Below are 72,089 nucleotides of genomic sequence, written 5' to 3' on the forward strand. Positions count from 1 at the left end.
TGCACATACTGAGATGAAGTTTGGTATACAGATATATAGAATTAATATCTAGGTCAAGTTCTGTTTTGGGTACGATCGCACCATTTTTGACAGAGTTATGCCCCTTGAACTTAGAAAAATTTCAATCATTTGCAGTTTCCGTTCATTTTCTTTGCAACTGTTGTACATACTGAAATGAAATTTAATATACAGATATATCACATGAACATCTAGGTCAAGTTCTGTTTTGGGTACGATCGCACCATTTTTGACAGAGTTATGCCCCTTGAACTTTGAAAAATTTCAATTATTTGCAGTTTCCGTTCATTTTCTTTGCAACTGTTGTACATACTGAAATGAAATTTGGTATACAGATATATTACATGAATATCTAGCTCAAGTTCTGTTTTGGGTACGATCGCACCATTTTTGACAGAGTTATGCCCCTTGAACTTAGAAAAATTTCAATTATTTGCAGTTTCCGCTCATTTTCTTTGCAACCGTTGCTCATACCGAAATGAAATTTGGTATACAGATATATCACATTAATATGTAGGTCAAGATCTGTTTTGGGTATAATCGCAATCGCACCATTTTGGACAGAGTTATGCATTTTGGACTTGGAAAAATTCCAATTTGGGGGAGGGGGGCATAAGTGTTTTACAAACATCTCTTGTTTATTCAGTTTTTGAGTACAAAGGCATGAGTTTACAAATCAATAAATTCTGCAAAATGAATGTTTGATCCTATAATAAATAATAAATGTAACTGAAAAATTTCATCCTCTAGAAAATTGTTGTCCAATCTAATTAAAATTAGATCTTTGATCCGCTCCAGTTTGATCGCTACACAAAGCGATCAAACTGGAGCGGATCAGAGATCTAAGTTTTATTAGATTGATTGTTGTCATGATTGTCAATCGAGGTGCAGCCTTGGTTAAATATTTTTTAAATGTTAGATATTAAATGTTACCCACAACTACATGCATGCAGTATTTAATACATGTATTGATACAAATGTAATATTTAATGTTTTATACAGATAAATATTACCATGACAGATTACACTGAACTTTGCACAGTTACTATTCTTTTTTTTAAATACCATATCATCAACCAATACTGACAATTGCTATGCAAGAGGGCATGCATGGCTTCATTTTTCAGCGTAATTATTATTTTTTTTTTAAATGAATGATGCTCAATGAATCAGATTCAACTATTTCATGTATTTACTAATGTATAAATTTGCCAATTATTTTCCAGCTGGAGGATCAAGGCCAAACTTTCCTTCACAAACGAAAAGACAAAAGTGGCCCCTTTCAAAAGTGGCGATGGAAAAATATGCAGGGTAATTTTAGAGGATGAAACTTCCAAAATTGTAGGCATTTCCTTTGGAAGTCTGGCAGAATGTGTTGCATCAAAAGTGACACATAATAGGGTAAATAATTGCAATACAATTGATGTCATACTCAATTAACACTTGTATATCTTTAAATTACTTTATTGTTACCGTAAGGTATTAAAAAAAAACATGATCATATACCTGTAGTATAAAAAGTAAATTTTACAGAATTTAACAGCTGAAATTGCTATGTTAAAGTTAAACTTAACTATATTATACACTGTCAAATGTTATAGGATAAACATGATTATCATGCTGAACAGGCTTATTATGATTGACACCTAGATCGAAGTTATTTTCATTCCTCTTAGGGGTTTTAACATATTGTAAAGCTTATATAACAACATTTACGAGTAGAATAACCTGTCCTTGGCACTTTGTTAAAAGAATTTTTTACTATACATGTAATGGTGAATTACTGTAGAATCCCTATTAGTATTAACCATCCCCGGGTGCTTCGAAAATTGGGAAAAGATGGAAAGAGGGGCAGTTATTTTGGTAATCTCATTATAAACATGATAAAAGTTAATGTCATATTTTAACTTCAAAAAATCTTTTGAAAAAAAATAAATTCATAGAACAACTGAACAATGTCTAACTTAAATTTACCCTCAGTGAAGACAATTCACCCAAATTATACTAAATGATTCATTTTCCACTGAGATATCGGATAATAGACAAGTTTTATGATTACTTTCTTCAAATTGTGGCAGACTTTTGATACGATGCTATATTATTTTGATCACTGTAGAGGAGGCCCTTATTTTAATTTCTGACAATGGAAAAAACGCCATGGGGGCGCTTAGGGTCAGGGGCGGTTAAAAGGGATTTTACGGTAAATTAGTTCTAATGCATTTTTATTGTACAATAAAGCACATTTACAGTGCCAGGGACATTTAATTCCTGAATAATGACATAAATTGTTATAATTGTCAAGTTGATAATTATATATTTTAGAACAACAGGGAACGAAAAAACACATTTTTGTAAGAATCAATTCATTATGATTATGTTTGCTATAACTAAAAACCTTTTTTTACCATGTTTACCATGTTTGACAAATCATATACTTTTAGTTCACCTGAGCCGAAAGTTCAAGTGAGTTTTTCTGATCAAATTTTGTCCATTGTCTGTCTTTGTTGTTGTCGTTAACATTTCACATTTTCGACTTCTTCTCAAGAACCACGGGGCCAATTTCAACCAAACTTGGCATAAAGTATTCTTAGGTGAAGGGGATTGAAAGTTTGTTCATATGAAGGGCCATGCCTTTACATGTATTTAAGGGGAGATAATTTAGAAATACCAGTAGTGAGAATTTGATGCAATGATCTAAAAATCTTCTCCAGAACCACTGTGCCAGGTAGGATGAAACTTATATTGAAGCATCCTCAGGTAAAGTAGATTCAAGTTTGTTCAAATGATGACCCTTGGGGGTAGGGCGGGGCCACAATGGCTGATCAAAGTTTTATATAGAAATATATAGAAAAATTCTTTAAAAATCTTCTTCTCAAGAATAGCATAGGCATGATTGATCATATTTTTATGGAAGCATCCTCAGGTAGCGTAGATTCAATTTTGTTCAAATCATGACTCTTGGGGGTAGAGCGGGGCCACAATGGCTGATCAAAGTTTTATATAGAAATATATAGAAAAATTCTTTAAAAATCTTCTTCTCAAGAATAGCATAGGCATGAATATCCATATTTTTATGGATGCATCCTCAGGTAGTGGAGATTCAAGTTTGATCAAATCGTGACTCCTGGGGCTTGGGCGGGGCCACAATGGCCGATCAAAGCGTTACATAGAAATATATAGGAAAATTCTTTAAAAATCTTCTTCTCAAGAATAGCAAAGGCATGAATGATGATATTTTTAGCTCACCTGAGCCGAAGACTCATGTGAGCTTTTCTGATCAAAATTTGTCCGTTGTCTGTCATTGTCGTAGTCGTTGTCGTCGTCGTAAACTTTTCACATTTTCATCTTCTTCTCAAGAACCACTGGTGTCAACCAAACTTGGCACAAAGTATCTTTGGGTGAAGGGGAATCAAGTTTGTTCAAATGAAGAGCCACACCCTTTTCCAAGGGGAGATAATTATGAATTAGAGAAAAATTAATGACATTTATAAAAAATCTTCTTCTCAAGAACCACTGGGCTAGGAATGGTGAAACTCATGTTGAATCATCCTCAGGTAGTGTAGATTCAAGTTTGTTCAAATCATGACCCCCGGGGCAAGGGTGGGGCCAAAATGGCCGACCTAAGTTTTACTTAGGAATATCACAGCCACTTGTTTCTATAATAAAGTTTTGACCCATAGTATAATAATAATTCCTCATTTCCTTATGTTATTATTATACTATAGGTCAACAATTTATTATAGAAACAAGTGCCTGTGAGGAATATATAGGAAAAATCTTTAAAAAACTTCTTCTCCAGAACCACTGGCCAGGAAAGATGAAATTCATGTGGAATCATCCTCAGGTAGTGTAGATTCAAGTTTGTTTAAATGATGACCCCCGGGGCTAGGGTGGGGCCAAAATGGCCGAACCAAGTTTTACATAGGGATATATAGGGAAACTTTTTAAAATTTTCTTTTCAAGTACTTCAGAGCTGTGATTAGTGTTATTTATATGGAATCATCCTCAGGTAGTGTAGATTCTAGTTTGTTCAAATGATGAACGCCTGGGGGAGGGGGGGTTAAATTCAAGCCAGATGTGCTCAGGTGAGCGCTGTGGCCCCTGGGCCTCTTTTTATGGAAGCAACCTCAAGAAGTGAACATTTAAGTTTGTTTAAATCATGACCCCTGGGGTAGGGTGGGTCCACAACATGGAATCCAAGTATTTCAAATAGAGACATGTAGAAAAAAATCTTTAAAAATCTTTTTCTCAAGAATAGCAAAGCCATGATCAGTCCTAGTCATATGGAAGCATTTCAGATAGTGTAGATTCAATTTTGTTTAATTCATGACCCCTGGGTGTATGGCGGGGCCACAATGTAAGTTCAAATGTAAAGGACGATAAAGCCAGGTAATTAAAGAAATATGCATGCATCCTTACTTAGTGTAGACTCAAGTTTGTTCAAATCATACCCTCTCCCTTTTAAGGATTGGTTGGGACCACTTTTGGGTTTTAACTTTTCAATAATAAATTGATTTATGCTTTTTTCCTAGCTACATTGCTCAGGAGAGCAATGTGGCCCATGGGCCTCTTGTCAATTATAACATGTATCAATTATAATTTTATACCTTCCCTGTGTTTATAATTGGCATTCCTCATGTAAGTTTTACTTTCTTGTAGCTTCCTTGGAAAGAAAAGGTTCTAACTTATTATTTAACTACCAGCTGATACCTTAGGATTTGATCATGGATGAAGATCAAAGATCATGTTCTTTTTTTTTTCAGGAATATTATATTAAAGGAGCCAAAATTAAGAATGTCTACAAAACAAATAATGTGGGCCATGGATATGAGCTTCACTTTGCAGAAGGCACAGAATTTCAAGATGCATCTAATGGAAAAATCATTTGTCTTGATAAAAAAACTGTCCAAAGTTGTGAAAAGAAAGTCAGTAAAGCAGGGAATAGCAGTGGTACAAGCAGAAATGGAGGTTTGAATCTGAAACCCACATGTCTGAGGGAGGTTCGGCAGGCCTCTCAGAATTTATTGGATGCCCAGAAATTTGGTGAGGTTTTAAAGGTGCAAAGACACAGATTTGAAGTTATCAGTTCTGTAGAATATCAAGACTTATATATTGTAATAGCATTTCACACGAAAATTAATATCTTAAAATTCTTATTTCATCTAAACATGCTAAAAGTTATTGAAACTTCAAATTTTTGGATGGGTTTGATTGACACATCATTGCACTTTCATAAATTTTAATTTTATTCTTAATACTTAGGAAAAGTGGCAATCTTGTTGTGTATGTACCTTTAAATGCATCCGCCGGGGGTGGGGGGAGCTCATAAATTTCAATTTGCTTGTAAATATATACATCAATATTTTAAACTGGTGTTCAAAATCTTCCAGATATATTGGCAATCTTGAAAAAGACTAAAAAACCAGAGCCAAAGCAAAATGGGATGATGAAGAGATTTTATAGAAAAGAGATTACCCTTATAGATGAGACAGGGGAGGTAATCCTTAGCCTGGCTTCTAGCAAGAAGAAAGATGTAAGCGATTTGAAATTATTAATGTCATATCTAATCAAGACCTATATTTCTGTCTTAAGTTTTTTTCTTTGTTGAAAAAATACAAAATTGCTTTTAAAAAATGCAATGTTTTGGTTAATATCCCCCCCTACATTGAAATATGAACTGAAAAACTGTCTTCCAGTCAGATAAGGTAGCTTTAAAAAGAATTGTTCTTTAGAAATATCTTGATCTTTCATGATCTTTCTTGCGTAACATGTTGTAAGGATGTAAGGGTAAAATTTAAAATATAATTCAGGGCTTTCAGTTATATATTTATCGGAACCTACAATCCCGAATAAGAAAAGGTACCTAACCTGCTATTATACCCCAAGGCCCACATTTCGAAGGAGAAGAGGAATACTGTTTTACCCTTGTATGTCTGTCTGTGTTTCTGTGTGTCAGTCCAAAACAAATTTCTGTCTGTTTTCTCACCGCAAATGCTTAAAATTTTAGCATAGTCTTTGTTTAGGCATGCCATGATATTTGTATGAATCTGTTTTCAACTTCCTGTTTATCTGTGGGTCTGTCTGTAACAAAATTTTGTTGCAGTTTTCTCATCTTCTACTCATTGTAGATGCTTGAAATTTTAGCGGCCTTTGGTTACACTGTAGGCATGCCATCTGGTTGGATTCATATCTGTTTGAATCAGATGTCAAATTTCTGTTTATATGTCAGTTACAAAGAACTTTATTCAATAGTAACCAATATTTGCTCCCAAAATAAAACTTTGACCTGTTGAAGGAGTAAGATTTGATTATGTTTTAAAACATGGGGATACATGCTGACTTCATAGCACTGGTTGTCTTTATCAGCAATATGTTTGATTTGACATCAGGAAAATGACGTAAATCTAAAATTTCCATGATTTCTATGGAAAATTTTGTATAAATTGTGTCAATATTTTGAGTGAAAATCACTGAGCGCAGGTTTGTTCATGCAGGCTCAGTATTTTGATATAATGTGTAGAATGACAATATCAATTAAATATGCAAATGTTGTTCCTGAGCAGACCTGTGCTCTATAAATTCTATAGATAAAATTGTTGAAATTAATTTGTCCATTTAGTCCTTTTTCTAAAAAATAATGCAAAATCAGACTAGTTTGTGACGTCATAAAGACAAAAAATTGCCAATAACCTACTTTGAAACTATAAACTAGTGAGCATTAATGACTCGCAGACTTCCTGTTTTACTAAATTTTGCAGATTCTGAAGCAATATTCATTTGATAACAAACTCCAAAAATCGAATATTCACTGATTTCAATGTGTAATATGATTACTGTATGTGTACTTAAAAAAGCGGGCTTCATATTTTAGCAAGCTTTGTGCTGATAACAATGCTCTTATTCATGAATACAGTTAAAAATATTTTTTTATATAGCCAATATGATGCAAGGACGTGCATAGCTCATGATCATACCAAAAACTTAATACCCATTGCGCTATTAAATACATCATTTTATGTACATGGATGGTATCCTAAAATTTCCAATTTTTATCCGCTCGGATTGATAGATCTGTGGTGTATACTGTTTTTGTCCTGTATGTCTGTCTGTTTGTCTGCAAACTTTGATCTTCACCATTACTTTTGAACCATTAAAGATGGAAACTTCATATTTTGTGTGCATACTCCACTAATAAAGCTCTTTGAAATGACACCAAGGTCAATGACCCTGTGACTTTGTGACCTTGACTAACCTATATGCTAAAAAATAGCTTTTTTCTACACACTTTAACCTTTTTCTTAACTTTTGAACCATTAAAAATATAGACTTCATCTTGGTATGCATACTTTACTATTAACCTCTTTCCAATGACACTAAGGTCAATGAACTTGTGATTGACCTATAAAAATAATTTTTTTTGTCTTCAAACTTTAACCTTTGCCATAACTTTTGAAACATGAAAGTTAGAGACTTCATATTTGGTATGCATACTTCACTAATAAAACTCTTTGAATTGACACTAAGGTCAATGACCTTGTGACCTTGACTGTGACCTATATGCTAAAAAGTATTTTGAAACTTCATCATAACTTTTGAACCACAAAAGATGAGACTTTATATTAAGTATGCATACTCTACTTATGAATATCTTTCAAATGACATCAAGGTTAATGACCTTGTGAACTTGACTGTGACCTATATGCTAAAAATACCATATAAGTAGAATTTTTAGTGAGGATTTAATTTTGACATTATTAGCGATGGTGCGGAGGTCGCTAAAATTGAATATCGCTAAAAAATAATTGCATTTTTTTTGTAATAGTTCCTTTAATATGCATTTTAAGATCGCTAAAATAACATCTCGCTAAAAATAAATTACCAGTTTTTAAGGACAAATTGCTAAATTTGCGTCTCGCTAAAATTTCCACTTATACGGTAGCTTTTTTAACCTTCACCATAAATTTGAGCTACGAGAGATAGAGGCTTCTTTTTTGGTATGCATACTTGACTAATCAAGTTCTTTGAATTAATACAATGTCAATGACCTTGTGACTTTGAAAGTGACCCATATGCTAAAATGGTTTTGTAGCTCTTCTGAGCCAAAGGCTCAAAGAGCTAATGCTATGACCATTTGTGCGGTGTGCGTAAACTTTTTAGAATATGGGCCATAACTCAAGAACCCCTTGGCCAATCGGTACCAAATTTGTCACAGGGTATCCTTGGCCCAAGGGCTACCTTTTATACTAAAACAAGCATTCTGAGAGTATTGCATAAGCAATACATGTCCCCTACCGGGTTCCCCTTTTTCTTTATGATGTCATTTTATAATAAGCAAAAGTCATGTCCAAAGTAAAACTGAAAGATTTTCAAGTTGTAAATGTCTTAAAACTAATAAAATAATCCACTTTAAGAGGAAAATTTAACTCATTTCTCCACCGTCTTTTCCTCACTTCATATTTTTGTCGACAATCGGAAGTTAGCGCAGTTCGAACCCGATCTTAATTTAGCGATTAAGAAAAATTTTCAAAATGCCATAATATCTGTCAAAAATCAATGAAGCCAAGCGAAATTCAAAATTGATCTGTAACTCATCAAGATACACTCACATACCAAAATTCAGCTCAATATCTGCAAGCGTTTAGAAAAAAAGTGCGGAAAACCAAGTGGGACAGACTGACGAGGACAGACAGACGGACAGACAGACGGACGCCGAGGAAACCTATATTCCCTCCCGGTTTCACCGTAGGGGACTAATAAGGGTTGGGACCCTTAAACAAAGGGAGATAATCAGGAAAAAAAAACAAAAAAATCTTCTCCATAACCACCAGGCAGATTTTCACCAAACTTACATGCAAGGATCAGGATATGTTGAAGATTAAAATTTGCACGGGAAATTACCCTGGGGCAAAGGGCGTGGTCTCAAGGTCACTTCAAAGTTGACCTAAATTTACAATTAATAAAAACGTGTCTACATATATTGCTTACTATAAGGACAAGGATCATCAAATCTTGTAAGTTGATGCATCTTATGACTTCACATCATGTTAACGAGGCTGGGGGGTGGCAGCCATTTTCAGACTATTTCGATCTCCTTTAAAAGAAGAGCTCCATATAAAGATATAAAAAATAAAAAAAAATTAAAACTAAAATATAGGAATTTTTTCTTTGCCAAATAATAGATGACAGCTTAATATACCATATCTAAAAAAATAAGTTAATTCTGGTGGTTAATTTTTGGTTTATATGTTGACCCCCCAGCCTCCTTAACTCAAAAGCAGGGATTTGTTTTCAAATTGATTTGAAGGCATATTTTGGGCACTTTAAGGCCTATGATCATACAACTTTGTCAGTTGATGCATCTTGGGTCCTCAAACAATTGTCAATGTCAACTTAAAAGTAGGTCACCATGACCTAATTTTTAGACTTTATGACTTATCCTTTCAAAAACAGTAAATCCCATTATTTCAGACACTGGGGGGTTTAGAATCATCAAATCTTGTACTTTGATGCATCTTGGGACATAAAAAACATATTTATGAAAAAGTAAGTCACTGTGACCTACTTTTTGAATTTTGCCGACATTTGTTTTGAAATTGTTCAAAACTCATATTTTGATTACCTTCAGTCCTAAGATCATCAAACTTGGTCAGTAGATGCATCTTGAGTCTTTGAAAAATGTCGACCAAAATATAGGTAATGATGACCTACTTTCGACATATTATGGCTATATTTAAGTATCTTAGGTATTTATTGGCTTAGAATCATCAAACTTTGTGAGTCGATGCATATTTGGTTTTCGGAGAGTGACGCCCAAAAAGTAGGTCACGGTGACCTACTTTTGACATTTTATGGCTTTATTTAAGTATCTCCAGTACTTATTGGCTTAGAATCATCAAACTTTGTCAGTTGATGCATCTTGGGTTTTCAGAGATTGTCGACCAAAAAGTAGTTCACAGTGACCTACTTTTGACATTTTATGGCTATATTTAAGTATCTCTCAGGCACTTATTGACTAAGAATCATCAAACTTTGTGAGTTGATGCATCTTGAATTTTCAGAGAGTGACGACCAAAAAGTAGCTCATGGTGACCTACTTTTGACATTTTGTGACTATAATTAAGTATCTCTGGTACTTATTGACCTAAAATCATCAAACTTTGTCAGTTGATGCATCTTGGGTTTTCAGAGATTGTCGACCAAAAAGTAGGTATCTGTGACCTACTTTTGACATTTTATGGCTATATTTAAGTATCTTAGGCACTTATTGGCTAAAAATCATCAAACTTTGTCAGTTGAGGCATCTTTGGTTTTCGGAGAATGTCGACCAAAAAGTAGGTCACTGTTACCTACTTTTGACATTTTATGACTATATTTAATTATATCTGGTACTTATTGGCTCGGAATTATCAAACTTTATCAGTTGAGGCATCTTAGGGTTTCATTGAATGTCCAACAAGAAGTAGGTCACGGTGACCTAATTTTGAATATCTCAGGTACTTATTTGCTTAGAATCATAAAATTTTGTCAATTTAGGCATTTATGGGTCTTTTAATAACGTCGACCTAAAAGTAGGTCACCATGACCTACTTTTGACATTTGATGGCAATATTTAATTATCTCAGGTACTAATTGGCTTAGAATCGTCAAACTTTTTCAGATGATGCATCTTGGGTGTTCAGAGAATGTTGACCAAAAAGTAGGTCATGGTGACCTACTTTTGATTATCTCAGGTACTTAACTAGAATCATCAGTCTTTGTCAATTAATGTATCTTGAGTCCTCAGAAAATTTCAATCTAAAGGTAGGTCACTGTGATCAACTAATGGTATTTTATAATCATATTATAATATCTTCAGTCTTATCTGGCTAAATATTATCAAACTTTGTAAGTTGATGCATTTTGGGCCTTATGATATTAATAGAGTTGGAGGTTTCTAATAGAAGTGATAGATTGTACAATTTATCAGAAGAGCGATTCATGGCCCTTGGGCCTCTTGTTTTCAAACTTTATTGCTGCTGAGCTCTGTTGAATTACAACACTTTTTTATATGATAGATCAGGGTGTATATTGTTTTTGTCCTGTCAGTCTCTTTCTCAGTTTTGTTGTTTGTTTTTCTCTCTGTCGTCAACTTTAACTTTTGCTATTACTTTTGAACCGTGAGACTTCATATTTGTTATGCATACTCAACTAATCGAGTTCTTTCAAATGGCACCAAGGTCAATGACCTTTTGACCTTGACTGTGACCTATATGCTAAAATATCATTTTGAACTTAGTTACTGTCAAGTGCATAGTGTTTCACAAACACATCTTGTTTTTCAGGTCTTAATCTGATGATTACAAATTTCTTTTTTTTTAAAGTTTGATAAACATTCGTGGTTGAAAAGTACAATAAGGGTGATAGTAGTTAAAGGATGTGTTTGGAAGAAGAAAGGAACCACAGGTATATTTAGATAGAATTAGGTAGATATTAACATGATTAAAAGTAAATACAAGAGGTGTAAAATGTATCAATCATGTACTGTCAGTGTGTATATAATCATAGCTTATTGTAACAATGGTTAATTAAGAAATAAACAGCAATGTTGAAATGTTTTCTGGGAAATGAACTGAGTTGGTTACATGATCAAGCATGTAGCATGTAGCTTCTATGACCTCTGACCCCCAAATAAGTTCATACAGAATTGAATATACAGTGGAGCCTCATTTATCCGGACGCTTTGGTTCCTAGTCAATTTTTCCGAATATGTGAAGCGTCCGGATACCTGAATTACCAGTTAAACAAGACAACATTACGTTTTAAAAATTCTGTTCCGATAAAAAGTCATCTGGATACTGAAGCATCCTGATATCTGGCATCCGAATATCTGAAGGTCCACTGTATTTTCTCTTACATAGGTTTATATAAGAAAAAAATTTGCAAATGTAAATATTTTGATTAACTTAGGGTTATCATTGTAAAGCAGCCAGGAAATGTTTGGTCACAATACATGAATATATGACATGAATACATTTATATTATGCCTGTTTAAATCTAATTTAATATTTATACACTGAATTGATGATGGATTTTACTGTTATTTCCCAATCATGACAAATAAGAAGCACACAGCAGGTGTGACTGGTCGGCGGGGGATGCTCACTCCTCCATGACACCTGATCCCACCTCTTATGTTTTGGAGGTCTGTGTTTACTCCTATTTTGTTTTGTTGTATTGATTTTGATCTGGAATACTGTTTGCTTTCTCCTTATCTGAAATTGTTTTATAAAGGCAATTAAAATGTAATACAAGCCTTAGGACTTATTTTTAGATTCTTTTTCAGTTTGTTTAGCAGAAGTTCATGCACACCTTATACATGTATGTACCATTCATGAGTCACTACACATTCTGGACGTTCACAATTAAATTCTTTCACTTTTCCTTTAACAATGTTAACCATCATCTTCAAGCATTAAAGATACCAAAACTATATGCTAGACCTGGGTATTGTGAATGAAAAATCTTAAAACAATTAATTGCCTTACTAGATTTTGTATAACCATTAAAAATCAAATTATTCATTCAGATTTATTTTTTGTCTTGCTATTTTTTCCCGGTCTTATTTTTAACTCATCTTTTCTGACCTCCCATTGTCAGTGGTGAGTCTGACTGTCAGAAAACATTTCACTTTAAATTCATTTTGAATTCTCAAAAACATGAAGAACCACTGTGCTTTTTAACAAAATTTGATACATTAAGGGATCCTTTTATGAAGGGGAATTTGCATTGTTAAAATAAAGGGCTAAGGCCCTTAACAAGGGGAGATAATCAAAGAAAGGGTATGCAGTTTATCTCTTCTTGTTTGTAATCAATTCCCATCATGTAATGCCATGGTTTTTTTTAACAAGAGCAAGTAACTCTTGGTAAACATTTTACAGAATATTGATCTTCTCAAACTTGTATTCACCAAAAAAAAAACATTAATAGGTATTCATAATGTAATTAATTTTAACAATATTTTATTTATAGGTGTTACGGTGAATAGGGTTGGACAGCAGACTCAACCTATTTTAGCCCTCCACCTATTAATACTTTAATATCTTGCAGCACTTCTATCTGCTTAAAGCATTTCAAAATCTGGCATCATCAGGATTATCTTTATATTTTTTTAAAATGAGTAATGAAAAAAAAATCTTGTTAAGTTTAATATCCTGGAAGTGTAGTTAATGTATTAATAATCTGCAGTATTTTTGCAGTGTAAAATCATTTGCTGGGGTCAGTCATTAATTTACTGCAAATTTTATTTATTTATAAAGTGCATGAAATAAATATTTTTTTTACAGTGTATTTGACAGCCAATCTGAAAGATATGATCGAGGAAGAAAAACTGAAAACACCAGCCACAAAGTCCAGGGTTAGGGAATTAAAGTTGTGGTACTGTGGAAAGAAGAAGAAGGCAACGAAAGGTTCCGTTTCAAATGATTATAATTTTGACAACAAAAATTCATCAGTTCAAATTCACAGATACAATTGAATATTCTATTAAAAATATTTTACTATTCTCTCGTTAGCTCATCTGAGCTGAAAGTTCAAGTGAGCCGTTCTGATCACTCTGTCTTTAAACTTTTCACATTTTCAACTTTCATCTTTTCAAGAACCACAAGGCCAATTTTAGCTAAACTTGATACAGTGGCTGCAACGTTATTGTTGAACTCAATTGTGTAGAATCGTGCGTGATCGTTCGTGTAACATGCGAGATCGTGCGTAATTCACACTCAATCGTTTGCCGTTTTAATCGTGTGTGATCGTGCGTTTAGAAACGTGTATGTTAGACCATGCTTTATTCAGCATCATACACTAAAACTGAACTTTATAAAATGAAGAGCTCCCTTATGGGGAGACAAGATATACATAAACTAGAGTTACTTCTCTTTGCATATAACACATAAGTAAACTAACATTAATTATACTTTTCTCTTTTTGGGTAAAGAAAATAAAATTAAAAAATATAGAATTAAGTGTTTCAGATTGTAAGATAAAGCAATAACATTGTCTTTCAAAACATTGTTTTAACCACAAAAGTCTGGCAGCATCCGTCCTGTCTGCAAAATCTCCAGAACACACAAACCACTTGCTCCTGCTTTTGTTAGGCAATTAGCGAGCTGTTTTTGTCCAGAACACCACTGAATTTTTTTCACGTCTCCTTGAATGACTTCTTCTGTCAATGCCGCGATATCAATTCGGAGTCTCTTATCTTCCACAAGTTTTGTTGAATGCACGGATTCAATCACACTCTTATTGTCTACAAATGCATAAATCGCGATGGATTTGCTGGGAACTCCCAAAATTTCCTCCAACATGTGTCGATAATAAAAACTTGCCTCCAGTCCTTCCTGTAGACTAAGTGCCTCCGCTGCAAGAGTGGAGCGGACAACTCTTCTGATCTTTTTAGCCTGCCAGAAAAGGGGACAGCATTTTCCATGTTTGTCCATAATCCAGATGATAACTCCCTGGGTACTTCCAGTTCCGTCATTAAGGTTTCCTAAAGATGCATCAGTAAATGTCAATATCTTTAGTGATGCAAGATCTAAAGCTGGGAATCTCAAGATACTTTTTAAGTCCTTCAGCCGGTTAATAATTTTTGTTGCTCTGATTAAATCTGTCACGGTTCCACTCTTTAGCTTAGTACTCATATGGATCATCTCAAATGCAAGGTCTGGTCTTGATCCCTGCACTGCCCAGTTGATCTGCCCTATGATTTGTCTGTATATATGCAGTCTGTTCTTCATCACTTAGTTGACTTTTCTTCTGACTTGCTCGCAGTGGGTCGATTTCTGTACTTCGTAATTTCTCCATGTAATTAGTGTGATCCAGTATTATCCCCCTTGATCTTGCTTAACATAGAAACCAATATACTGAAATTGGCGTTCTGCAACTTTTCCTGCTGAAAATCTCTCCCTGAACTTGCAAATTTGTCTCTCAAAAGTCTCATCCCCGGCATGGAGAAAATCGTCAACATGAGAACAAATTATTCCATGTAGCTTTCCGTCCCTTCTATAGTAGAAAAGAGCTGGGTCGACACTACACTGTTCAAAGCCAAGTTTGTCAAGTTCTTCTTTAACACTCAAGTAAAACTGTCTTGCACCATCTTTCAGTCCATATAGACAGTGTTTCAACTTCCATATCATTCCGGCAGGTGTGTTACTTTCCTTTGGCGGTTGAAGATAAACATCTTGGTCAAGTTTCTTCCCTTGCAAAAAGGCTGACTTGATGTCTGTGGTTTTGACATCCCATAGTTTACTTGCCGTTAGAGTCAAAAATATCTTAAGGCCACCTTTTCCAACTGTCAGACTGTCTCTGGGGATGCAAAAATCCTCTTCAAACCCACGAGCTACAAGTCTTGCTCTTACTTGTCCTTCTTTTGAAGTCACAACCCATCTGGTAGATAATCTATGCTGTCCTTCATCCAGAACTTCTGAATATGTGTCAAAGTTCTTTAGTTTCTCTAACTCATTTTGCTTTGCTAGAGAAATATTGTCACAGTTTGTATTCTCACATGTTGTAGAACTGACACTCTCTTCTGTTTGGTTGATTCTCTCCCAAGGAAGTCTACCCAAGTCTACGCTTTTCTCTTGATCACTCTCAGAATCTTTCACGTTATACCAATCTCTGTTATTTCCTGAAGCTTTGCCTGCTCTGCTGAGAACTGTTGCTTCTATCCAATTCTCATCCTCCAATCCCATCTTGTACTGAATTCTCTCGTTTGCTTTCAGTGGGTTTGGGAGGTTGATGCGAGTTCTGGTCAATTTTCTTCTCTGACAGGTATTCAGTGACAGTACTTTTCTTAAGTTCCACTTCATTTGTTTCATCTTGATTTTGTGTTTTCTCTTGATTAGCACCCGTAGTTTCAATATCTGTTATTTTCTGTAACCTGTTGGTTGACACTCGAACAAAAACTCCACCATGTCGAACGAAAACTACTTTGCCATCTTGAAAAACAAGTCTTCCGGGTCCAAGCCATCTGTCTCTACCTTCACGTTTGTAGTACACCATATCACCATTCTCATAAGATTCTTCAGCAGCTTTCACTTTATTTAACAACGCCCGTCTGATTTTCTCATCAGCTTCAGCCTCAATGTAAGCTCGTCTAGTGCTGTGCAGTAAATTAAGATTTTAGCAAATGTCTCGCTCATCGTACGACCCTCATGAGCAGGCAGTTTGTCCGTCATGATGTTTGGGAGTTTGGGGTTCCACCCAAATACTAGCTGGTGACTACTAAACCAATTCCACATTTGCAAGGCATTTCTTGCCATGTTTGCCCAACATAACAAGCTCTGTTCACTTACATGTTTGTAATTGTGTTCCAATTTTGTGAGCATCATGTCAGTCACAGAGTGTACTCTCTCACACAAACCATTTTGAAATGGGCTTTCACCTGAAGATGTACAAACAAACTTTGACATTCAGAATGGATGCAACTTCTCGAATTTCGTCCGAGTTAAACTCCCCTCCATTATCTGTCATAATTGCACCCATGACACCAAATATACCCATCCAATGAGACATGATTTTCTCAATAACATCAGTTGTCTTTTTCCTCTGAATAAAAACTGACACAGTGTATCTAGACCACATGTCAATCATGTGTAGTATCCATTTTCCTCTCCAGTACTTCAGATCCATAGCAACCTTCTCATTAAATTGAGATGCCATTGGAAATGAAACGACAGGCCGAGATGGGGTTCGGGCATACGTCTTGCACACTTCACATCTCTGCTCTATTTTTTCAACGTCCTCTTCAAAGCTATCTCGCCATGCACCCGCATCTTGCAAAAGTGATACAAGTCGTTTCTTTGGTGGGTGGGCAAATTGTCGGTGCAGTTTCAAGAGAGTTGAGTATCTCTTTTTTGGGTCCACTTCATCAATACGAACAGAGCAAACTTCCTCAATGGGTATCATTTCTGCTTTATCTATAGGGATACAATAGTGTCCAGAAGAGGTCACATTAAGGTTCATTGTTTTCCCTAGAATTTCTGCTGTGTCATCTTCTAAGTTCATCTTCACGCCTGCAGTTTTCATAGCTGTTCGTGATAATAACAATGGAATGTCAGAATAAACAACATCAGTTGTTATTGTCACATCTTTCCCTGCTATACGAGCTGGAATTGCAAATTCTCCTTCAGATTTCAGACGAGTTCCTCCTCCAATCTTGAAAACTCTTCTGCCCTCAGTTTTTCTAATTTTGTTCTTGTCCAAATCATCCAATGAATCAATGTATGTGTTGATCCAGGTACTCCCACACACTGTACTGCTGCACGCACTGTCTAAGACTGCACAGTTTCCCGCGTCCATCCCCAAATGTCCTATTTCCTGTGGTTGGTAACCCGTAAACAGTACAAATTCTTCTTCCTCGGCTGAACATGTATTGACGTTAGCCATATTTTCCCAACTATGAGGACATGTTGCCACCATATGTCTGAATGACCCACAAGATTTGCATGTTAACACATTTCCATCTAGTCCTGATGGATTCATACTCTTTTTGACTGATGAGCTGCCTACACGCGATTGTCCACGGTACTGACCTCGATGAGAGTCTCTACTCTGGCCACTCTGAAATCCTCTTCCTCTCATCTGCTCACTCCTTCCCCCTCCCCGATAAACTTTGTTGCTCCTCATTCTAGTGTATCCCGCTGCTATTAGTGCTTCTTCATTTTCTGCAAGGAATGCTGGTTCAAGTTTAATGGATACTGGTTTGGTAGGTGCATTTCCTTCACAAGTTTCACCTTTGAATTTTTTAAGTGATTTCTTTGCTTCTTCATATAAAGTTTGTTTGTTCTCAAAATTCATTCCTGTCAAGACGATCATTCTTTCTTCTTTGCTTATCAATGATCTTCTGAGTAATTTGAATGCCAAAATCTCTGGGGGTAGCTTCATATTTTTCTTTTCAATTTTTCTGTATTTTGCATCGAAAATGGATATGTATTCATTGATAGACTGTCCATCACACCTTCTAAAATCTTCAAAATCTTCAAATTTTTCTAAGCTATCTGCCAGGTCATCTTTGGCTAAATGTTTGTCCAAAAATTGTATCAATGTTTTCAAACCTGTGTCTTTTTTAAGAACCTCCAATATCAGCTGATCAAACACTTTTTCACGTATCTGGGACTCATCATTTTCAGGAAGAGACAGGGCAATAGCAACACCTTGTTTCTTTTCATCTAACTCTGTGACTTCTTTTCATGCTAAGAGTTCTTGTTTGTATAGTTCATAACTTTTGATTTTGGGGTTGTAAGATGGGGGATTGATTTTTGTTTACATTTTCTCAGTTCGCTAAGGTCAAACCTTTTTTCTCATTCACCAAACAATGAATTGTTATAATTAAATGTCACACACTTGCTTACACTGTTTTTAGCACTTGTATCCTTAATTTTCTTTTAACCACGCTCTGCTACCATTGTTAGACCATGCTTTATTCAGCATCATACACTAAAACTGAACTTTATAAAATGAAGAGCTCCCTTATGGGGAGATAAGATATACATAAACTAGAGTTACTTCTCTTTGCATATAACACATAAGTAAACTAACAGTGTAAATTTCGTTTTGTAAGTTTTTATCGGAATGTTATTTGTTAATCAAGCATTTCCTTAGACTTTTTTATTTAAATCCAAATAAAATCAATGAATCGCAATTCACATAATTGAATGCAGAACGAACTAATTATCGCTTGTAAACAAGCAATATAATAAGTCGTACAATATCATGTTCTCGTCAAATAGCATGACCTATTATGATCAACCGTACTTAGGCCTAGATGTTTAACTTTTTTTCTCTCCCTCTGATGTTCATTCTTGTTTATTGCTAATTGTGGATATTAAAAATCAGTACATCAAAAATTAATATTTTTACAAAAAACATTTCTCAAGGCTTACATAAATATTTAGTCGGCGAATGTTCATTCACACGACATGATCTTCGGGGTTTTGTTTATCAGTGTTTATCTCTGGAGCTTACTTTTTACTAATTATTAGAATAACTGCAAATAAAAAATTGATAAATAATGGACAAGTTCATTTTCAGAGATTCACAAACATTGAATAAATTGAAACGTGTTGATATATTTACATCCACTAAATATCTTCTCCTTTATTTCTTAAGAAAACCCATGGCGTTAATCACTGCATGAGCTACAGTAGGCATGCCGCCTGTACAGGTTTCTCGATCAGTGGCTGTTCCATCAATGAAACGTATAAAGACGTTCGCATAATTAATACAATAATAATCTTTCTAATCCTACTTTTAATGATTTTTTAAACAGATATAAATATAAACAATAAAATGTCTTTCTTTTTCTTTCTACACGGTTTATGTATTTTTTCTGCAACAGCTGCTTCCGTTAATTCCAGTAATAATTACCAAAAAAAGCATTTTTTTGTTTAAATAACTTGTAATTAAAGTTATTCCATGCTGCCATTTTTTCATAGCGCCGTTTTTTTCAAAGTCGGTGAAATAATATTGATAATTTAATTAATAATCTATAATCAGTATTAAGCCTTATTTCGTTTTGAAAATATCGATTCCTAAATATTTTGAACTATTTTGTGTGAAGAATCGTGCGTTTGCGATAGCAATCATGTAAGATCGTGTAACGTTTAGAATCGTGTGCGTGAAGGATTGTTCGTGTAACAGGTTTAATCGTGCGGAATCGTTCGTGTAACATGATCGTTCGTGTAAGTTGTCAACAATAACGTTGCAGCCACTGTGCAAAGCACTTTTTGGTAAAGGGGAGTTTAGATTGTTAAAATGAAGGGCCAAGTGCCCTTACAAGGGGAAGTAATCAAGAAAAGACAAAAAGGGTGGGGTCATTAAAACTCTTCTGAAGAATTTACCACTGGACCAGAAAAGCTGAAACTTATGTGGAAGCCTCTTTGGGTAGTGTAGATTCTACATTGTTCGAATCATTACCCTTTTGGAATGGACAAGGTCAAAATAGGTATTACCAGGGTTCTCCATGAGCTGTTTTACTGTGTTGCTCCCGACACAGTAAAATTTTCTCCGACACAGTAACGATTCAAACTTTTTGCATGCAACACAGTAAAAATTTTGCCAACACAGTAAGATCTGTGATAATTAGAAAATCTAAACACACAAATTCTCTCTAACTGAGACTTTAATCAAACAATTATATCGTCTTTCAATTATAAAAGTTAGAGCACCTTAACACTAGGGCTTCACCTTGCATAATTAATTATCTCCTAGACCCTCGCCGGACTTTACGCATGACGGAACAAAGACAAATAATTTCTTTTCACACTTCCATATAAGGGTTAATTGGTAGTTGCAATAAAATACATTGTATAATTAAAAAAAAAAATAAATATGTCTTTATCTATAGAGCCATGGCTCTATAATAATTTAAGCACTATAAGCCAGACATAACATCGTGTCGATTTAATCAGCCACTTAATTGATGTAAATAAATTGCTTAAAATTTTGTTCAAGGAACTCTTAAAATAGTTTACTGTTCTGAAGTTTCTTTTTTTATGTAATGCGATAACGCGATCAAGAAAACTGATAAATCATCACGGCAATTTTACTTTCAAAAATATAAAGTAGTATGACTGCATTGGTCAGAATTTCCTCTGCTTTTCAGAACGTGTTTTTACTTTTATCAATATGTACGACCATAGCATTTGTGTAACTAATTAACGATTTTTGAATAAGTGTGTGCATGTATTCTTTTGTAATTTTCACAAATAGTGATTCAGTTGCGAATTTGATCGCGAAAATACCGCGAAATTTGAATTCTTTACGTTAACTCTGCAACACAGTAACATTTCAAATGATGGAGAACCCTGGGTATTACAAAGGGGGAAATCTGTTAATATATGCAAGAATGATATTTCTGCAAACACATTGTCTCTCATATTTATGTGAAACTAAAGTTCTCTGGAAAAAAAGTGATTTACAGTATGTTTTCAGGGAAAAGAGATTTTTTGAACTTTCAACAAATTGTTTAATCTTTCAGTCTTTCATTGCTTTTCTGTGAATTTTGACATCTCTAGAGTCATTTGCCTTCTGTATTTCATATGTTTTACATGACTGTAATGAATTAATTTATTCTTATTCTCTCTTGTTTGTAGGCAATACATCAAAACCACAGACTGCCATGAAGAAACAATCCGTCTCGAAAGCAAGCTGCACTATTACAAGTCCACCTGTAGACCAGAAAGGTTAATATATAATCATCATCTACAGTTTCTGGTATCTGATACCACAGTCTTTTGACTAATTCCAAAGTCTGATTTAGAGGTGCAATGAATATATGATAACATTATTTTAAAATGAAGTAGTTTCTCAAAGAAGACCTGTGACTTGTGGAATTGAATGCTGTTTTATTCCATTATAAATTGATATGCCGGCCTACATGTACTAGGAAAAGTCAAAATTAATGATAATTAGTAAGGTAAATGGTAACTACCTATAGGAGAAGAAATAGCAGAACTTTATTTTTACAATGAAAAACAATTAAAAACTAATTAATTACCGTATTTATAATGGGTATTTGGAACTAGGAAGATGACAACACAAAATTATTCTCTAACATCTTCCTCTGATTGATTTAATTTCAGCAAGTTTTGCTGTTTATTAAAATACATAATTATCATGCTTTCCTTTTGGCAGCTGAAACGTTATAAATGAATATGTGAAAAATTGAGATGTTTACAGATGATTTTCTGCAAAGAGGTAAAAGTGATTCAGATTCTTTGCATTGGGAAAAAGGTTGTTTCAAGTACAATATAATTATTGAAAACAAACTGACAGCAGCAAATCAAATCATCACAGAATTCAACACACATTTAAAATAAGCCTTCATACTATAAGTATCATATATGCAGATATGGATGATCCTCTTTGTGGTGCTTACGTTTCCTGTAACAGTTGAAATTAGTTGAATTAAACCCAACTCTGTCATCAGTGTTTAAATACTTTAAAATTTACAAAACTTATAGAAATTCAGTTTATTATTTTAGCATACAAGGGGTGATCAAAAATTTCGCAAACTATCTCTATATCTACAAAACCACCATTCAGATAAGAAAACTATTAAAGATATTTAATTTAAACAGCTGCTAAATGTAGCTTTGTGAAAGATTTCCATTTAATTAATGATAAAACCGTAATAATGTCCAAGATATTCCGAGTAGAAAATCCAAACCGAGGCCAAAACGTGCGAGAATCGTGTACAAAGCATGTGAGAAATGTGTACAAAGCGTTTCGTGCAGCCTTTCGTGTAAACCGTGCAGTCTTTCGTGCAAAGCTTTTCGTGTAAACCGTGCAGCATTTCATGCAAACCGTGTACCATTCGTGCAGCAAGCGTGTGCAGTAGTAGCACGTCTCAGGGTCTGTATAAGTATTATTAAAATACCTAAGATATCGTTTACTTTAGATTTTTTAAAAACATAATAGATATGATAGAAAGGAGGCACCCATTCTCTTTCTACGGTACCTTGAATGAACATCTCTCCCGAGACCGAAGATTTGGGTTTTGATGGTCACCATGCTTATGAACTTGCATTGAAAGAAATATTAAACTCAGAAAAATCTTTCAGCTTTTGTGACAACACAACTGAGGGGGTCATGTGACCGCCTATATTATGTTCGTGATTCATGCATGATCAAAAGGGTGGCAGATGTGCATTAACATTGAAATTAAAATCAGGGAGGACTAATTTAAAATATAATCAACACTGAAATCAAATGTCTTTTCTTTAATGGAAGTTATTCACTTTGTTTGAAAACTTTTTGATCCCGCCTCGTACAATCATTATAACCTTTTGTAAAAGAAAAAAAAAACAACTTTTTTTTAATAAACGTAATAAATTTTATGCACATTGAGCTTGTTGAGTCATTTAGTTAAGGAACAAATGTTTAAAGTAGCAAATTGTATGTACATTGCATTTACTTATGTCAAGTTTTTATTAATAAAACAAATTATATTATAATTACAGGTGATTTTTCAAAACTTAATGGAAATATGGCTAAATCTTTGAAGACTAAAACCAGAAAACCGACTTCAGGAGTTTCCACTAAAAAGAATAATTCAGGTCTTGCTGGAAAGAAAAGAAAATCACCAAGCTGTTCAACTTCTAAAGGTTGTAATTTTTCTCATATTTTCTGTGTAATACAATGAAACAAAAAAATATAAAGCTGTTCTTCTTTTACAGGAATATTGTATTCGTCCCAGATTTTTAATATTAAAAACTGATACAAAATACTCAAGAATTGTTCTCCTGAAATTATGCATTTGTTGTTTGCGCCTAATCTCAGTATTCTCTCTATTTGTAATTAATGCTATTAACAATGATAGGTATTCAATATTACAGACATAGAAGTAATTTGCTGTTTGTATTTTGACTCTCATTCATATGTGAAACATATTGCCAAGAAAAAAAATAACATCACAATTAAAAATTATTCATATTTAATGAAGTTATCAAATTTTTCCATTGTTGTTGTCAGAAAGTTTTCACATGTTCATCTTCTTCTCAAGAACTACTGGGCCAATTAATTTCAACCAAAATTATCACAAAGTATCCTTAGATGTAGGGGGATTCAAGTGTTTTTTTTTTCAAATGAAGAGAAATTAAGTGTCCCAGACTCCCAGTAAATATGGGGGGGGGGTGAGAAGATGATTGTTACATCGAAATTAGCTTTTTAAATTTATGCAAGTCATCTGCATATGTATCGTAAATTTAAATAGTTAATTACAAATATGTATAAAATGATATGATCAATGTAAATGTGAAGTATGCCAAACGACAGTTTTACTGCTGGGCACGCACATTTACATGGTGTAAGGCGGGCGTAGGGGATCGCATCTTGTGGCGTATACAGGTGTGAGGACCAATGATGTATGCAGACCAGGCTAGGCTCTAGACATTATGTAATTTTATTTTATCTTTAACAGATTGTTAGGCCATCAAATTACACACACACACTATCCCATTCCTACTGGTTTCAAACACATTACCAGGAATACACATATAGATAGAAATGACAACTCAGAGAATGATGATTACATAAAAAAATTGTCTGCTTATTTTAATCTTATATTGGAAGATTAATAATTTAAATAAAAAGCATAAAAAAACAACATCATTTATAGCTCCAATAACACTGAAATTGGTATAGATCGTTGCTTATATCAAATCCACTAAAAACATTATAATTATCTAAAATTTACAAAACACGCTACGAAAATGTAAATTAATGTCAGTTGATGCATCTTGGGTCTTCAGAAAATGTCTAACAAAAGTAGGTCACGGTGACCTGCTTATGACATTTTATGGCTATATTTATGTATCTAGGTACTTATTGGCTTAGAATCATACTTTATCAGTTGATGCAACTTGGGTTTATGGACAATTTTGAACAAAAAGTAGGTCACTGTGATCTAGTTTTGACTTTTATGGCTATATTAAAGTATCCTGGGTATTTATTGGCCTAGAAGTGTTAAATTTTGTCATTTGAGACATCTTGGGTTTTCGGAGAATGTCGACCAAAGGGTAGGTCACCATGACCTACTTTTAAAAGACTGACTATCTATTTCTGCTTGCGGAGAATATTAGTCCTCTCTTGACTTCTCTTTCCCCTCGACACTCCAGATGGTACCCTCACAACTCTTCTAAAATGGTGGCTGTACTCTGACTCATGTGGGCTCTCAGAGCTTTCAAGCAACAAAAATATTACCAATATACAAGCTTAACAATTCTGTTTCACCCAACAAAGGTATATATATAACCAAGATGTGATATGACTATTGACAACACTACTCAATATTTGTAATACATCATGTACATATACAATACTATATACATTTATCTAGAATTCATTATTAAACATGAGGCAGAAGAGGATTGACAGTTTCACGAGTTTTATGGCTACATCTAGAACTAAATCCCTGAATGAAATGGCACAAATTTCAGTATTATGTATGTGCGTTTTTTTTTTATTTTTTATGCCCCCGTTCGAAGAAGGGAGGGAATATTGCTTTGCTGCTGTCTGTCGGTCGGTCGGTCTGTCGGTCCATTTAGTTTCTGTTCATTTTCTTCATAACCGTTGCACATACTGAAATCAAATTTGGTATACAGATATATCACATGAATATCTAGGCCAAGTTTTGTTCTGGGTACGATCGCACCATTTTTGACAGAGTTATGCCCCTTGGAATTTGAAAAAAATTCAATATTATTTGCAGTTTCCGTTCATTTTCTTTGCAACTGTTGCACATACTGAGATGAAATTTGATAAACAGATTAATCAGATGAATATCTATGTCAAGTTCAGTTTGGGGTACAATCGTGCCATTTTTGACAGAATTATGCCCCTTGGACTTGGAAAAATTCCAATTTGGGGGGAGGGGGGCATAAGTGTTTTACAAACATCTCTTGTTTTTTTTTTTTTTGGGGGGGGGGGGGGAGGTCAAAGGTATTTATTATCCAAAAATTTACCTCTATCTCAATTATTTGCTAAGAATCATCAAACTTTGTCAGTTGATGTATCTCAGGTCTTCGGAAATTGTCAACCAAAAATAGGTCACAGTGACCTACTTTTGACATTTTATGACTATATTTAATTATTATTAGGTAATTATTGGCTTAGAATCATCAAACTTTGTTAATTGATGCATCTTGGGTTTTTGGAGAATGTAGTCCATAGAGTTGGTCACAGTGACCTATTTTTTGAATATCTCAGGTACTTTTTGGCTTAGAATCATCAGTCTTTGTCAATTAATGCATCTTGAGTCCTCAGAAAATTTCAAATCAAAAAGAAGGTCACTGTGACCTACTGATGGTATTTTATAGCTATACTGAAATATCTTCCATCCTAACTGGCTACGCATCAAACTTTGACAGTTCATGCATCTTGGGATACTTAGAATTGTAGGCCTCAAATAAAAGTGATAGATTGTATGATTTATCATGTTTATCAGAAGAGCGATTCAAGGCCCTTGGGCCTCTTGTTGAAAATCCCTTTGTTCCTTCAGAGCTAATAATTTGGTCTTTCAAAACTGAAACCATTGTAACAGTTTAAGAATGATAACTCAGAGATCTCTAAAATAAAAAAGTTGGTGTGGCATTTCTCCTTAAGTACTATAATTTTCAGTAGGGCAATAGTATTTAGTTTACTACTAGTACCATAAAACATTTTTATGCCCCCTTTGAAGAAGGGAGGGCATATTTCTTTGCTGCTCTCTGTCGGTCAGTCTGTTGGTCCATTTAGTTTCCGTTTATTTTCTTCATAACCATTGCACATACTGAAATGAAATTTGGTATACAGGTATATTTAGATAAATATCTAGATTAAGTTTTGTTTTGGGTACGATCGCACCATTTTTGACAGAGTTATGTCCCTTGGACTTAGAAAAATTCCCCATTTTTGCAGTTTCCATTCATTTTCTTTGGAGAGGTTGCACATATTGAAATGGAATTTAGTATACAGATTAGTCAGATGAATATCTAGGTAAAGCTCTGTTTTGGGTACGGTCGCATTATCATTGACAGAGTTATGCCCCTTGGACTTAGAAAAAGTCCAATTATTTGCAGTTTCTGTTCATTTTCTTTTGAGAGGTTGCACATTTTGAAATGAAATTTAGTATACAAATTAGTCAGATGAATATCTAGGTCAAGTTATGTTTTGGGTATGATCACACCATTTCTGACAGAGTTTTGCCCTTTTGGACGTAGCAAAATTCCAATTTGTGGGGGAGGGGGGCATTAGTGTTTTTACAAACATCTCTTGTTTTAATGTTTAATGTTTTTTAACAGGAAATAAAAAGCATGGTGAAAAATTGCGAAAGACAGATGACAACTGTGTCTCATACATTGATAGTGAAATTTTTCATAAAATGCAATTGGGCAAACAGATAGGCTGCATACAGTTCAGAGGAAATAATAGTTGCGGAACAGGATTTAGAGTTGGCAGCAAATATGTCATCACAGCATATCATGTCTTGGAAGATATTTTCAGTAAGTCTTTTAAGCTCATCTGAAGGTATGCTATCCAAAGATTCCTAGGAATAGTTTAAACTATGTTTAAGGAGAAGTCAATTTAAGGTTTAGGATGGTTGTAGGACAGTTTTTAGGTCACCTGAGGATACTCAGGCGACCTTTTGCTATCTGTTTTTGTCCTGCCTTGTGCTTCATCTGTGTGCACATTGCATTAACAATTGAACATTTTCAGATTCTATTTTGATAGAGAATCAAATGATTATATAATGAGCAATTATATTTCACAGACTGCAAATTTTTGTAAGAAAATTGTGAACACCTCCTAGATCCATAAAGTATTTGTGAATTGGCACCTTCTCTGAAAAGCCCAGCGGAAGGCATTTGTCCCTTTTGGACAGTTCAAGTTCATATTGTTATTAATGTATATATTATCTAAAAAATAAATAAAAAAAAAACATAACAGTAATCTATGTGATCTTTTTTTCCAGGACCATTTTGGAAGCATGTCCACAATGTTCTGTCTGTGAAAGAACGAAAAGAAATAAAGTGGACAAAAGACATCTTGCCAGTGGCTGGCAGTTGGAATCTTTCCAAACTCTTTTCATCATTAGACCCTAGCAAACGAGGTACATGTAAAGAAAATATAATTTAAGAATTCTTTTTAATAAGCTGTAGAGAAAGAAAAATCTTTTTAAAGTGGGGCATTAATAAAATAATTCAAAGAAAGTTGATGAGCTTACAACTTTGTGCAATCTTCATGAAAACTCACTAACCTGAGCCCGAGGCTAGTTAAAACTGGTCTCCTATCTGATGTAAATATTGTTTCAGAAGTAGCTTGACTGTCTAGAGAAAATTAGCAGATACCTTTTCTTCCATAATATTTCTTTAAAAATTCTTAACAAATGAAAAAAAGAAAAGCATTGTAGTCCTATTGTTCAGGAATATATCTCTCTAATTCATGCACATGTACCTCTACTTCATAATTCAAATATCCATTAAAAAGGATCCTTTTTCTCCAATCTGAATTTCTCCATTTCATCATTTATGGTAAATATGTGCATATATTCCATGACATTATTTCAGAATACACAACTAAGAGAGAGTAAAGGGGTTTTGGTTTGAGGGCAGGGATCTATTGACTATATAGTGAAAATATATTAAATCTTTGAAAATCTTCATCTCTGCTCCTGGGTATTAAAGGTCATACGAAATAATGTCCTGAGCATTTTGGGTTGTATACGGAAATGAGTTCATCTATGCAACATTAATGAGCCTGAAATAACATTTTGGATTATTTACGCAAGTTGGAGGCAGCAGAGTCGATCAAAGTTATTTGACTGCGAAGATGAACTTCAACTGTACTTGAGTTAAATATAAATATATTGTCAAATACTGAAATAGCATTTACATTTGAATAAATTTCTAACACAAAAATATGATTTGTAAATTTTCCAATTAATATTTATTGATCACAATCAGATTATGAGCACTATTGATTACATGTACATGTATATTATGTACTCGATCGGTAGCACGCGCATATAAGTAAAGCTGGATTCGATTGACAGTAGTGTGTGAAAGTGCAGAAACTAAATCTGGGGATAAATTATTTCATTTATTTATGAAAAATGAAATGATTCTATCACGTCCTGGTCCTCTCTCAATTATTCCTCACTCTTTCTTTGGCGTTCCCTTTTTCACTGACTGTTTCTCATCCCGTATTTTTATGCGCCCGAATTTTTTCGGGGCGCATATTGTTTTTGTCTTGTCTGTTTGTCTGTTGTCAACTTTAACCTTCGCCAAAACTTTTGAACCGTAAGAGATCGAGACTTCTTATTTGGTATGCATACTCCTCTAATAAAGTTCTTTCAAATGACATCAAGGTCAATGACCTTGTGACCTTGACTGTGACCTATATGCTAAAAATAGGTATTTCAACTGTTTGTCATAACTTTTGAACCATAAGAGATAGAGACTTCATATTTGGTATGCATACTCCTCTAATAAAGTTCTTTCAAATGACATCAAGGTCAATGACCTTGTGACCTTGACTGTGACCTATATGCTAAAAATAGGTTTTTCAACTGTTTGTTATAACTTTTGAACCATAAGAGATAGAGACTTCATATTTGGTATGCATACTCCTCTAATAAAGTTCTTTCAAATGACATCAAGGTCAATGACCTTGTGACCTTGACTGTGACCTATATGCTAAAAATAGGTTTTTCCACTTTTTGCCATAACTTTTGAACCATAAGAGATAGGGACTTCATATTTAGTATGCATACTCCACTAATAAAGTTCTTTCAAATGACATCAAGGTCACATGACCATGTGACCTTGACTGTGACCTTTATACTAAAAATAGCTTTTTCCACTTTTTGCCACAACTTACGAACCATGGGAAATAGGGACTTCATATTTAGTATGCATACCCCACTAATAAAGTTCTTACAAACAACACCAAGGTCAATGATCTTGTGACCTTGACTGTGACCTATATACTAAAAATAGTTTTTTTGAACTTTGTTGACGCCGGGCGCATAGTGTTTCACAAACACATCTTGTTTTTTACTAAAGTCGGTACTTTTTAGATATCGTTATAATTTTAAAAAGTCAGACTTTAAACTCAATTCTGTCTATGTAATCCTACGTTTCTGTGTATATTTACAAATAACATTTTCTACGTGTATCAGTTTATTTAAACAAAGATTATATTCTGCTTTTAAAAATTTTTAACCGAAAAAATATAAATTTTTAAAATTGTTTAGGTTCAGTCTCGCAATCAATGGTCATTGGGGGCATGGGTTTCTTTTTAGCTGATCATCTTATGCAACTGCAGTAACTCAAACTGTTATAGAAGTGTCAGCACCGTAACATTACAGTACATGTATATTAACGTGCATACTCGTAATGCTAGTAAGTTTTTAAAGTCTCGTTACTTGTGACAGGAAAATTACGATGATGTCGTCATAAACCTCGTATTTCTCTTTATTATTTTTATTAGTTCTCGTGTTTTAGATTGCAGAAGTGTGCATTCAAATAATCCCACTTTTTACAGATTCACGTTTATCGATCATAAACTTCAATACCCCCGTGTTTATATAGGGAAAAGGGGGGAGTTAAATCATGTATCATTAACGTACATGTACATATAAAAAACAAACAAAAAGGTTGTTCTACGGTCTTAATTTAAAATAAGTAACCTTGGTTGGGGTGAACCTTGATTTTAACGGGTTTTCATCAGTATCATTGTACTATGAAAAGCTCTCATTTTCAGTTGCTGTGACCAATTAACTATAAGTCGAATGAAATAAACTGTTTTTTAGAATCAGATAGCTCATCTAAAAACATAATAACATTTATATCCACTAAAAAGACTAAAATTAAAAACTAAAATTAATTAATTACAGTAAAATTACACTAGATCTAATGCATTGTTTACATCAATGGGTCTTTGTGATGTCATACAAACACAAAATCAAGAACAATAAGCGGGTAACGAATTTATCAAGTGGACAAATTTAGGCCTTCATTTTTCTGTTAAGCAAAAGCAATTTTTTTTTTTACCAAACTTAATTTAACATTCTTTCATATCAGTCTTTATATTTATATAGTAAAATCCTAGTGTTATGAACTGTTTCGTATGACCTTTAAGCAGATGAACAAGCTATATATTAGCTAAGATGAGAAAGGGCAATTTTGCCACAATTGTGAATTGAAGAGGTGTAACAATACGGCGTTACATTGATCACAAAGACTCTCGATGCGTGTATCCTCATGTATGTATCTTGATACAGTAAAAGTTAATTTTCATTGTCTTTTTTGAAAATTTTACATGCAAACTAAGAAATGTTAATGTTTCAAAATGATTGAGAACAAAGTAGCAACAAAAAATAATACAATGCTAAGAATATGAATTCACCTGTAAATAACTGGATAGGGGTCTCAAGATATTTTTAGCTCACCTGAGTAGAAGGCTCAAGTGAGCTTTTCTGATCACATTTTGTCCGTCCAGTCTGTCTGTAAATAGGGTAAGGACCAAATATAAAAAAAATTAATTTCTCTAAAATTTCTCAATTTCTTTTCAATTTCTTTTTAAAATATGATTGACAGACATGTTCTCCTCAGTTGTGACTAGTTTTATGGTGTTTTTAAACATCATTAAACATTATCTTCCATTTTTATGCCCCACCATGAATATGGCCGGGGCATATAGTGAATGTCATGTCCCTCTTTCGTCCTTTCTTCTAGCTGTCCTTCCGTCACACTTTGCGTTTAGCTCAGTTCAAAGCTCATTTTCAAAGCAACTAAGATATTTTCATTAAACTTCATAAGGTGATAGATATTCATGAAAGCTATGCAACTACATCAACATTTTTTAAACTTTCCTTTGACCTTGACCTCACTTTTCTTCAATGGGTGTTTAGCTCAGTTTTAAATATATCATTCAAGATAGTGTAATCAAACTTCATAGGCTGATATATACTGATGAGAGCTATTCAACTGCATCAACATTTGACCTTAACCTTTCCTTTGATCTTGACCTCACTATTCTTATATGAATGTTAAGCTCGGTTTTAAAGATACCATTCAAGACATTTTTTTTCAAACTTCATATGTTGACACATACTGATGAGAGCTATTCAACTGCAACAACAAAATTTGACCTTGACCTTTCCTTTGACCTTGACTTCACTTTTCAAAAATGAGTGTCAAACTTCATATGCTGATTCATTCTGATGTAATCAATTCATCTGCATCAACATTTTTGACCTTTCATTTGACCTTGACCTCACTTTTATCAAATTGTGATTAAGTCAGTTTTCAAGAAACCATTCATATTTTTTCAACTTTATATGCTGGTACATACTGATGAGAGCTTTTCAACTGCATCAACATTTTTTTTATGCTGACCTTACCTTTGACCTTTACCTCACTTTCTTAAATTAGTGTTAAAATTCATATGCTGATACATACTGACATAAGCAAATCAACTGCATCACTTTTCAAGATATTCTGAAATTTCATGCACAGATTCTAATTTTCTTGTTGCATTACTGATATATCCTTGGCGAGGCAATCATATCCTATGGACATATTTCTTGTTATGTCATAAGGTATAAAATATGTAAAAAAAAAAATTCCATTTCAAAAAAGTACATTCATAATTTAAAAAAAAAACAATTTTGTAAGTAAAATTGTATGTTTGCCTCGGCAATCGAGATTGCTTGTGTAACATATAGAATCGTGTGTGATGATTCATTAATTTTGTTTATCTTAATATTGAAATTTGATAATAAGAGGCTTATTACATGACTAGAAGTAATAGTCATGTACAATTTACCGGAACAGTGATTCTATGTTCTTGGACCTCTTGTTTTTATTTTTTCTCGTTCATTTTTTTTTCAGAGCATCTTCTAGAAGCAGGGAAACATATGATAACAAAGTCCTGTCATATAAAAATGGAATTTACAAAAATTACAGGAGGAACTTTTCTCAAATTCTCAGATGACCCTGTGGCATTTGCATCTAAGAAAGATGATGTTCTGATCCTAGAACTTGATGACAATCAGACTTTGTCTGCACCCCTTAGTCTGACGGAATACTGCATACCCGAAGCAAAGCTTCATGTGTTTGGTCATCCAGATAACAAGATACTGCAACATGACCGTGAATGTAGAATGATTGAAGATAAAGCAGAATTAGCAGAGGTAGTGAAAGAAGGGATAAGCTTTTTCACAGAAAAAGGGTTTGATAGTGAAGAAGTCAAGGAAGAATATGCTACATGTAAGCTCTCACGTGATCACATTTTGTTTCACTGCTCCAATAGTATTGCTCATGGTGCTTCAGGTGCCCCACTTGTGGTTGTTACAGATATTGCCCGCGTCTTTGGAATGCTTCAAACTGGTCATCCCAAATTATATTATAATAATCATTGTAAAGCTAAACCCTTGGATGGTCGTCCAGAGCTGCTGCTTGAATATGGGATCTCGATGAAAAAAGTCAAGTCTCTTCTTGAAAGTCATTCTTTATTTCAGCTGTCTAACGACCTGTTCTCCCAGGAGTTGTCTTCACAAATGACACAGGAAGTAGAAACACTAACACTGGATTGAACTCATCTTCAGCTGTGGGGAAACATCCAAGAACAGCTCTAGTTATTCCGATTTGTTATTGTTTAACAAATATTGTTACTGTTAAAGTATTTAATTCCATGGGGTCATAATGCCTTGGAAACAAAATTTCTATTCCATCTGTGAGTATGAAATTACGTGGATATATTGGATTGTTGTCATATGTCCTTAGTGAATCTTAAGTACATATTGTGTTTGTGTACATAGCGGAAATTAATCCCATGCAGAAAAAAAGTACATCTACAGTATATGATTGCTAAACAAAAAATGCATACGGTATAAAAATTAGTACGAACACTGATACGAGGGGTTATCAAAAAGTTCGTGGACTAGCGTCATAAAATTAAAAACGCTTTATGCACATCAATGAATTTTAAAATATCTAGTTAGCATAATCTTTTCTATCTAAAGAATAAACCATAAATCATAAATTTAATTTTTTAATAAATTAGTAATATTTTTGTAAGCAATGGTATGTCCAGGCGGCGTAACCTTGAACACGACGTTTTTGCGACCTATGTGTAACTGAAAAAAAGCTCTTTTGATATGATCATTTGGCATCCAAAATTCCCGTTAAGTCAGGTATATGTCGGAAAACAATTGTTCCATAAAATATGAAATTTTCACTTTATTCTGGAAGTTCTATGAAATTTTATCGTAAATTGTACACGGCATGTCCAAACAAATGAAGGCCTTGAAAATGACGTCAAAAGGGGGGAGGGGTTTCCGTTTCCAACATTCTATAAAGTTTTGCCCCTGAAAAAACTGGTATAGACCTAAAATATGTTAAAATTGGCTACAGAGAAATAATATGCATCCAGAGTACTTGTCTTCTAATGTCAAAATAGATTCAGAGAGAAAAGGGATACACAGTTAAAGTGGATTTGCAGTCAAGGTGTGAAAAATCAATCATGTCAAAAAAGACGTTGATCATGTGTTGTATATATTGAACTCCCAAAAGCAAAATATGCCGGCGGCATAATCAAGCGCGGATCTCTCCATATGTATTAATCAATTCGGAATATTATATTTATTGAAGACCACTGTTCATGACATTGTAAAGTCATATAAACAAGTTGGGTTTAAGTCCTTACTCAGCCCCAAGGAATCTCATCAAAAAAGTGTATGAGGTAGAAGAAGCGGACATTGAAAAAACAATGAAGTTATCGGACGTTATGAAAATAAACGACGACAGCGCTGGGTGATCATATAATGTCGTTTTCATTTTATAATAATTTGGCAAATAATGAACGTATCAGGCTAAATTTTTCAACATTTCTTTATTTTGTGTTGTTTTATGTTCCATATAAATTTTGAAAGCACAGACTACATAGTACTAATTTTATAGCCTCAGTCCACGAACTTTTTGATAACCCCTCGTATATATTTTAATCAAATCTTTGTAAAATTTTACGGTTATAACGAACTCGGATATAATGAATTTACAGATATAGCAAACTGATTTTGAGTCCCTTTGAGGTTATATTAATGTATAAAATAAAATTTACATCTTTTATTACAAACTTTCAAAGATCTCAACATTTGGTAAATTAAACTGACTATATTTTTTTTTTTAGCATCTGTATATAAAATTCATTTCATATTTTAACCTTAGATATCGAAGATACGTTTTATATTTGTTTCCCTTACATTTTTGGTAGTAATACTTGAAGGAAACAAGCATATTGAGAATTCGCTATATGTATTTTTAGTATACGAATTCATAATTCGAACTATGGATATAGCGAATTAAATTCACAGGTCCCCAGGACTTTGCTATAACCGAGTTTTACTGTAACACCTATCTATAACTCCAAAGTGCATCAAAAATATATTTCTAGTTATTTTTCTCTTTAAGATTAAAGTAAGTAATCCAAATTTAAAAAAAAAAAAAGTAAACTAGGTTCAGTTCAACCAAATAAAAATCTTGAAGTTTTAAGAAGTTTTGAAGCTGTTGTTTGATTTCATTATTTTCCAAGTGTTTAAATTTACTTCAGAATTATATACAGAAATCTTTACTTGGATTTGAGTTGCAATTGAAAAAATAATATCACGCAAAGTATTACACTATTGATTTGTCCATGAATTTATGGTTCTTGGATTTAAATAACGAAAAAACCAGTTTATATACTTATTCTGTAAGACAGTAAGGTATAATGAATGTGTAGCATTGATATGTGTATAAGATCATGATCAAATAAGTGATGTTACACATATTAAAACAAGATGTGGGGTTTTATGTAACTGATGAGTGTGAATGTGTATGGATTTAAATAAATTAAATAAAAGAAATAAATTTATCACATATTTTTATCTTTATCCCGTTGATATAGCTCATGTGATATCGTTTTCGTATCAACACTATGTATTCCTACGCCATAATGTAAATAAACAAATACATGTGCATGATGGAGAGAATGACTTAATTTGTCGAATTTCACGTAATTTGATATGTTTAGCATATTTTCATTCATGAATTGATAAAAATAAGTGCTGAAATACTTTCTTTCTGTTATTTTTGTACGAACTATTTCATACAGCGTAGTATTATTTAGTACGTTATTTGGTCCAAGGTAACCAAAAGGGAACTTTGAATTAGAAATAGGGACAAAATACACATTTATAGTAAACAAAAATATGTGATAAAAAGAATCTCCCAATTGGTTTGTGGTTTGATATGATTTTTATCCAACGGGTTGTGCGTTTTCTATCCCCGAGCCTTGGCAAACCATGGGAGATGCGATATATATCAATTTATTTGAGTTGCCATGTATTATACATAAGTAGGCACAATACTTAAATTGTGCAGTGAGTGTACATGTATGATATTTTATAATTACAAAGTATTAGTTGTGAGTGAATCAGTTATTTTTATGTTTGATTTTGATTGTTAAGATTAATATGCAGATGTGAATGTTGTAACTAAAGATTTAAGATGTTTATGGATTTTTACAATGATTATACATGTATTATACAAGTGAATCAATTAATTAGATGCATTGTAAGATGACAGTGCATTAGTGTTACAATGCTGCATGATATGGAAATGGATATGTGACATTCATGTAGGGCAATTTCATCAAATGTAGGGATTCAGTGTCTACACTTAATTTCTATTCAAAGAGATGGCAATTTTGAATCGACACTTTTACAGTGCATAAATTTATGTAAATAACAGTTTATGGATATGCACATGTAACACTTCTTTTGAAATATGGTTAAGTAGGTACTTGTCTCTTATTGTTATTAATTCAATCTTAAACAGAAAAACAAACACAAAAAATAGAGGAAAAAGAATATCACGTGAAGTAGCAATTATTAATTCTGCTTCAAAAACCATGTTTTGAGGTTTATTCTAGCATCTGTGTATTTTGAATTATTATGTATTTTTAAAGAATCATGTTGATTACTATCTTAAAAAAAGATCTGTGTTCGTCACGGGTGAGGTTTTAGTTATGTTTTTAACAACATTCTGTTTGAAACGATTGTTAAATAATATTTCTTGTAATGTTTTAAATTACCCTGTTTAAAAAGTTTTGTGTGTGTGTCATCTATGCTTTTAAGCTTTACTGGTCAAAGATCAGAAGAGTCTCTTGGATTGTAAATTGTAAAGTGCCTTGTCCATCAATGTGTATATAAAACACCACTACCAGGTGATCTGTTTTCATCCGTTGTCTTGTGTCGCCCATCTAGTGTTAATATATGAACATTTCTTTCTTCTTCTCTGCAACAACTCAACCAATTTTAGAATAAAGCATCTCTGGGTGAAGGGGAACAAAAAAGCCTGGGGCTTGAAGGGTCGGGCAAAAACCACTAAAATTAATGCAATTTTAAAAAATCTTTTTCTTTACTGCTGGACATCAAGCAATCAAACTGTTAGCATGATTGTAATCAGAATTGAGTTCTCTACCAAAATTGTGAAATTCATGGCCCCAGGGTCAGCAGTTTCTGTGCTAGGGCAGAGCTATGTAGATTGTATAGTGAAAATGCAGCATTTGTTTGAAAATCTTCTTCTCTGATCCTGGGTATTAAATAAACTAGCCAAGTACACAGTTATGTTGAATAAGGGTGTCTCTTAAAAAAATTTTATGGCCCCAGGGTCAGGGTTCTTTGTGTTAGATTGGAGTTCTATTGATTTTATTGTCAATGTACATAAAAACTCTATAAAATCTTCTTCTCTGCTCCTGTGTATTAAACAAAGTAACCAAGTACATAAATATTATGAGCAAGAATGTCTTTTCCAAAATTTGTGAATTTCATGGCCCCAGTGTCGAGGGTTCTGGTGTGAGGGTGGAGCAAGTATAAAGTGAAAATACATTAAATTTTTGAAAATCTTCTCTGCTGTATAGTAATGATAAGCAAAAATGCCTCTTTTAAAATTGTGAATTTTATGGTCCACGGGTTTTGGTGTTAGGTCGTGTTAGTGTTAGGGCTCTATTGATTATATAGTGAAAAATCTCAGATAAGACGCCGAAGAGATAAGACGTGTTTTTTAGTGCTCTTATCTTTAGTCAGGTGAATAGTTAAAATGATAAAGAAATGATGGATCTAAGTGAAAATTCAAATCTTTTTACATCAATTTTGAACTCATTTAATGGACTGTCACAATCATTTATTGGTACAAATAAGGAAAAGGATTTTGCACCTTCAGTGAGTATTCCAGACTTTCTACATGTTAAACTAAATGCAGAGAGTGTAACCATAAATTATGATGGCCAGCAGCACGAGTTTGTATTATCTGTGCTTCAGAAGATGCTTCTTTTCCATGGAAATAATAAGAAAAATGGTTGCATCTATAAATCAGTGTGCGACTCAGTAACAGTAACTATTTACAGAAGCACAAATACGGTTCTCGTTCAAGGGACTGGTGCATTTGAATGGTACCAAAATGACTTTCTGGAAGAAGTTAAAAGTCAAATTGACATAAGCCAAAATGACTCTCTGACAGATTGCAAGATTATTGTCAATCAACCAAGCTGCACATCAACTCCAAGACCTTCAAAACAAAATGAATCAAGTGTGGAGATAGATTGCCACCAGTGTAGCAGCTCAGAAAATGTACAACTTCTTTCTGAAACTGTTAAATTGCTGACACAGGAAGTAAATCTTCTAAAGAAACAGCTTTTGGATGCACGACAAACAAAAGCCTGTGCCAACGCCTTCACTCAGACTCCGAGAACACAGATGAAACAGAAGGCAACATCGACCGAAGGAATATCTGTTAAAACTGGTATATCGCGACACAGCCAATGCTCATTTAGTGTTGACAAAAAAACTACCAGTACATCAACAGATACCATGGATTCCAGTTCTGTATGGAAAAACACGCAACCCACACAGAAAAACAAAATGATGGCGACAAAGGACAGTCCTAATTTACATCCCTCCAGAGAGAGCCAGCCTTCATCAACTCCTAAAGAAGGAGGAAACTTTCCCAGGATTTCGAATTCTCCATTTATTTCTACAAGAGAACGAACCCAAAAAACTACCCTGGTCATCGGAAGTTCTATTCTTCAACGAATCAAAACCCGCGGCTTAGATTCGAGTGTGAATGTTAGTACTAATCGTGGTGCTAACATATCACACATCCGTACAAAACTTCAAAGATATGATATATCTGCCATCGAAAATGTCATCATCCAGGCCGGCGGTAATGATGTAGCTAACCTGCGCAACATCGATGCGATTCAGAATGATTTCATTGAAATCATCGCAGATCTTAAGAGGAGAAATCATATCATTTCCGTGTTCATATCAGAAGTGATGCCAAGGTGTGATGCGGATGTTACTGAAATTAATGAGTGCATAAAGTATATCTGTGAGGAGTATGGTGCTACGCTTATCAAGACCAGCGGATCATTCAAGCACTGGAATTCCCCTTCCTTTTGGAGAGATGGCATTCATTTGTCTGATCGCGGTACTTCCTTGCTTCTCAAGCTGTACAATACCCATGTGAAAATCCTTAAGCAACAAAGGCCCTCATCTGTGCAAACATGCTTTTACTGTGGAGAGCAAGGCCATTCCTCGCGAAACTGCCGACATGGAAACAAAGTTGTATGTTGGTATTGTGGTGAGCATGGTCACAAACAAAAGTTTTGTACCAGATAGGGTCACAGCAATGAAAGCTGTGCCGGTGATACGAATAACTGTCCCACTATCAATGTCAAAAATTATTTTGATCCTTTGAATAATCTCTGTTTTGACTGTAACGAATTAATTTGCACCTGTTCTTTAATTAATAATTGCTCAAATGATTTAAATCTTACATCAGAACTGATAGATACTTGTTTTAATAAGGAAAACACTTTTTCGAATCTTAAACAAACAAATCCTAAAAATTCTTCTCCAAAACCAGATACCTCAAATGAAATAAAACAAAACATATGTAAATCAAATCTTGGTTTAATGAAAAAGGGCCTTCATTTTATTAATTTGAATGTGTGTCACATTATGCCAAAATTAGATGAATTGGTTTTGTATTTACAAGAACAGCTTTACACTGATATATTTTCCTTATGTGAAACATTTCTTGATGAAAATATTAATGATTGTAGTATAAATGTAAAAGGATATTGTTTGGAAAGAAAAGACAGAGTAGGAAAGGCTGGTGGTGGACTTGTTACTTATATTTCAAATGATTTGAAATATAAACGCCGTAAGGATTTAGAAATTAGCAATATTGAGACAATGTGGCTTGAAATTAATCTTAAAAATTCTAAACCTATTCTTTATTGTTCAGTTTACGGTCCACCATCTGCCCCCTCCTGCTGGGTAGATGATTTTGTCCAAGAGTTACAGTGCGCTACCTGCTGTGACGACCAGGAAGTGATTATTGCAGGTGATCTCAATATTGATATGCTTAAAGAACCCCCGCGGAGTTGGTCATCAGCAATTGTAGACTTTGGATTAACACAATTAATTAACACCCCAACAAGAATTACTAATAGCTCTAAAACTCTTATTGACCATTTCTACACTACGCACCCTGCTAACATATGTGAAATAGCAGTACCCCCTGTAATGATGTCTGATCATTATCCTATATGTGCCACACGAAGATCTAACAGCATGCAACGAAAAGGCAAACATATTGAAATACAATACCGTGACATCAAAAATTTTAATGAAACAAACTTTTTGCATGATTTAAACAATGCAAATTTTGATGAATTAATTCTACTGCATGATCCCAATGACATTTTAAACGGTTTTTATGATATTTTCAATGCTATAATCAGTAAGCATGCAAAAGTAAAAACAAAGCGTGTGAAATCAGAATTCCGCACTAAATGGTTAACTCCAGAAATAAATAATGCTAGGAATTTTCGAGATCAATTTCATAAACAGGGAGACATGGATAATTTTAGACTTTGGAGGAACAAAGTCACATCTTTAATAAATAATGCAATATCTACATATTATAAGGAAGTAATTGAAAATAGTTCTACTTCAAAGGAAATGTGGGGCCACTTAAATCAGTTAGCCTCAAAATCAGACAAAAACTCGTCTCCTTCCAATATAACATATAACGGTTTAGATCTTGATAATCTACAAGATATTGCAAATGCATTTAATGAGCATTTTGCCCAAATTCCAAAAAAATTAATAGATAATCTTTCGTTTACTGCTTTTAAATCAGAAAAATTGAAAAGATACACGGAGACAAAACTTGGAGATCAAGACTTTTTTGAAATCCCTTTGATTAATGAAGAAAAGGTATTCGAAATGTTAAAAAGACTTGATGTAAACAAATCTGCTGGTATAGACTTTCTTGGACCTAGATTGCTTAAACTGTCAGCTAGTATAATATCCAAACCTCTAACACACTTAATAAATTCTAGCATAATCAATGGATCTTTTCCTTCACAGTTAAAGGTCGCAAAAGTAACTCCCTTGTTTAAAAAGGGCGATAAATCAGACCCAGGAAACTATCGTCCAATCTCGATTTTACCAACGATATCGAAAGTTTTAGAGAAGCATGTAGCAGAAAATATACGCATCTTTACTTCTCACTTTGACTTGCTAATGAAAGCACAATCTGGATTTCGAGAACTTCACTCATGCCAGACAGCTCTAACAAAACTAAATGATGATTGGTTGCATGCAATAGATAAAGGAAATGTTGTAGGTATTACATATCTGGATTTTAGCAAAGCATTTGATCTTGTTAATCATGATATACTAATTAAAAAACTTGAATGCTATCACTTTGATCCAATATCAATTAAATGGTTTAAATCATACTTATATAATCGGTGCGTACACATCTGAATCACTGCCAGTCACAGCAGGTGTGCCTCAGGGCTCTATTTTAGGTCCTTTGTTGTTTCTATTGTATATTAATGATTTACCATTGTCTGTTGAACATTGTAATATTGATATGTTTGCTGATGACACTACAATGCATCTTCATGATAATAGTATTTTGCGTATTGAAACCACTCTTAATCATGAACTCTGTCAAATACAAAAATGGTGTCAACAAAATCAGATGATTATAAATACTGATAAAACAAAGTGTATGTTAATGGGAACACACCAAAAGAAATCTAAATTAGAAAACGTTGATTTTCATTTACAACTTTCCGATCATCCCCTTGAAAATGTAGAAATGCAAAAATTATTAGGTGTTCACATTGATCATAATCTTCAATATACTTGTCATGTAGATGCAGTTTGCAAAACTCTTACATATAAATTATTTACTTTACGAAAAATCAAAAAGTTTCTTCCAATGCGTACTAGAAAACTATTTTATAATGCTTTTATCCTGCCATCGATTTTATATTGTCTATCCATTTGGGGCAATTGTCCTCAAACACACATGGACAGAATCTACAGATTACAAAAAAAAGCAGCTAGGATTATTTTAAATGAAAAATATGATACACCTTCAATGCCTTTATTTAACACTTTAGGTTGGCTAACAGTTTATGAACTTTTATATTTACAGAAAAGCATTTTAATGTACAAAATATTTCATGGAATGTCTCCTGATTATATGCATAATCTTTTTGAATTTCAAAGTTCTGGATCATACACTTTACGCTCAGAAACAAATTCCGAACTTCGACTACCAAAATATAAAACAAACTTATTTAAAAATTCTTTACAATATTCAGGGGTTATTATCTGGAATGAGTTACCAATTAATATCAGAAATTCTCAATCCCCTGCAATATTTAAAAGAAGTGTTGAAAATTTTCTGCTTATTAAACGCAATGATTCTGTGTGATTTTTTTTTCTTTCTCTCTATACTGAAATGATGATGTTTTTATTTGTTTGTAACATACTGGTTGATTTTTTATTGTCTCATAATTGTAATTTTATCTATTGTATATATGTATGGTATATGTGTTTTTTAAAGAAGGCCCCGAGGAAGACTAGTGTTCGCACTAATCGGGTTACCTTCTCTAAATAAAGTATTATTATTATTATTATTATTATTAAAATGCATATATTCTTTAAAAATCTTCCCAGCTCCGGGATATTAAACGAATGAACTATGTATATAGTAATGATGAGAAAAGATGCATATTCCAAATTCATGAATTCCATAGCCCCTGGGTCAGGGTTTCTGGTGTACGGGTGGGGCTTTAATGATAACAAAGTGAAAATGCAATAATTTCTTTGAAATTATTTTTCATTTGCTTCTGGGTATTATGCCAATGATCTTAGTTCATATTTATTATGAAGAAAGGCACCTCTTCTAAATTGGTTAATTTCAGGACCCCAGGATCAGGGGTTCCTTGAAGGGGGTACATAGTTTGAATATACATTAATGCTTTGAAAACTGCTCTTTGGTAATAATCAACCTTTAATAATGAAATGAAATTTATAAAATTTTCAAAACTGAAATATATGGCCTCAGAGCCAGTGGTCCCTATAGGGTGGGGTGCACAACTAGTTATGAAGTGGAAAAGCATATTCTCTTTGTAACTCTGATTTACCTCTGGGTTTTAATAAACCACAATAAGCATGCTAAGTGTATACATGTAGATGATCAGCAAAATTGTGAATTCCTTGGCGTCTTCTTTAAAACACGAACCAAATTTAATTGTTAGAAAGTTATTACATGATACTCAGGTGACCTATAAGGCCATGTGGGGTCTCTTGTTAAAATGTTACTTCTCCTATAGTTATTGTCCAGTTTCAGTTAGACTTGGTACTCTTTTAAACTACATTATAATGCAACATTCTATAAATTGATGCTTTTAAAAAAACTTTTGTTTTAATCATGTTCATGATTACTTAAATTGGATTCTCCGGTAATTATTTTTCTCTGTGTATTTTCTTTCAGTTATTATGCATACATGTACATGCATGTGCAAATATTCTTAAAGGGGCATGGACACATTTTCAACTGATATTTTCAATTTTTAATGATTTCAATGTTTACTAAGGCAATTTTAATGATCAGCAAAAAACATCATTTGTTGATACATTGTATACAAAGGAGTTACAGAACTTGCAAACTTCTTCATAATGTAAAGAAGGCTCGTGCCTTGTTTTTGTTTATATATAGAAAATATTATTTTTATTACAAAACGTGATTCAGCAATTTACAAGAAACTGCCTCATCCTATGTAGAATTAACTTCTGAAAAAGTCTGCTTTAAACAAACATAATTATATTTGATTTAGTATATTTAAACTGTGTAAACAAAAACGTGGGTTTGGTCTTGTTTACATAACAAAGGTTTTGAGCTCTAAATCTGTTTTTTAATTCGACAACTGTAATTCAAACTTTTGATGTTCTTTAGAAATACTTTAATTAGGACCCCGCAAGAATTTGCAGGTGCTCTGTAGAAATCAATCTGTCTGTCTGTCCATCTGTCATTCTTCCGTCCACAAATTTTCTGTTTTTCCTATTAACTTATTAATGGTTGACCAATTAAGTTCAAATAAGAAGGTATGGTTTTAGCTTTATTGCGCCCTAAAAATGTAATGACATCAAAAAGTTTTGAAACTGGCTTAAATATTAGTTAAATAAATGACTATAATAAATCAGGAAAAAATATGGCATGAAGGTTTACCATTCTGCAATTATAAAGTCATTAATGTGAAGCATTTCTCTATTTTCAAGAGAAAAAGCCTTAAAATGGCACATTTTAAGGGTAATTTTCCTTTAGAAAATAGTGTCCACAGCCGTCGCCCACGTTAATTTTTTGATATTTTGTGCAAAATTCAAAAACAAATCACATATCTCAAGATCTTTGTAGGCGATGCCTGTGGACAATATTATTTGAAAGAAAATGCCATTGAAAATGAGTGTCTTCTGCTACTTTTTAAGAAAATACGGGAAAATGCGTATGTTTATGACGTCATAATTAGCATTTAAAAATACAAGTGAGAAAAATGACTTGTATGATTTTTCTGCATTGAATTTCAATAATTCATAAAGCATGAGTTTTCAACTTTTACACCAATTTCATTTTTTAGAAAATCACAGGGCAAAATTTGTATGAAAACCATACCTTCTTTGATATGTTGGTTGAATAGGCAGTTAGCCATGTTTTGACGCTAATTTTATTTTTTTCGATGTAATTCGGTTTGGAGCTAGGTATAGGTGGTTTAGATTCCTTAACTTTATATAAGAATGAATGGGCAAAGAGAGATAACTGCTGAGAATTTTCCCATTGCAAACTGTGAAATATGCAGTGAGTCCCTTTGGATTAAGTAACTTTCCTTAAATCCAAAGCATTATCTTTATCTGTCACATTGAGATTAATTACCATTTCTGTTTGCAAATGAATTTTGTCTAAAAGTTAAGGTCAATTCCATTCAAACTTTATTTTGGGTTAAAGCACAGCTTCTTGTGAACAGGACCACCCCCCTCTATTTCCCCATAAAATGTCAACCCTTGTTGGATATTTCTTCACAAATGTTATTTATTACACTTATTTATTAAGTATACCACAGGAAAAATCGTTAAAAACTGGAAAATAATCGTAAAAAAGAAAATAAAATAAAAAAGAAAAGAAAAAGAAATCCCCTACTATACATTATTAGAGAGATCCTTCCACAAGTACCTGAGGGTAAAAGTATCATACACAATGATTTTTTGTTTTGTTTGTTTGTTGTTTTTTTTTTTGTCAAATTCAAATGACAAGATAAAGCTAAACTTAAGATATTTTTTATTTAATTACTGCTTTTTTGGCAGCCGTATCAAGTTTAAGAAATAAAACTTTACTATTAATTTTAGGAGGAAGTCAAGATAATATCCACATTCTATTATTGCTGAAACAGTTCTTATCATAAATATAGAAGAAAAGGACGAGAGAAAGAGAGAAGTAACTAATCCTTAGGAATTAATTATCGAGCTTGCTGCAGAAAAAAAATATTTAAGATTGATGAATATCTTTGTCTGTAGATGAAGGTTTTTACCAGAGAGAAGTAACTAATCCTTAGGGATTAATTATCGAGCTTGCTGCAGAAAAAAATATTTAAGATTGATGAATATCTTTGTCTGTAGATGAAGGTTTTTACCTAGTGAAGGTCAAGTCTTCGTGATATATACATTCACCATAGACTGTCAATCATAATACACATGCTTCCTCGTTGTGTAAATATACATTTCATCAAGTTGTTTTAAATATGTGTTGCTGTTTACTGCCTTGTGTAAATAAAGAGATACTATTTATAAGTTTTTTGATACCCAGGAATTATCTTGAAATTTTAAAAATAGATTTGAGGTTGCTTAATATTATTTTTGATCATATATCTTTTTTTGAGTTTGTTAAAATTTTCATTCCGTAAGCTGCATCTTTTTCATTCTATCCCTGGGCGGGGTCCTTACTTACTGGTTTTGACTGGTCAGTTTTCTAGAAAAAATGGAAAATCAAATTTGGAAATTTTTAGCTGTGTCCATGCCCCTTTTAATATATTAATATGTAACTCACATAGAAAGGTTGTATACTAAGTATTAAAATGTTTAAAGGTCAGAATTACAGTGTTTCTTTGTTGAATTGGTCTGAAATGATATGGATGTCTGAATTTATCTTTATTGTATAAACACATATTTCTAATCCCACAGACTGCTATTCCCACTTGAAGTGTTTCATGAATATGTTCTGGTGCTACTTGAAAGTACTAGTAGACCTACAGTGTAATAGTCGATGAGGCACTTTTTAGGCAATGTAGGTTGGTTTACTTGAATGTTAAAATCAGCCTGCTGCTAATAACGAAGCAAACATCCTATGTTTGAAACTGTATTCGGGATTCTAGTAAAACCAGTTTTGTGAAGTATTCTTGGAAATATCATATTTATATTTGAAAAAAGATGTTGATGGTAATCGATCTTATAACCAAGCTCTATAATAAATGTGATGAATCTATATTTCAACTTCCCTTACTTATGCAACAAAATACCTTCATCACCTGTATACAAAGTTTATATATTTCAGTTGATGTGATACACAAGAACATGCTTTACGCATGCACATTTTTTAGCTTACCTCGACGAAGTCGAGATAAGCTTATGCTATTCCCCCGGCATCGGCGTAAGCGTCGGCGTCCCTTTAAAGTTTTAGGAGCTGGTCCATTCCCAAGTAACTATAAGCCCTTCCCAGACCAAATTTCCATGGATGATACATCTAGGAATGAACACTACCAGACTTGCTTCGGAAGCTTGACCTGACCTACATTTTTCAGATGAGTGACCAGGTTAAAGGTTTTGGAACATTTCAATTCCCAATGAACTTTGAGACGTATTTAAACAAAACCTTCTTGAGTATTGTTATCAAGATGAATACTTACTGGGTCAGGGGTACTTGAGGAGTAAGAGGTACTTGGAGGGGGTACATAGACTGAAAATGAATTTGTGCTTTAAAATCTGTTCTTTAATTGGTATTTATCAACTACAGTGTATTCATGATGAAATAGAACTTATAATAAAATTTCCAACATTTTGAAATATGTTGCCCCAGGGTCAGTGGTCCTGTGGGATGGGGTGCACAACTGATCCTAAAGTGGAAATGCATTTTTGTAAGACAATTGTAACTATTATGAAATAATCACAAGAGTTAATAAACAGGTATAATTAAATTTATTACATAAGTGAAACAATAGAAGAGTACTTCGTGTTGTGTTTTAAAATGAATAGATTCGTAACATTTAATAAGTAAAAAGAAAAAAAAAATAAAATTCTCAAAGTTCTTTAACAATAAATAAACTCAGTCCATTTTTATCATGTCCATAGAATAAATGAAGTTTGTAAACATTCAAGCCAATCGAGTGATAAAGTCCAATTTAAAGTGCGGTCGAAACGTAAGTTGGGTTTCCCAGAAAAGTTTGTAAGCTGGAGAGTGTCGGGGAACAACACTAAAATCGCCAGGTAGTAACATTTACACTAATATCAGCGCACTTGTCCATTTAGTAAAGCACTGTCTTATTGGTTAATTAGTGAATCTCGCATTGGTCGCGTGAATCTCGTATCCAGGGACGCTCCATCATAGTACGTCTATTTGACCTCCAATTGCTCCTCCCTCTGTCCTCCTTTAGTTCCTCGGTGACCATAAACTGTCAAGGTGACCGTCAGGTGTAGTAGCCTCCAGATACTTATACAAAGTGACCACCAGTAATTAATACAGTTGAAAAACATCCACTTGATAAACCCTCTGATGTACCAAAAGAAGGAGACTGAAAGTCTAACAAATACTCGTAAATACACATAAATAGAATTAAATGATCTGCAATATAAATTACTGCATTGCAACAAGGTTTGTGGTTGGTCCGCACTCTAACTGACCATCGATAAAAATCAAAATGTTTACGGGTAACCAAGGTCACTTAACAAGGTCTTATGTACTTGATTTCCTTCATAATTAGTTCACTTTAATATTAAATTAATACTTTAATATTAAATTAATAATTGCAAAATAAGAAATAATTTATACTTTATAATTTGTACTTTTCTTAATCAATATAGATAGTGTAATATTATATAATGATGGAGGTGACTGTGTTACATTTTCTCTGTTTCTCTGATCTACCTCTGAGCATTAAGAAACCAAAGTAATCATGTTAACTATATTGTTATAATAAGTAATGGCATCTCTTTCAAAATTGTGAATTTCATTGTCTCTTGTTTAAAACACAATCAAATTCAATTGTTGGAAAGTTATAACATGATACTCAGGTGACCTATAAGGCCCATGGGCCTGTTGTTTAAATGTATCAGCTATAAACTATTCATTTCTAACCGGTCATAAATATTTCTCCTGCAGAAGCTAGAAAAAGACAGATTTCAGAAAAAGAGAGAGAGGCCGTCAGATTTTGCAATAATAGAAATAAAGCCAAGGATATAATATTCATTTTTAATAAGAAGCAACATAACAAACCGATTATGGACATATTAGTTGTTTATTAGTAAATTGATAGACAATTGATGACCATATTTATTTCCATTACATTTTTTATGATGCATCCTTTGATAGTTAGTATGTGTCCTTTATCAATTGTTGCAGCTATACATATTCGTTGGATAACAATCAAGAACGTGCACCCTACAACAAATGGATTTTATTCATTATTTCATTTCAATTGTAATATAAATGTCCAACTTAAGCAGTTTTTGGTCAATATTTCAACAAAAAATAATTTTAAGGTCAGGTTCTTTTAAACTTAAGATACCTAAAGATTTGGTTAATGTTGGAAAATGTACATGTATGAATTTCTTTACATAATGATTTATAGATATATTTGGACGTTGAGGTGCTATTTTCAGGTATACGCACAACAATAACATACATTACAAGCAATTATGGGAAATAGACCTTTACAGTATACAGAAAATTTATTCAAATTTGGCCTACCTAGCAACTCTTTTAGAAAACTAGAATTTTTATGTTGAAATTATTTTTTAAAAATAGTGATTATTAAGTATACTTACTGGATAATTTTTTTAATGATAGTATACTGAGATTATACCATTTTCAAAATGATAAATTGTATTCATTATATAAACTATTAATGAAAAATGAGCATATTAAAAACATTCATTTACAAACTGACCATAAAAGTATATTTTCTACGGATAAAAAGTCTCTCTCTCTCTCTCTCTCTCTCTCTCTCTCTCTCCCTCTTTACGTGTGCATGTGTGTCAATCATACATGTGCAATAAATGTCCCGTCAATAGTTAAGAAACCTCTCTACACTGCACACTAAAGAGTTCTGATTCTAAGGTATTTTTCTACAGTAAGAGTGATCTGCCCTTAGAACTAAATTCTAAAAAATATACATTTACACAATATTACTCAATTTATAATCAATTCAAGTATTCTTAACATTTTAAAAGGCCAAGCTAAATTAAATGAACATGTTATTTACATGTATTTTCTCTTTTGAAGTAATCAACAGTGATATCTATTTACTAATACTGTGTTGTCTTTGAATATTTTTCCCGGGGGTAAATGCCACGCTCCATACATTGAAAGTTAGATAGATAAGCGCAATATTAATTCCTTTATGCAATAAAATTTTCTCAATGTCCAAAAAATATTTTGCATTGGTGTAGAGAGGGTCCTTACAATGAAATTACCAGAATCATATTTTCTATTTTTTCTGCTTTCGTGAGCAGTCTTCTGGTACACCACTGATAGCAATGGTAAAAAATACTTCGACAACAATAACGGTGGACACGTGGTCCTCCGGGTCTCACACGATCACCTCCATTCTGACTCTGTGCCTCCATGACCAGGGAAACAACAGTCAGCACAAACAAAATGACAAATAGCATCAACTTCATCTGGGAAAATAAATTACGAATAATACATATATGTTGAGGATTGCAATTGAAACGTATATATAGGTTCAAAAAAGTATATTATTATGTATATGTAGCAAATACATTATAGCTAATCATAAAAAAATACTAAAATTCTAAAGATTTAAGCCTTGAATATCTTAGCTTTTTTAAGCAGAACAGCTAAGTTTGTTTAACGCATATCGGTATGCCCGAAACATTCCGTATGCAAGCTTATTTTGTAAACAAAAACGTTGTCTGGCATATAGGTAATATACATGTGTATATTTTCACACAAAATTAATTAAAATTATAAATTTATAATTTGTTTCGTTTTAATCTGAATTAAATTTCAATAAAGGAAATCAAAACGCTCGGTAGGATCATGCATTGGAAAGATTGTAAAATTGAACACTTAAGCTTACAGACAGATGTTTTACTTTAAATACCGATACTGAAAAGATCTTATAAATCTAAGTAATATAAAGGAAAACAAAATTAGTCAAAAAGAGATGTTAAAGCTGAATGATAAAGACGTTGTTGAACTTTGTTAAATTTTTGTTGGTGTACACTGGCACTGTTTAGCTGTACAAATGCATTCACAAGCTCGTACAAATGTAACGCCATTTCATACCAATATTCACCAATATACAAGTTTAACTATCCTACAATGTTGGCGTATAAATTAAGGATAATATCTTTCCAACATCGGTCACTATTGTATCATGCATTAATAGAAGCACAAGAAGCGTTCCAAATTTCAAGGAATTTATGGAGTTTAACCTTCTGCTTTGTACAGACAAAAAAAATAATATACCAATCTTAAATATGTGATAAAAGATAATTGGATATATGGATATATTTTATAATTAATTACACATATTCTCTAATACTATGATTTTGATATCAAATGAAAATCAAATAAAAAGGAAATCGGGTCATTCTGCAAAGCCATGATACATTCAGACTTTTTAAAAAGCATTACTTGTTATGCATTATGCATGGGTTGTTCGAAAAGTTCGTGGACTGCTGTCAAATCTGTTTTATTTGACATAATATTTTATCAAAATTTGGTAGAAATATTTTTAATAAATCAAAACGATCTGCTTAAATCTTTTGTAAACATCATTGTAAACAAACAACATTTATTAAAAATTAACGGAGATTAAAATAACAAAAAATCGGATAGTGGAGCAGATCTGAATTTGGTAAGTTACGAACAAAATACTAAAAATATCTGTAGGCATATTTTCTTCAAAAGGGAGTAAAATCGACAAACATAGAAATTCAAATTAAGAACTGTAACATCTATTCGTATTCCAAATTTTGGCTTAATATTTTGCTTTGTTGAAAAGAAATCAACTTGAAAAGATACGAACGACGAGCAGAGACAACGATGAAATTTTCTGTTGTGCTCTGGAAAAATCCTGAATAAACCCTTAAAATTTTGGAGGAATAAACGATTGTCACAAACGAGCTGTGCATATGTGTACGAATAATACATGCAGTATCGTAGTTCCAGAGATTATGGGATGAGGACAATCTGTGGAGAAACATTTTATCTGTGAAAATCTGAACAAAGAACTTTGAAATTTGGAAGGTCAAGAATAGACATAGGCGCTTCAGAGTTGCTTATCCTGTGAAAGCAGAGTTAGGTAATAAAATGAATTAAAACCTTAGCAAAGGAAATTATACAACGAGAGTAATTCTTAGAAAAATAAATGTCAAGTGTAAGAAATAGGGTGTAATCAGTGGGCATTGGATTATACTGTGTTAAATATAAAGGGATATTATTTATTTCTTTTTTTTAAAGAAATTTAATTCTTATTTTTGACGACGTTACTTTGCCGTTGAATTTGCTCCGCGGGTACAAAACATGTTGATTTTAAAATGAAGTAAATTGATTTCTGTAAATTGATTTCTGTTGAATCGAATTGAAAGAAACTTAATGCATCAACAAAATAATTATTTTTAGATATTATATTGTGCATTTCTTAATTTTCTAGTGAGCAATTAAACGAAGTTTGACGTCGTCCACAAACCTTTCGAACACCTCTCGAATTTGAATAAAATTTCTTACCTTGTTCTTTTTGTCTTGAAACTCAAAGTATACCCTTCAATAACGAACATGCTTTTAATTCAATACATATATATAAGAGCTGTACAAGGTCGATTAGTACAAGGTCCAAGGAGGTTTTTAAGACAGAGTATGAAGTTTCAACATATAATGAAGTTTGGATTTCCTTTACAACCAGAGTTGAAGATTTTATTTGCAACAATTACAAGTGTTACGTGACTTTCAGTATAATTTCTATTTTTCATTCGTAAGGTCTTTATTTCATTGCTTTTGGAAACCACACATCCTATCACATGTACATTTTATACAATTTAATGATACGTACATGATAATACATGTCTTATTGTACACATTCCCGGTATTGTTGTGCACATTTGGTAAAAATACATTTATTATAAAGTAAGTGTTTGTGTAGTTATTGAACATTTTCGGAATCTAAGCCACCTGATAACTTACAGAGGACTGCGGACTTTTTACTTTAGAGAACGTATCAAAAAAGTTTTTTGAGTGTTACGTATATAACTTGACGATTACATAATTATCGTTTCATCTGCAGGAGTCTACCTATATACCTTTGAATGGAATAAGGGTGGGGGCTGTCTTCTCCCTTTTTTCCTCTAAGAAAATAAAACTTCTGGTGATAACGAAGAGTATTCAAGATCAGAAAACAATAAGACAATACAAAACAAGAGCAGAGCAAACACTGACCTCTAAAACATAAGAGATAGGATCAGGTGCAATAAAGGAGTAAGCATCCCTTTCCGACCGTCACATCTGCCTTGTGCCCCTTGTCATGATTGGGAAATAACGAAAAAGTCCGTCGTCATTTCAGTATATAAATAATGGACTGAAGATTAGTATGAAAAACCTCAGTCAGCATTTTACTCAATGAAAAAATGTATTTGCTGATAAGGTCATTGTCCATTTCTCGCTCCCCTTTCCAATCGCTTGTTTCATTGAATTAATTAATAACCACAGTAATGGCATTACAAAAAATTCCTTAGTAAGCAAGCAATATTTAAAGAACATACATTCAATATCAAAGTCCAGTGTTCTCCATGAGCTCTTTTACTGTGTTGCTCCCGACACAGCAAGATTTTCTCTCACACAGTAACTATTCAAATTTTATGCATGCAACACAGTAAAAATTTTGCCGACACAGTAAGATAATACCATGTGATAATTAGAAAATCTAAACACATAAATTCTCTCTAACTAAAACTTTAATCACACAATTCTACCGTCTTTCAATTCTAAAAGTTAGAGCACTTAATTAAATTACTAGGGCTTCACCTTGCATGATCAATTATATCCTAGACCCTCGCTGGACTTTACGCGTGAAGGAACAAAGACAAATAATCTGTTTCCACACTTCCATGTAACGGTTAATTGGTAGTTGCAATAAAATACATTTTATTTTTTATTTTTTTTTTTAAATATTAAGAGGTCTTTTTTATAGAGCCGCGGCTCTAAAATTATTTTAGCATTGTATGTAAAACATAACATCGTATCCAAGTCTTTTAGTTGATGTGAATGGATTGCTTAAAATTTTCAACATGTTCAAGAAACTCTATTTTACTGTTCTGAAGTTTCTTTTCTTGTGATGTTGTAACTCGCTCAAGAAAACTGATAAATAATCAGCAAGTTTACTTTCAAAAGTACTTCGACTGTATCGGTCAGATTTCCTCTGCTTTTTAGAACGTGTTTTTACTTTTATCAATATGTACGACTACACCATTAGTGTAGCGAATTAGCGATTTTTCTGCCACACAATAAAATTTAAAATGATGGAGAACCCTGAAAGTCCATAAAACAATACAAAATAGGAGCAGAGCAAACACGGACCTCCAAAACATCAGAGGTGGGATCAGGTGCCATGGAGGAATGAGCATCCCCTGCCGACCGGTAACACCCGCCGTGTACATATTGTCATGATCGGAAAAAAAAACGGAAAAATCCGATGATTTTTTACACTTTAGGTTCCCAGTCTCCATTCATAAAAATGTTTCTATTACACTTAGCACCTAGTTTGCTATCAATTGTGGAAATAGCTTAAGCTATATTTTCAATATTTTCGAATTCTTTACCACGCAGCTCTAGTATTTCCGCAACAGTGAAGTCTTTTGACAAAATTTTAAACTATAAACTTTTTCTTTGCTGACCATCCATCGTTCCGCAAGTATGTCAAGGTTACAACCAAATATTCTACTTGTCTATATGATATGACGTCATAGTAAGCTATATGACGTAAAGGTTGGAGATAAGAATATCTAAAATCGGTTTGAGGTTGTACACATGAATGAAAATATGCAAAGGCATAATATAAATGGATTTTTGTCGTTTCTGGATCCCTGTAGTTATCACAGGGGTTAAATACCAAACCCGTGACGTCATATCTGTTCATCATGCATTAGCAGAGTGAAAGTGACACGTAACGAAAATTCATGTAAACAAACTCAATAAATCGGAGTTTAAAAGCGTTTAGAAGGAATATCATGTGTGATTCATATGGGAATAAAGCTTATGAATTAGGTATGCTAATATAATTCTACAATTTCTTCTAAAAATAAAGCTGGCAGGGTGTTTACTTACCGATCAGCCTTTCCTCTGTCGTTCGTAACCAAAAAGATGCAAAAGTTCAACGCTACGCCGCATACTTTGAAACTTAAATTTTTGTTTGTATCTAAAGTTCTTATTCTATTGTTTTTGGAAAGAGCTGCTAGAATCGTATGGTTTACGGGAATTGATGCATTTATTCCGATGTTATGAAAAAATGTAAAAATATTGGGAAGGTTTCGTCCTAAAGGGTTAAATATTTATTTCTGTGATATGACAGTAGGATTCTAGCAGCACTTTTCGTGGTACAGACATGTTTTTACACAACAGTTATTACAAATTGAAATTAAGTATCCCCGGGGTAGTTTTGAACTTTTCACTTTTTCATTAAGGCATTTTTTTCTAATTAAAGACGTCACGTGGTGACGTCGTGGTTAAGTGCTTCCTGTAGTATAAGTCCCATTGAAGTCTGTAGAATGCAGAATTATAGCAAAAGGTTTATCCTTGACTTTTCCGAAGTATTAGTGTTACATAATTTTAAAAAAAAGTGTTAATTCGTCGAATTCTGATCCATGTGCTGCCTTAACTACCTGCGTCGATTCAAACCTGCTACTATGATAAATTTGTATTTTCTATTTCATACAAAAACATGGCTTATTTTTCATACATTTCTTGGTTATACAGAATCTTTTAAAAGTTTGTTAAAGAAGTTTCCTTAATGCAAAGCAAAATTTTCTTGACACTCGCTCCTCCGTGACGTCCTCTAACGTCATGGTTTTTTGATTTTTTAAATCAAGTCCATATGTATTTAGAAAAGGATATCTTTTAAACAGAGCGATATATTACATTACCTGATAGCATCTTAAGTAATACAGCAAAACTTAATTAATCTAAACATGTGAATTTTATTACGTCTCAGCTCCTTTTTTAGGGATATAGCTATAGATACTTTAAAGTAAAAATTTGTAAAGTACTCAAATTTGGTGTTGCTCCTTGAAACCATTTTTGATGTCTGAGAAGCATCCTCAAGTAGTTTAGAATCAAGTCTATTCATGACCTCCCGGGGATAGGTGGATCAAAGTTTTACATTGAAATGTATAGGAAACTGTCTATAAAAATCATTTTTACAAGAACAGCAAATCCACGAATTATCATATTTATAAGGAAGCATCCACAGGTGGTTTAGATTCAATTTGTTCAATTCATGACCGTCCACAATGGGGGATCAAAGTTCTACATAGAAATACATAGGAAAATTCCTTAAAACTCTTCTTAACAAAATGTAAGCAATGATTGGCTCAAGTAGTTTAGATTCTAGTTTAGAAGTTTATTTAATTTATGACCCCCGGGGATAGAGTGAGGCCACAATGGGAAATGAAAGTTTTGCATAGGAATATATAGAAAAACAAGATGTGTTTGTGAAACACTATGCGCCCGGAGGCAACAAAGTTAAAAAAAAAACAAAACATGATTTTAGCATATATATGTCACAGTCTAAGTGACGAGGTCATTGATCATGGTGTCTTGTGAAAGGGCTTAATTGGTAAAGAATACATGTCAAATATTAAGTCTGTATCTTTCTTCGTTCAAGAGTTATAGCGAACGATAAAGTCTGCTGACAAAAAAAGGTACTTGTATATTTAGTGCATAGGTCACAGTCAAGGTCACCAGGTCATTTACCATGGTGGTGTCATTGTTAAAAGAGCTTAATCAGTGGTGTATGCATACCAAATATGAAGTCTCTATCTTATATAGTTCAAAAGTTATGGCGAAGGTTAAAGTTTGCAGAAAAAAATATTTTATACCGGTAGGTCACAGTCAAGGTCACAAGGTCATTGATCTTGGTATCATTTAAAGGAGCTTAATTAGTGAAGTACGTATACCAAATTTGAAGTCTTAACCATTCATGGTTAGAAAATTATGGCTAAGATTAAAGTTTGCAGACAAACAGACAAACAGACAGACAGACAGACAAGACAAAAACAATATACGCCTCGGATCTTTCGATCCGGGCGCATAAAAAATGTAAAATTCTTCTTCTCAACATCAGTAAAGCCACCATTGATAATACTGTTATGGAAGCATCTTCAGGTAGTTTAGATTCATTTTGATCAAATGATGACCCCCTTAGGTAAGGTGAGACCATAATAGCGGATCAAAATTATTAACAGGAATACAAAGATTTTTATTTAAAACTAGTTTTGTGAAGAAGAGCAAATCTGTGATTTATCATTGTTTTGTAGAAGCATTCTCTAAAAATTTAGATTCAAATTTATTAAAGTCATGGTGCAGGATGGGGCCACAATGGGGGACGAAAGTTCGTCTGAGTAATCTATAAAAGATTTTTTATAAAAAAAAAATTTCCTCAAGAATTGCTCATATTTATATTGAAGAATCTCCAGGTAGTGTAGATTCAATTTTGTTTAAATGATACCCACAAATGATAGTGTTGGCCACAATGCTGGATCAAAGTTTTACATAGGAATATTTTGGAAAAAAAGACTTTTTCTCAAGAACAGAAAAACCATAATTATAAAATTACTTATATTGATGTGGAAACTCAGGTAGTGTAGAATCAATCTCATTCAAATGAGAGCCCAAGAGGGTGGGGCTGGGCCACAATCATGGGTTGGGCGGGATTCAATATAATCGAATAAATAGGAAAACAATCTTCTGTTCATGAATAACAAATCCATTTGTTATATTGATATGGAAACATCAATAGATAATTTAATATCAAATCTCACCCTTCGAAGTTTCCCCATGAAAGATTTTTAATACTGAACCGAGTTTTGCTTTTTTCCCCGCCAATATGCTCAGGTGAGCAATGTGACCCATTGGCCTCTTGTTTGTTATTAAAAATCTTGTAAGTGCCTTTGTCCAATGACCAATTTGAATGCATTTTGGCAAGTTTATTTTGTATATTTTCTTGCAGTTTGAGCATGTTGGCTACAAAAACATGCCTATAGTGTTTAATTGGAGTTGGCGTTTGACTTCTAAGACAAACTGCTCCTTATTCATGATGACAATTTTGACGCTTTGATCTATTTTCAATTGCAATGTCATTGTAATTTTGAAGAGATAAAATAGCGTCTTTTTAAGAATTTGAGATGTTCTATTTCTTTCTTTTTTTTTTTTTTTTTTTTACAATTTCCAGGTTTTGTTTTATCCATGTATTCCTCAAGTTTGTTGAATGTAATTGGCGGGTTGAAGCCAAATTTTGTTAAAAATTGTCATGTGTTGGAATGAATTTTAAGCCTCAGTCTTTGCGCAGTAAGAAGATTTCATGTTTGGATAAGTTGTATCTTGCTAGATTTAGCGTGTGAAAATTAGAGACATCAATCAAGCAGACTTGTAAGGAATTTATCAAGACCTGACACTCCAAAATAAACCACACTTATAGTAGATAGTAGATATAAAATCAAGTTTTGCAGATCTCTGGATTTAAACCTTACATTAAAGGACCCAAATACTGAAATATTGTGTTAGTGTTCTATTAAAAAATATTGGTTGGAGTCCCGGGGTCTTATACATCTCAGACAAGTCTGGTTAATTGACATCGCTAATTTTCACATGCAAAGGGATCAGAAGAATAAAATTCATTTTGCAGTAGTAATTATACGGAAAACTATCTCCATTTATAATTTGTCAGGATCAATTGTTTTACAAGAGAGAGAGAGAGAGAGAGAGAGAGAGAGAGAGAGAGAGAGATTGTTCAATTAAAGAAAAATCTAGAATATCAAAAGAAAATAAAACGACCTGTAGTGATATTTATAATTGCTGTTTATTAGTAATTAATATTTCACAAAGATAATTATTCAATTCTTTCCTTGCCATATATCCTTTGATGGTTCATGTGTGTCCACAGTAACAGGTACCTAAAATGAAAATTGAAGATTTTTTGTTACGTTTTAAAATATTAACATTTGCTAATGTCTTTACTTATATGAAAATACTAAAAAAAAAGCAATTCAATTTTCAATGGCATGCAGTCGGTCACATGATCAGCCTTTCTTGCGTATGGAAAGCATACTGCACGAGGCATTTAGAAAGACTTAACTGTGACGTCATATATATACTTTATGTTGCATTTAAAGTACCAAAGTCTAAATAGAGCATTTTGTCTTTGAAATGTGAATACAAATAAAAATATAAATATATGAAATAAGATATCATTTTTAGAGTGTCAATGGCATAGGATATGTAGATGGTACGTGATCAGATCTTCATGTTATATCTCAATGACACTCTAAAAATGATATCTTTCTCTTAAATGGTATCTGTAAGTAAAATCATTCAAATGTTGCATTTCTTGCTTAAGCAATTTTTGGTCAATAATTAGAGAGATAATTTAGAGATCAGACGGAAAAACATATTAAAAACTGCGATTTTGATCAAGAATAAAGAGAAACAAATTCAAGTCTGGAAATTTAACAGTTACCAACACAGAAAGTGTTTCCGAATTACCTTTAGTCTCTCAGTAAACAACTATTTATATGTTCTTTTTATACTTTCTTAAATATGTTCAACAAAATAGCTAATTTGATTACTCTTGGCATGGTATCCGGTTGATTTTGCATTGAAAATACGTCATTATTTTAATTTTATTGATAAGGTACATAAAACGTACACTGTAATATAAAGTATTTTGACTGTGAATTTATCATGACGTAAAAAGATTATGTGATAAAGTAATATAATCAGAACTCTCTCTCTGTAGCTCTCTCTCTCTCTCTCTCTCTCTCTCTCTCTCTCTCTCTGAGTGTAATAATATGTAAATTTATCATATACGTGCAGTAAATAATCAGTCAATATTTGAAAAAAAATTACCAAGATTATATTTTCGACTCCTTATGCACTCGAAAACTCAAACTGAGTCACAGGTCTTGTACACCATCTCATACAATAATAAAAGGGAAACCTGTAAACGTTATACCCTCCACAACAATACCTCTCGGTATTCGGGTCTTCATTTTGACTTTGTGCTTCAATGACTTTGAGCACAAAAGTCAGCACAAACAAAATGACGAATTGCATCACCTTCATCTGAATAAAAAAAAAACATTAATAATGATATGCTGAGAATTGAAATCAATATATAAAATCAATGAAAAGTTATATTGGCAATTAAATTGAAAATAACACTTATTCGATAGGGGCTATATTGTAATGCATGAATAAAATAGCAAGAAGGCCTCATGGCAAAAATATCAAAGAATGTACGCTGATTGATTTTTCCGGTTTGTACAAACAAAAAAATGGCTATACTCTCATGATCTAAAAATGAGATAAAATATCAAGGAACAAAGAGGAAATGATATTTATAGCTTAATATAATAAAAATAAATCATAAAAAAATAATGGGTATATTTAATGACAACAGTTGTGTCCCTTAAAATTTACTTCTCAATTAAGTTCATTTGAGAAAACCAAGTCCTTAATTAAACAAAGATCATTGCCAAATAGACTAGAAAGTTCCAAAGAACGCATGTGTTGCCTGCTTTTACCAGTAGCTTCATTAAGGAAGTAATTTATTCTAAAATGGTCAGCTTTTTATTTGCTACTAGCATCCCAAAAAAATCTCCACGGACAGTAAGACAGCGATAGAATCAGACAATCAAATACAAATCCCCAATCCCGAAAAGCTAAAATGTGTATATATATAATTGAAACTCAAATAATTGAAACTCAAATAATTGTTCGTCAATTAATTAATAAGCACGCGATTTCAATGAATGATAATTCTTTAAAAGAAACTTAAGTCTGTCTTTAAAACAATTGTTAGTCTACACCATCCATTTTGGAATATAACGAAGCAATATTTCTCATCAGACAATTTAAAAATAAATGTTATTTTACCAAGCTACATGCAACCTTTTAAAAAAAGCATGTTTGTTAATGTTTGAATAAAGTTTGTTACCTTGTTCTTTTTGTCTTGAAACTTCAAGTATATGCTTCAATAATAAAAATGCTTCGAATTAAATGTATATATATTGATGTATGTTTAATAAGGAAGAACAAAGTACAAGGAGGTTTTAAAGCAGAGAGAGCTGCTTCTTAATTAATCAAAGTGTTTTTTCCTTTATAACAAAAGTACATAGCTATTTATTGAAGAAATTACATGAATTACAAGAATTATGTGTCAAGAGGTAGAATTCTTTTTTTTTTTAATTTTTAAAATTGTTGTTAATGCATTTAAAAATCTCTCGGTCTAACACAACTACATTTTATACGATTTGGTAATATATCATATCATTGCAATGCTATGTTTATTATTTCGCTTTTCTTGCGTAAATTTGAAAAAACCTCAAAAACCTTCGAGATTGCGGGCAAAAAATTTTTTATTCTAAACATAATTTTTGGTTGGCTGTTTATCTAATGTTTCAGGTCTTCAAGGTGCTGATAAACTTAAAAGACTGCTTAGAACAATATAACTGGATGCTTATAAACCAAGAAAAATACTGATCCTTATCAATGTCCGTGCAGAGAAATTTTAGTCAAGCGCTGATATTTATTGATAAAATTTATTCATATTGCTCTCACTCTCTGTCTCTCTGTCTCTCTCTCTCTCTCTCTCTCTCTCTCCGGAGTTTTGAAATGGACTGGTAAATAAAATATATAGCAATGTTTTATATAAAAAAAGACACCTACTGCTACACGAGACCTAGGTTGAATACTATATTTCATCCGAAGGGCTGGTCCCCACGTTCCACAGTGGGAATGAAACCCATGACAATAATATTTGACTCCTTACTTCACAACCCGAGAGCAGACGCTCTCACCACTGGCACCACGACAGCGAAGTCAAGATAGAATAATTTTTTAGGTAAAGAAATATAGATTTAAAAAAAAAAACCCTTTACTTAACAATATTTATCATTACAACTATAAATAAGCATTTTTAAAAAAAAGATATTGTTCTATTTGGTATGAATTTAAAATCAATAATAGGATTTTTGTTTTAAAAACATGACATCATAGGAGGATGGAAACACCCTAAGATACCTATTAACTACCAATCACGCTTAATTGTGGCTCAATGTTAAAACTTTTTTTCATTATAATGTATTCCATACAAAAATCAAAAATTAAATTTTTAATGCAAATTAATGTCCAGACATAATTAAACCACCCCTACGCATCTTTTATCAAGTTTTTAAACAAACTCGTAAAGTTTAAAGTATGTTCCAATAGAATTTAACCAAATTCTTATTCAATTCATAATCATCTCTTTTAATATATATAAAGTCTCCCATGATTTTAATTCAACGAGTTGTGTGATTTTTATCCCGAGCCTTGGCGAGGGGATAAAAACACACAACGAGCTGGATAAAATTCATATCCAACTACATGTATAAATCATGGGAGATTCTTTTTATCCCATTTTTAATGCTTCAGAACCGATGTTATACACTGTTTTATATAGCACTCCACATTATTTTACTTCATTACGCTAACGCAAAAACCAATGTGACGTCATTACTGCACTTATATCCACGGGATAAAGGGGTAAACATGGGATAAAACATTTTTGTCAATGCGTATTTACTTTGGACGCTGAGAACAGCTTCTGCGCATGCAATTGCTTTAAATTGTCTGTTCTAAAAATCAGTTAAACATGGTGAAATACTTTTAAAATTACTTTTATCCATGATACCGAAAAGAAACACATCATGCCAATATTCGGGGAAAAACTATATACTGTTTTTAACTTTGTACGTAAAAAGTTAGGACATCTTCAGCATTTCCAAATCAGTAAGTTAACGGTGATGGTTTTTTTTTATTCCATTACTGGAATTTGATTTTGAGCCCTCTTCAAAGAAATACAAAAATCATTCAATAAAACATTTGACAATAATTTGGGGTTTTAAGGCTTTGTAGCATTTAATTATAAGTGTTACACTAATATTTAAAAAAACCTCATTCTTTTCCGATTGAGATTTCAATATTTCTTATTTATTTGAAATAAACATATGTAAGAATATTTCATGTTTGGATAAGTTGTAGCTTGCTAGATTAAGAATGTGAAAATTAGATACATAAATCGACAAACTTGTAAGGGATTTATTGAGACCTAACACTCCAGATTAAACAACACTATAGTAGATAGTAGATATAACATAAAGTTTTGCAGATCACTGGATTTAAACCTTGCATTAAAGGACTTAGAAAACAAATACTGAAATATTGTTTTAGTATTCTATAAGTGTGGGTTGGAGTGTCGGGGCCTTATAACATTTTGGCAAGTTTGGTTGATTTACATCGCTAAATTTCATATGCAACGGGATCAAAGGAATAAAAATTCAATTTGCAATAATTTAATAATTATACGGAATCAAACTCTGACTCCTTTTATTATTTGTCTCTATCAATTGTTTTAGAGAGAGAGAGAGAGAGAGAGAGAGAGAGAGAGAGAGAGGTTGTACAGTTATAGAAAAATCTCAAGAATATCAATATTAATTAAGAAAGAAAAAACAAACGAACTGTGGGGATATTGATTGTTGTTTATTAGTTATTAACATTAAGTAAAAATAATTATTCAATTCTTTCCTTGACATATATCCTTTGGAGGTTCAAGTGTGTCCTTTTTCCTCAGTAACAGGTATCTAGGATGAAAATTCAAAGATTTTTTTACGTTTAAAATGGTATTTGTTAGTAAAGTCATTCCAATGATGCATTTCTTGCTAAAGCATTTTTGGTCAAGAATTCAACATAGAGTGGTTTTAAGATCATATTCTAGAAAATTAAAGTTGCCTACAGATTTTTTTTTCAATTCTAGAAACGTATTCCTTAATTGATAGTTTGTAGTAATGGTGTGTTAAATCAAGGTGCATCAAGGCGGTATTTTAGGGATCAGATGGAACAACAAATTAAAAAAAAACTACGATTTTGATTGAAAATAAAAAAAAATCGTATAAGTCTGGAAATGTAACCCTTACCAACACAGAAAGTGTTTCCAAATTACCTTCAATCTCTCAGTAAACGGCTATTTATTTCCTTTCATACTTTCTTCAAAATGTTCAATTGAATATAGCTAATGTGATTACTTTTGGCATGATATCCGGTTAGTTTTGCATTGAAAATATTCATTAATTCAATTTTATTTATAAGGCACACAAAAAGTAGTTTAAAATATTTTGAGTGTGAATTTATTATGACGTAACAATTCAAGATTATATGGTGATGACTACATGTATATTTAATTCTTAAACCGGATTGATTAATTTTTAAAGTTGACTTGTAGGCCCGAGAAATAAAAGAATTTACAAAACAGAAACGATAATCAGAACTCTCTCTCTCTCTCTCTCTCTCCAGTGTTATAACGTGTATATTTATCATATACATGTACATGCAGTAAATAATCAGTACATATTTGAAAAAAATACCATTATTATATTGTCAACTCCTTATGCACTCGAAATCAGAATTCTGGTACACCATTTAGAACACCAGGAAGCGATGCTTACGGTATACCATGCACCACAACAATACCTCTCGGTAATTGGTTCTTCATTCTGACTCTGTGCTTCAATGACTATGAGCACAAAAGTCAGCACAAACAAAATCAGGAATTGCATCTTCTTCATCTGGATAAATGATATAAATTATGATTAGCTGAGAATTGAAATCAAAAATAAGTAGAACCAATAAAAAGTTTTATTGGCAATTAAATTGAAAGTAAAACTTATCCGATTAAGTGACTATTATTATTGTAATACATGAATAGAATCGTCCTCATGGCAAAAATATCAAAGAATGTAAGCCGACTGAATTTACCGCAAAAGAATTAGAATGCCTATTCTGTCATGATCTGGAGATAAAATATCAAAGAACAAAGAGAAAATGAACCCTATCACTTAGTATAATAATAAATTTTAAAAAAGTAGCAGGTGTATTTCAAAACATCAGTTAAAACTATGGATGTCAAAACTGTTATTTTCCTTAGTCGAACATTCGATTGTATTATTCGATTATTCGTCGATGATTCGGAAAATTTTCTGAAGATAACATTTCATTAGTACATAGTGTATTTATAAACTCAAAAACCATTTTACATCAAACTATATAAAAAGGAACATCAATTGCAAATTCCTATAAAACAAACGTGAAAAGTAAAAAAAAATGTTGACACAGAATAGATTTACACTTTCAGTTCTCAAAAATTTCAGTCATAAATTGAGCTGCACAGTCAGTTTTTATTATAGAAAGCTTAGAGAATTGCAACTTTCAGCACATGGGAGGGGTAAAACCTTATGCACACATTGTTTAATACTGCTTTTACAACGTAAGATTACTACTTAAATAATTATTTAATTGCTTCAAAACTTCCTCACTTTGATTTTAAGTCTAATTAAATGGTTTACAAACAAAGTAGAATATAGCGTTGCATAATTTACTACAAAAACAAAAAGTCCGAAACTGAGGAAATATTATCGCAGTAGTGGAGCATTTGTAGTGACCGTACTTTACATATGTATATGGAAAGATAACAGATTTTGTTATGGAAAATTATTTATAAACTGTGACTGTATTTGAGATCCTATTCGTCTGAGAACGTATATTATATGGTTTAAGACTTTTTCCAATTTGGTACGGGTATTCCTTCTCTTTTCAGACACCTTTTCTTGCATATGTTGAATATTCGAATGTCGTTTCATTATTCGATCGTCGGTCCATTCTACTGACGGTCAAATAGTCGACTGTTCGTTGCCATCCCTAGTTATAATCTTTTGAATTTACTTTTCAATTAAGTTCATTGGAGAAACAAACATAATTAAACAAAGATCACTGCTAAGTAGACTAAAGTGTTCCTGGGAACGCATGTGTCATCTTATTTTACATGTAGCTTCATTAAAGATGCAATTAAATTTGATAATTGTCAGCTATTTATTTGCCACCGGCATGCCCCCCCCCCCTGACAAAATCGCCACGGATAGTAAGACTGCGATAGAATCAAACTATCAAATACACATGCCCGATCCCGCGAAGCTAAAATGGGTAAATATTATTGAAACTCAAATGATTATTCGTCAAATAATTAATTAGTACGCGATTGCAAAGAATAATATTTCTTTAAAAGAGACTTAAATCTGTCTTTACAGCAAATTTTAGTCTACACAATCCATTTTGGAATACCAAAGCAATATTTCCCCCGGTCAATTTATAAAAAGGGTTATTTTGCCATGCTACATGATAGCTTTTTAAAAAGCATGTTTGTTAATGTTTGAAAAAAATTGGTTACCTTGTTCTTTCTGTCTTGAGACTTCAAGTATATACCTCAATAATGAAAATGCTTCGAATTAAATGTATACATATTGATGTATGTTTAATGAGGAAGGACAAAGTACAAGGAGGTTTTAAAGCAGAGAGAGCCGCATCTTAGTTAATCAAAGTGTTTTTTCCTTTATAACAAAAGTACATAGATATTACTTGGAACAATTACATGAATAACGAGAATTATGTGTCATGAGATAGAATTTTTATTTCATTTCTTATTTTTAAGATCATAATGAAGTGTGGATTTCCTTTAGAACCAGAGTTGAAGATTTTAATTGCAACAATTACAAGCGTTACATGATATGAAGTATAATTTCTATTTTTCATTCGTAAGGACTTTATTTCATTGCTTTTGGACACCACACACCCTATCACAAGTACATTTTATACAATTTAATAATACGTATATGATAATATTATTGTACACATTCTCGGCATTGTTGTGTACATTTGGTTAAAATATTAATACCTTGATTATAGAGTAAGTGCCTGTGTAGTTATGAACATTTTCGGAATCTTAGCCACCTGACAACTTACAGAGGACTGCGGACTTTTCACTTTAGGGAACGTATCAAAAAAGTTATTTGAGTGTATATAACTTGACGATTACATAATTGTCGTTTCATCTGCACGAGTCATACCCAATATACCTTTGAATGGAATAAGGGGGGGGGGGGCTGTCTTCTCCCTTTACTTTTTTCCTCTAAGAAAATAAAACTTATGTTGATAACAAAGAGTTTTAAAGATCAAAAGTCAATAAGACAATATAAAACAAGAACAGAGCAAACACTGACCTATAAAAAAATAAGAGATTGGATCAGGTGCCATAGAGGAGTAAGCATCCCTTTCTGACAGTCACTCCTGCCGTGTGCCCCTTGTCATGAATCGGGAAATAACGAAAAAATCAGTCGGCATTTCAGTATATAAAAAATGGACTGAAGATTAGTATGAAAAACCACACTCAGCATTTTGCTCAATGAAAAATTGTATTTGCTGACAAGGTCATTGTCCATTTCTCGCTCCCCTTTCCAATCGCTTGTTTCATTTAATTAATTAATAACCATAGTAATGGCATTACAAAAAAATTCCTTAGTAAGCAAGCAATATTTAAAGAACATACATTCAATATCAAAGTCCAGTGTTCTCCATGAGCTGTTTTACTGTGTTGCTCCCGACACAGCAAGATTTTCTCCCACACAGTAACTATTCAAATTTTATGCATGCAACACAGTAAAAATTTTGCCGACACAGTAAGATAATACCATGTGATAATTAGAAAATCTAAACACATAAATTCTCTCTAACTAAAACTTTAATCACACAATTCTACCGTCTTTCAATTCTAAAAGTTAGAGCACTTAATTAAATTACTAGGGCTTCACCTTGCATGATCAATTATATCCTAGACCCTCGCTGGACTTTACGCGTGAAGGAACAAAGACAAATAATTTGTTTCCACACTTCCATGTAACGGTTAATTGGTAGTTGCAATAAAATACATTTTATTTATTTATTTTTTTTTTTTTTTAAATATTAAGAGATCTTTTCTATGGAGCCGCGGCTCTAAAATTATTTTAGCATTGTATGTCAAACATAACATCGTATCCAAGTCTTTTAGTTGATGTGAATGGATTGCTTAAAATTTTCAACATGTTCAAGGAACTCTATTTTACTGTTCTGAAGTTTCTTTTCTTGTGATGTTGTAACTCGCTCAAGAAAACTGATAAATAATCAGCAAATTTACTTTCAAAAGTACTTCGACTGTATCGGTCAGATTTCCTCTGCTTTTCAGAACGTGTTTTTACTTTTATCAATATGTACGACTACACCATTAGTGTAGCGAATTAGCGATTTTTCTGCAACACAATAAAATTTAAAATGATGGAGAACCCTGAAAGTCCATAAAACAATACAAAATAGGAGCAGAGCAAACAGGGACCTCCAAAACATCAGATGTGGGATCAGGTGCCATGGAGGAATGAGCATCCCCTGCCGACCGGTAACACCCGCCGTGTACATATTGTCATGATCGGGAACAAACGGAAAAATCCGATGATTTTTTACACTTTAGGTTCCCAGTCTCCATTCATAAAAATGTTTCTATTACACTTAGCACCTAGTTTGCTATCAATTGTGGAAATAGCTTAAGCTATATTTTCAATATTTTCGAATTCTTTACCACGCAGCTCTAGTATTTCCGCAACAGTGAAGTCTTTTGACAAAATTTTAAACTATAAACTTTTTCTTTGCTTACCATCCATCGTTCCGCAAGTATGTCAAGGTTACAACCAAATATTCTACTTGTCTATATGATATGACGTCATAGTAAGCTATATGACGTAAAGGTTGAAGATAAGAATTTCTTAAAATAAATATCTAAAATCGGTTTGAGGTTGTACACATGAATGAAAATATGCAAAGGCATAATATAAACGGATTTTTGTCGTTTCTGGATCCCTGTAGTTATCACAGGGGTTAAATACCAAACCCGTGACGTCATAACTGTTGATCATGCATTAGCAGAGTGAAAGTGACACGTAACAAAAATTGATGTAAACAAACTCAATAAAGCGGAGTTTAAAAGCATTTAGAAGGAATATCATGTGTGATTCATATGGGAATAAAGCTTATGAATTAGATATGCTAATATAATTCTACAATTTCTTCGTAAAAATAAAGCTGGCAGGGTGTTTACTTGCCGATCAGCCTTTCCTCTGTCGTTCGTAACCAAAAAGATGCAAAAGTTCAACGCTACGCCGCATACTTTGAAACTTAAATTTTTGTTTGTATCTAAAGTTCTTATTCTATTGTTTTTGGAAAGAGCTGCTAGAATCGTATGGTTTACGGGAATTGATGCATTTATTCCGATGTTATGAACAGAATGTAAAAATATTGGGAAGGTTTCGTCCTAAAGGGTTAAATAATTATTTCTGTGATTTAGATAGGATTCTAGCAGCACTTTTCGTGGTACAGACATGTTTTTACACAACAGTTATTACAAATTGAAATTAATTATCCCCGGGGTAGTGTTGAACTTTTCACTTTTTCATTAAGGCATTTTTTTTCTAATTAAAGACGTCACGTGGTGACGTCGTGGTTAAGTGCTTCCTGTAGTATAAGTCCCATTGAAGTCTATAGAATGCAGAATTATAGCAAAAGGTTTATCCTTGACTTTTCCGAAGTATTAGTGTTACATAATTATAAAAAAAGTGTTAATTCGTCGAATTCTGATCCGTGTGCTGCCTTAACTACCTGCGTCGATTCAAACCTGCTACTATGCTAAATTTGTATTTTCTATTTCATACAAAAACATGGCTTATTTTTCATACATTTCTTGGTTATACAGAATCTTTTAAAATTTTGTTAAAGAAGTTTCCTGAATGGAAAGCAAAATTTTATTGCCATTCGCTCCTCCATGACGTCCTCTAACGTCATGGTTTTTTTTATTTTTTAAATCAAGTCCATATGTATTTAGAAAAGGATATCTTTTAAACAGAGCGATATATTACATTACCTGATAGCATCTTAAGTTATACAGCAAAACTTAATTAATTTAAAAATGTGAATTTTATTACGTCTCAGCTACTGTTTTAGGGATATAGCTATAGATACTTTAAAGTAAAAATTTGTAAAGTACTCAAATTTGGTGTTGCTCCCTGAAACCATTTTTGATGTCTTAGAAGCATCCTCAGGTAGTTTAGAATCAAGTCTATTCAATTCATGCCCCCCCCCCCCCCCTGGGGATACGGGGATCAAAGTTTTACATAGACATATTTAGGAAACTGTCATTAAAAATCCTTTTTAAAAGAACAACAAAGCCATGAATTATCATATTTATACGGAGCATCCTCATGTAGTATAGATTCAATTTTGTTTAAATCATAACTCATGGGGATGTCCACAATAGGGGATCAAAGTAATACATAGAAATACATAGGAAAATTCCTTAAAATCTTCTTAAGAAAAGCTAAGTCATGATTGACCTCATGTAGTTTAGATTCTAGTTTAGAAGTTTATTCAATTCATGATCACTGGGGATAGTGTGGGGTCACAATGGGGGATCAAAGTTTTGCATAGGAATACATAAATATATATAGGAAAAAAACTGTAAAATTCTTCTTCTCAAGATCAGTAAAGCCACGATTGATAATATTATTATGGAAGCATCCTCAGGTAGTTTGGATACAGTTTTGATCAAATTTTGACCCCCCTAGGGTAAGGTGAGGCCACAATAGGGGATCAAAATTATTCACAGGAATAAAAAGAAGTTTTATTAAAGTAGTCTTGTGAAGAAGAGCAAATCCATGATTTGTCATTGTTCTGTAGAAGCATTCTCTAGTAATTTAGATTCAAGTTTATTCAAGTCATGACTTCCTCCCCCGGGGTTGCAGGATGGGGCCACTATGGGGGATCAAAGTTCTTCAGGGTAATATATAACTTTTTAAAAATATTTCCTCAAGAATTGTTCATATTTATCGAAAAAAAGACAACAAGACAAAATTCTAAACTTATTGAATTTATTATCTCCTAACTGTGGCGTATAAGTGGGCACGTATTTGTATTTTAAATTTAAATTTGGCTGCCATTTCAACTTGGGCAAGCCACAACATATCAACATCACGACATCAACAACATATCAACATCACAACATCAACAACATATCAACATCACAACATCAACTCAATGTTCAAATTCAACTGTTCAATACAAATACCAAACTTCAACTCGTTTGTATATCAACTGTTCAACACATATCTGAACTTCAACTGTTCAGTCAACATCCATAATCAGCAAAACCCCGGGAAACGGGCGGACGCTGATTAGCAATTTAACGTTATTTACTTTAAATAACCTTGACCCCGGGAAACGGCGGTCAAAGTTTGATAGATGTCATATAATTTTATGCAAATGTTCATTTTCTTTTCTTGATAATAATAAAGGTGCCACGCAATCCGAAATCCGCCATTTCGTCTAACCCGTGCGAAAAATGATCCATCCTCAGAGAAAGAAGTCCGCTGGAATTCCACTACCAAGTAATGAACCATCCACAAGGAAACCCTCTCGTCTTTTTATTTCCGTGCCGATTTCTTCATAGTGAAGGCAGACGTCCGAGAACTTCCACTGAAACAAACAAACAAAGAAGCGACAGCAAGCAAAAACAAATACATTTCATTTTATGCATTCTACTACTTAACATCTATTTTATAAAGGGTGGGTGTGGGGGGAATTTTTTGTCGAGACTAATTCTTTTTGTAAATTCTTTGTCTTAACTTTCCACTGTATCTGGAGGGCTGGGTGTTAACAGAGAGAAAGAAGCTTAGTCTGAGAACCCGTTATATATGATGCCACTTTTCCCCGCCCACTAGAGGCTCGCTATACAGCTACTCCTCAGTTATGCAAGTTGTCGCCCTTCCCCCGTATAACAATCACTGCTGTCTTTCTTCAATAAACTCATCTATTTTTTAAATTAATAGATGTTGTCATTATCGAAGAAAAGACAACAAGACAAAATTCTAAACTTATTGAATTTATTATCTCCTAACTGTGGCGTATAAGTGGGCACGGCTTTGGATTTCAAATTTAAATTTGGCTGCCATTTCAACTTGGGCAAGCCACAACATATCAACATCACAACATCAACAACATATCAACATCACATCATCAACTCAATGTTCAAATTCAACTGTTCAATACAAATACCAAACTTCAACTCGTTTGTATATCAACTGTTCAACACATATCTGAACTTCAACTGTTCAGTCAACATCCATAATCAGCAAAACCCCGGGAAACGGCGGACGCTGATCAGCAATTTAACGTTATTTACTTTAAATAACCTTGACCCCGGGAAACGGCGGTCAAAGTTTGATAGATGTCATATAATTTTATGCAAATGTTCATTTTCTTTTCTTGATAATAATAAAGGTGCCACGCAATCCGCCACATGGACATCAAACCTCAACTATTTGATGTCCACCGCCACCAAAGTGGGGAAGTGGCACCTTATAAGCCAGTGCCCACCTTTCTATTTAACTATCTGGGTAAACAGCCCCCCCCCCCCCTCCCTGACTAAACTTTTCCAAAGCTCCCTGTAAAGTGTTTAGAAACAGACTGTTACCTAACTCTGACAGGTGTACCCCATCTTCCCTAAATAGTTCCTTGTGAATTTTCCTAATATCATTATATTTTATATACAACCCACCATTTTTTAAAACTAAATTAGCTGCAAAACTGTTAAGTCTAAAACGAGCTCTTTCCATAGCATTGATGTCTTTAGAAAATCTCCAT

At 33.1% G+C, this 72,089-nt stretch overlaps 1 protein-coding gene and 3 long non-coding RNA genes across 4 annotated transcripts; 1 reads left to right on the top strand and 3 right to left on the bottom strand.

Annotated features, from left to right (window-relative positions):
• Positions 1 to 1,244: 1,244 nt before the first annotated feature.
• On the top strand, positions 1,245 to 33,671 carry LOC134251248 (uncharacterized; the record flags this gene model as incomplete). Its single annotated transcript, XM_062733633.1, has 10 exons — positions 1,245 to 1,419; positions 4,782 to 5,061; positions 5,409 to 5,551; positions 11,379 to 11,460; positions 13,341 to 13,463; positions 21,144 to 21,233; positions 23,013 to 23,156; positions 26,832 to 27,032; positions 27,503 to 27,640; positions 32,427 to 33,671. Coding segments are annotated over 10 exons (2,080 nt in total), but the record flags the coding sequence as incomplete, so codon positions are not given.
• Positions 33,672 to 48,491: 14,820 nt separating this feature from the next.
• On the bottom strand, positions 48,492 to 52,079 carry LOC134251247 (uncharacterized). The gene is made up of 3 exons (XR_009988696.1): positions 51,972 to 52,079; positions 49,688 to 49,894; positions 48,492 to 48,653 (listed from the first exon to the last, which is right to left on the bottom strand). It is a non-coding gene; the product is annotated as an uncharacterized LOC134251247 (long non-coding RNA).
• Positions 52,080 to 58,288: 6,209 nt separating this feature from the next.
• On the bottom strand, positions 58,289 to 60,540 carry LOC134251245 (uncharacterized). Its single transcript, XR_009988694.1, has 3 exons — positions 60,445 to 60,540; positions 59,355 to 59,570; positions 58,289 to 58,402 (listed from the first exon to the last, which is right to left on the bottom strand). It is a non-coding gene; the product is annotated as an uncharacterized LOC134251245 (long non-coding RNA).
• Positions 60,541 to 63,008: 2,468 nt separating this feature from the next.
• Positions 63,009 to 65,872, bottom strand: LOC134251246 (uncharacterized). The gene is made up of 3 exons (XR_009988695.1): positions 65,767 to 65,872; positions 63,911 to 64,111; positions 63,009 to 63,130 (listed from the first exon to the last, which is right to left on the bottom strand). It is a non-coding gene; the product is annotated as an uncharacterized LOC134251246 (long non-coding RNA).
• Between the last annotated feature and the right edge of the window lie 6,217 nt (positions 65,873 to 72,089).

Source organism: Saccostrea cucullata, unplaced genomic scaffold, assembly GCF_032062105.1.
Source record: "Saccostrea cucullata isolate Sc308-1 unplaced genomic scaffold, CSIRO_AGI_Scuc_v1 ctg6305, whole genome shotgun sequence".
NCBI lineage: Eukaryota > Metazoa > Mollusca > Bivalvia > Ostreida > Ostreidae > Saccostrea > Saccostrea cuccullata.